Genomic DNA, 72089 nt, shown 5'->3' with positions numbered 1-72089 from the left:
ATGGACGTTTGTGAGTAAGTGGGCTCTTGCAGCAGCTTAGTCATAGAACAATTTTCCTTCCAAAATTTAGAAGCATGTGTGTGGGACACCAAAAGCCGAATTTATTCCAAAGTTCCGAAATTTCCATATTCATTCGAGGAAAACAATCCAAAGAAGCTAAGGAAAATCTTTTGAGCAGCCCTGCATCATTTATCCATATTTTTCAATGGGTGAGCTCAAAAAAGGCTTCGATTTCCTTTTCTTAACCTCCAATTATTCTTCTCAAGAAAATAAAACAGGGGATGGGAGATTTAGATTGGGGTGGCAATGGGTAAGGCCTGCCAGGTTGATAGTGATACCCATATTTTAGGAGGCCTTAAAAGTGTTCCATCTCGAATGTCATGTAAATTTGATCTCTACCATTGATTTCAATAGATGTTAGATCGATTGGACTTGGTGCTCTTATATATCTCCAAATCTGTTTTTTTTTGTAATAATCAAGTAATCCCAATTACTTTCATGCCCTCATCTACGAAGGAAAAATTTTATATAAGGTGTCAACTTTATATTGTAGAAGTAAGGTACACCTAAAAAATCTACCTTCAAAGGATGTTCCGACTCCCAAAAATCCTACAATTTTGTTCATCTCAAGGCCTCGAGATTTATGGACATGAAAACAAAAGATTTCAAGTCCTAAAAAATAGTATATCTTGTAACACATTATCTAGACCGTCCAGTTTTCAAACTTTTGAATGTTTATAGATCAGCTTGATCTAACTATTTTTAAAGTTTTAAATTTCATAATTAGAGGTGAAATGGATTTTTAGGCTATAGTGAGAGTTTACTTTACCGGACGTTCATCTTTTAGCAAGATTTAAAAGTACTCCTTACTCTGGTTGTTTAAGGTTGAACCTTATACAAACTACACCCATCTATGAGAAGTACTAAGTTCGAGGTGCGGCTGCATAGGTATATGGGGCAGCAGCAGGTGGACCATAAGTAGTTTCATGAAAACAATTCCTAAAGGTTGTCCCTTTAGGCAGGACTCATATATATTGATATAGAAACTAAAAGGTCCAACAACTGTTTGTCTAATAAAGATGACACAAATGATGTTAAAAATAAATTAAACTAGAAACCCTAATTGATGTCTAACAAACGCCATACACAGGGTCGGACCAGACCATGCAAACATAACAAAAGAGAATCCTGGCCCTGGATACCTGAATGAGTGCATCTATATAATATCTAAGACCAAAAGTTGCTTTTTTGTGTTCTCAAAGGGACCCCATAGGACATCAGTGAATAGAAAAATGAAATATTTCAATCTAAAGGAAAGATATTTAGTTTTAGATAAAGAAATAAAACTGGCCTGATATGTCTGCATAATTTATTTCGATGATTCAGGGAGGAGTATGGTCCCTCTCCCCACTGACACACCTATTGGGTTCCATTTGTTTTGCAGGTGATTATTTATTTTTAAATTTGCAGTTTCACTCATGAGATATGGTTTTGGGTAATGAACAAGTTGAGATTTCACCTTAGTTACCCAAGGTCAGCCACTAAATTTACCACTATTGTCCAAGATTTTTCATTTTTTTTGTTTTTCGTTTTTGAGGGGCTAATAGTATGGAAAGCTATTAGAGCTGCAATTTCATGGGAAATTTGGAAGGCGAGGAATATAAAGAGTTTTGAGGGGAGTATATCGAATGAAGAAATTAAAAAAAGGGGTCATAGAGATTATGATCAGCTAGATGCTAGTAACAGGAGTTTTGTGGTGTTGTAATCTTGATTAACGCTCGTGAGGTGGTTATATTAACACGTCCTAAACAAAGGGCAATGAGAATTTCGCTTCCACCACCATTAGGGATGATCAAGCAGAATTTTTCAATTTTGATGGAATCTCTTTTGGGTAACCCTTAGCCAACAGGACATGGGTAATTTTTTGGTGGCTTATTCAGGCTCATGTGGACAAGCCACAACTAACACAACAGAGATGACAATGTTGTTAAAAGTGTTCAGAGTTATAAAGGAAAGACAAATAATTACTTCAATATTAGTGGATGGGGATTCGATGAATGCTATTAAATGGAGTAAGAAGGAGCAAAGAGCGCCATGAGCCTTGAGATCTATTTGGTTTGGGGTAATGGATATATGTGAAGGTCTGGTTAATGGATTCGACGCTTTGTCAAGCACTTGTTGATATCGTCGCAATAGTCGCCAACAATCCAATTGCGACTGTTGCTGATATCTCCTCTGGTGTTACCCGAATGTAGTATGGAATGTTGAACTGAACTACATTATCATCCAGTAAATGATAAAGAGGGATCGACATTTGAGAATCTCCAGCATTTATTGCAAGGGGCAAACTTCGGGCTGGCCGGAGATGACTTTATGATACAAGCCTGATACTCAAAGTGCCTTTTCGCTAGAATCTCATTACTGTGTTATTGCATATGGAGGTGTCCCGAATCCGATGGCATCCAATGTTCGGAGTCTGCTCGGTGCCCAATAGACCCATGCTTCGGCCTAGGTATGATCTTCCTAGACTATCTCCAATATAGAGGCTTGATCATTATTAATGTTTGCATATTATTCACGGATAGGGCCATTGGTGGTGAGAGGGGCGGATGCCTCAACATAACGTCCCACCTTCCATTCCTACCATTACTATATATATATATATATATATATATATATATATATATATATATATATATATATATATATATATATATATATATATATATATATATATATATATATATATATATATATATATATATATTGCTTTATGCAATGGAGCTAGCCTGAATCATTGTACTCCATATTCTGGTAATTTTGGTTCAATGTGACCATTGACACTCTTGTGTATGGACTTCATTTTGTACAATTCCACATACAAAGTCATACTTTTAAAATTGATTGAGAAATGGATATTCTTACTTCTAAAAAAATGGCAATTCTCCTTGAATAGTTATATTAGGAGCATATGCTACTGCAGGAGCAAACTGGACAGCTACTCTCTCTGTCAGAGGACTAGCTTAGGAGGATTTTTTCAATATGAAAATTTGATAACCACCTCAGAATTAATAAGTGATTATTTTTAAAAAGAAAGGTTCTGAAGTTTAAGTTTCAAGTACTTTAGGTCACACCCTTCAAAAATTGGACAGTCTATATCCAATCTTGAGACATTATTTTCTTCAAGTGCACATAGAGTGCAATTTGGAAATCTTTCTCAATGAAATTGGTCTATGGTTGGAAGAGATTACATCCCAAAATTTGAGGGCCTAAAGTTAGTCCTAGATTTGAGTTTTACCTGGTTGGAGTAAATGGACAATATACTCCTACGAGTATAAGATCTCTTGGCTATATCATATACATTAAGTATTTGTGTGCGTGCATGTGTGCGAGGGATATATATATATATATATATATATATATATATATATATATATATATATATATATATATATATATATATAGGGAAAGCTTTCTATGCTCTCCCTATAGTATAGAAGTTCTATCCTCCCCCTTCAGTCCAGCCATCCAATTTTTTTCAAAAGAGCCTCTCACCGTTTGATCTTAGATCCGATGTCTCAAAGTATTTTATTTTTAATTTTTTTAATATAAATTTTTTGAATGTGAAATTTAGTACGTGCCATTTTCTAATTGGGGCGCACCTATGAAAAATATTAACAATAATTTTTCGATAAAAATAGTGACCAAAATACCCCTTAAAATTTTTAGGGGTATTTTGGTCATTTTATATTATTAAAAGTATTTCTATATTTTTTGTTGGTACCAGTTTAATAGAAAAATAGACATCCAAAATTTGGTATCAAAATAGTTTATAGAAAAAAAATTAAAAATTAAATAATGTAGAGACGTGACATTGTGATTGGGGCAATCATAAGCCTCCATTAAAAAATGGACGGTTGGATAAAGGAGAAGATAGAACTGTAGGGGACGCATAGAAAGCTTTCATATATATATATATATATATCAAACACTACAAAACGCCTATAGATGACATTTATCATCATTCAAAATTTATCACACGGTCACGGTCACATATGTCTAATAGTGAGAAAGAGATTTTACATTAAAAACCTTAAATCCGTGGACCACAACTCCATGATTCATTCGTATTGTTTAGTTACTAGGTATCATGAAAGGCAACCCAAGATTTAGATGCCTATAAAAGATAAAAGAGAAGTGTTTCAAGTGTTGTTTACTTAATACATTATTTTATTTCCATTTTGAGTTGGGAGCTTGGCTTTCATCCCACTAAACATCTACTTATTTATTTAATTATTTGATTTTATTAATTCCCATTGTTTATTAATTTCTATCCATGACTAAATATCATGGAAACCTAGTTGTAGATGCCTATTGGAATATAAGATAACATAAAAGTGCTTTAGTGTTTGTTCACTAAGGTAGTGTCCTTTAACCCATGTAGTTCTATATTGTCTACTTTTAACTAACCATTGGTTTATGCACTTCCACTTTGTCGGTTGGTGTGTTATGCTCCTACGGGAACATACTATAGTCCTTGTCGGTTAGTGTATTATGCTCCCATGGGAGCATACTATAGTCCTACTCTTCAGGCACAAGAGCTACTTGAAAGGATTTTTTTCATTCTAAAATTTTGGGAACCACATACAAATCACGAGATGTTTATTTTTAATAAAAAGTTTGAATTTTGAATTCTTTAGTACTTATATCCCACCCTTGAAATATTGGATTGCCTATGTTCAATATTGATACATGATCTTTTTCAAGTACAAAGAGAGTGATTTGGGGAAAACTTTTATTGAGAATACTCGCCGGGAAGAGGAGGATACATCCCCAAATTTTGAGGTATTAAAAATACTCGTTGGACTTTATTGAGGGAGTAAATGGATAGTATGTTCCTGTTCAACGCGAATTATAGTGGCTTCTCAAAAACATCTCATTTATTTGTCATTTATTTTTATTTTTATTTTTATTATTTTTTATTTTTTATTTTTTAGGAGGACATGTAGAAATAGTGCGATAGTAGGCAAGGTCACTCTGTGACGGAATTCAATTTCTCAAGCGAAATAATCATGCCTTTAAGATTCATGTGTTCATCACAATAATATGGTCTTAAAGTTTATCACTATCCTTCCAAAAAAATGAATGGTGATGGAGATTTCTGTATGACCCAACAAAGATGTCACAAAATTATTTTACAAAATTATTTGAGTAATTTACATACGTACACAGAAAAAGAAGAAAGGAAAATATTAAATGGGGCAATTTTGGGCAAAAATTATGCTGAAGGTCAGCGATCTGAGGTTCCTTTCTTCAGACAACCCGTTTCTTCATTGCCAAAAGAGAATATAGGCAATCCAAGGATGGGAACCGCATACCGCTCTAGGATTGAGAACTGAGCTCTGCTCAACGACCTGGCGTTCCTATCCTCGGACCACCCATTTCATTATTCCCAAATGAGAATATGGTCACTCATAGGATGGGAACCTTAGGCCCCTCTAGAATTGAGCTCTACTCTTCCTCAAACTGCCCATTTCTTTATTCCTAAGTGAGAATATAGGCCGTTTGAGGACAACATGCTCGAAGTGAATGGGCATTGCCCTAAAACTTGGGGCACAACCCTATTTAAAAAAATGTTTTTAAAAAATAGTATGCAGTCAAAAGATGACATCTTTGGACCGAGCAACAATTTTCGAGAATATTTATAAAACGACGTGGGCTGATTAACTTTCTACTTAATTTTCACCCAAAATTGGCCCATTTCGTATTTTCCAATTTTTGATATGTATATTATTTATAATTGTACGTCCCAATTTCCCTCCATCGCCCTCGAAGTTGATGAGTAGGATTATGAACATACTTTTGTTTTCTATTTCATTTTTTCTATTTCATAATTTGGAATATGATTTTGTACACGATTTTGTAAACCCACCAATAAACATAATAGTGTAAGCTCAATGGACTAGATTAGAGAATCCATACATGAATTGTGTGTTTGTACTTTTTCCTCATAAAAGTGGTTGTCTTGCCGATCTCAAGTTTTTCACAAATTTGCACTTCATATAAATACTCCAAATAAAAATAAACCAGAAATATACATAAGAATTATTGAACTCAATATATCCACTAAATGTGGTCCGGATACCCTACTCCCCTTCAAACTAGGTTGTTGGACTCATGCTACAATGCAAGCTCTTTAGCTAATCATATTATTGAAAATAGTTTATATAAAACAACAAATTCATTTTTTGCTAATCACATTATTGAAAAAAGTTTATATAAACAACAAATTCATTTTTAGAAGTAAGATTACGACTTTCTACACATCCGATTTAGTTACACGATGATATAGATTTGATAGTGTCTTAAAAAAAGTGTCAAATTTTGATGGTGTCTTAAAGAGCCTAATCTACAGTAGGGCTAGGAACTGGCTAGGCCAAGGCTAGCCATGGCTCGAACCAGACCTGAAGCAGCCGTAGGATAGGGACAAGCTTGGCTAGCCCTACCTTTCGTAGGCTCAGTTTATTGCCACACTAATCTACGGGATTTGATTAGTGTACGAATCTAAGTCGCACTCTTACATAGGCCACTTCCTCTGATTTTTTTTATTTTTATTTTTATTTTTAAATATTAAAACTTGTGTGAAAAAATAAAAGGAAAAAGAATGAGAAATAAAAAGGGCTGCAGCCCTATGAAAATAAATAAAGCCTCACCTCATAACTGATTGAAAATTACAATTCAACCAATATGAAACTTTTACATAAGTTATCTTGACTTGAACATTATAGTTGTAAAAAAAAATTGATTTTAAGCTCTAAAAATAGTGTATATTATAATAAATTGTCTAGACCATCTATTTCACTTTAAAAATAAGTGTTTTTAGATTTACAAGATCTGTATTATTTTTTTAATTTTAAATTTCATTATTAATACTATAAATTGATTTTATAGCCATCATAAATATTTATGTTGCCACGAATACTTTACGGAGGATTTGAGATGGGGCTTCTTTTGTTTTCTTGAAGCCTAGGCCTTGTAGAAACGTCATCCAAAAGGGAATTCATAGTGGGAAAAAGAAGACGGGACCGAGCCCTAAAGCTAGGGTTTTCAGAGTAAATGAGGCTTAGTGACGGCGACATGACGATGGGTATTATATTCCTTCCAGAAACAAGGTGGGTCCCACCCGTGCACGAGTAGAGTAGAGCAGTAACGTAAAGATATCCCACTTTTCCCCTTTTCTTTTCCCCTCATTCTTTTTGTTGCCTCACTTTTTTTTTTAAATAAAAAATTTAAATATTAAAAAAAAGTGTGGTTTCCGTAAGGTTGTAACCTTAAACAATCCATTTAAAAGGCACTTTTAAATTTTATCATAATATATAATTTTGATGTGAAATATTTTTAAAATTATCTCAAAATCTATTTTCATATCTAATTATAAAATTTTAAATTTCAAAAATGATTAAAATCAAATAGATCAATAAATATATGAAAATCTTGACAATGTTATGCGGAGATAATGTGTTCTAAGATGCACCATTTATGGGACTCAAATTTTTTTTTTTTTTCGAAGTCATTTATCTCGATATCGAGATGATCAATTAGAGGGTTTTTCAATATTAAAACAACATTTTTTTAATTGACTTTTGAGGTGTATCCGTAGTTCTCCATTTTAAGGTTGCAACGTTATATAACCTTTTCTCATTAAAAAATGCAAAAATACTAACTTATTTTATTTAGAAAATTAAGAAGACTACAATATAGTACTCTTGCATGATCAAACTATGTATATGCCTACAGTAAGAACCATGCCGAGGATAGTTTTAGAAAAAAAAAAAATTTAAATACGTTTTACATTTCAACTATGGGATTGTATACAATGACATCATTTATTTTGTACCAGAAGGTCATAGTTAATATATAACTATCCGATGTGAAAATCCGATCATTTAGGTGTGTTATAAAGTTCGAGAAAATTTATATCGAACTTTCAGCATGATCAATGGACTAAGTACAACCACCCAATTTCACATCCAATAGCCTAGATTATGTGTCATCTTGTATCAAAGGTAAACAGCCTCATTGTATAATTTTCCTTTAAATGTTTAGTATTTTTATTATTTTTATTACTACTCAAAGTAAAAAATCATGTATATTCCGATGGGTATTTTGAAATTGAGTCAAAACATATATGTAAAATACTAAGTAGTTAATCTATATATTTTCCTTTAAAAACAATAGAGTGAAAAATTCAACACACATCTATAAGCTTAATAAACAATGTCCGATCATTAGATGAACACCGTCCAATTATTGGATAACAAGACCTAAGTACTAAATAGCTAAAAAAATGTATTTATTATTTATGAAAAGAAACAAGATCTGATTATGTTTTAGTGGATTAAAATCCAAATAAAATCTTTTCAAATGTATTTTTCCTCCAAAAAACAAATGAACAATTTGATCCCGCAAGATCATAGTGTACATCGCAAAAACTTAACAAATACAAAAAATGTAATTTTATAAGGAAGACGACAAGTATCTATCCCTGCATGCGCACGATGCTCAAATTACTAAAATGCACTTCATCCTAGTGGAAATTACAAAGCGAATTTTATATTACAAAAAGAGGGAATGGAATGTTACCCTTGTCATTTGAATCAAAGACATTGCAAGTCCCTTCTCCTAAGAAAAAGACAATTTCCGTGGTAGTGCAGAGGCTGTAGTCAAATGAGAAATGATAATGCTCTCTTGGCAGTCCCTTTCTCCTTCATAGAAGAAATGGACAAAAGTTACTATTATCCTAAGCAAAAAATTTATAGAAGATAATCTTATACCATAGATCAAAGGTGCTCTTCAAAAATCTATGTAAAAAAGGTTGTTTTAATGTAAAAAAAATCCTTTAATTGATCATTTCGTTATCGAGATTTGTAGATATGGCAAAAAAAAATGGATTTTAAGTTATTTTTATAATGCATCTTATAATGTATTATCTAGACCGTCCATTTTCAAGATTTTTAAAAAACATATAGATATGCTTAATCTGTAATATAGTTGGAGTTTTAAATTTTATAAGTAGGGATCAAAATAGATGTTTTAGCTATCATAAGGGTTGTAGCAATCTTTTCAAGTAGATTTTTAAGGTACACCTTACTTTTGTAATATGATGTTGGCACCTTGTTCAAGCCGCACCCCTTAAGATTTTCAATGCTCATAAATTACTAGTGATCATGCTGAAAGATATCCTCCTTGGTTGACAATTTTTTATGTTTTCTTACAAAATTTTTAAAGAAGTGTAGTTTGAAACCTTTTGTAAGGCTTTTGGAAGCCTCTTGCTTACACAATATCAAAACTTCAAAGATTACAATCTCACTCAATTTGTATATATATAGTTGGCTAAATCCAAAATAAGCAAATACAACAAGAATATGAGCATGAACATGAGGGTGACAAATAAAACATACAACAATTACATAAGATTTGTGGTCTTAACTCTTGAGAGGTAGCTTGGGCAACTAGAAATTCATTGTTAATGAAGATTATACTTTTTTGTTAAAAGAGATATACTTCTCTCTATGTCAACAAACGCCTTTTTTTTTTTTTTTTCTAAACTCACTCCCTCAATTCTTCTTCTCTTTTTTTTCTTTTTCTTTTTTTTTTTTTTTGATAATTCAAGGCAATGATGGGCTCCTACTCGTTTTTGTAAATAATTTAGGAGTTAATTTTTTGAAGATATTAGTTGGGTGGTATCAATAGGAATAGAAACCCAATATGGTGACTATGATGTGGGAGTGCTACCACTACGACCCTATCCGCTTTTCCAACTCACTCCCTATCATCATTGATCGAACAAAGCTGGTCATTAATGTCCATGCACTAGAACCCGGAGCCTCTCTAAATGTAGAAACTTGAGCAATTCAAAACCTCTCTAATGGTCATGTCTTCCATTGGAGATCTTCTTTCTCAATACTCAAATTAGTGGCCTCTAAAAAGGATGAGTATTATGTCTATTGATCCTCCTGCATAGAGATCATTATAATTTCATTCTTACTCTCATAATATCCCCTTTTTAATCAAAGACCGTAATACACTTAATTTTCTAGGAATATATATATTTTCTGATAATACATATGTGGGATAGTTTTGGCTATCTCGAAAGTTAATATCTTCAAAGAGCATAGAGTTCTGCTGAGTTTCAATTGAAATTTTTTACTTTTTTTCATTAAAAGTTTTTAAATTTTATTTTTTACAAAATCCCACCCTTTTAAGAATCTTGTGGGCATAGCTTATTCAAGAATTCCAGGGAACTAAAATTTCTAATATATATAAAACCTTCCTTGAAAAAGGTGCATGAATAAACTCGACCTTCCCTCCAATGCATGGGGATTTCCAATTGTATTTTAAAAATATAGTATATAGATCATTAGAAGATGATTAACTCATGTAAGTAACCATAATTTTCTAGAGTTTCTACAAAATCAACTCCCTGATATTTTGTATAAGGTTGCATTCTTAACAATGAAAATTAGGTGCACCTCCAAATTTTATTGTAGATGTAATTTTGGTGTCAAATTTTTTTAGGATGGCTTGAGAATCCATGTTCATCTCTAATTATAAAATTTTAATCTCCAAAAATGCTTCAAATCAAGTAGATCAATAAACATATGAAAATCTTAAAAATGGATGATCTAGAAAATATATTGCAAGATGCACTGTTTTTGGGACTCGAAAATATTTTTTGTTTTCGTATTCATACATCTTGATGTTGAAATGATCAACTAGAGGTTTTTTTAAAATCAAAATAGCCATTTCCCATGGATTTTTCAGGTGAACCTTAGTTCTACATTTTAAGGTTGCAACATAATATAGACTTTGTCGTCTATACTATGCAAATTAGAGTATGAATTGTAGACAAACATAATCCGAGTATTGTCACTTAAGGTTTTTGAAGAGACCTATTGTCATCTTTCTTTAGTTTCCTGTCTAATGTTTTACTAATGGGCTCCTCTTTTAAAATTTTTAAAATATTAATAATTAAACTATGGGGTGGACCTGTAACTGGTAGCAACAATGGAAATGGATTTCACACAAAGGTGAACTACAACGAGAATGTTACTATATTTTGTTAGATATATTTGATATTAAATTGACCTATCATTAAAAATCAAGTTAGTTATAGAAAAGTATACAATGAGACTATTTCCTTTTGGTATAAGGTAGTCATAATTAATCTTGACTATTGGATGAAATTGGTGGTTGCATTTATTCTATTGAGCAAGCTCAAACTTTAATTGTTTTTTTTTTTTTTTGAACTTTGCGACACACCCAAGCTTTCATATTTTCACATCGAATGGTTGTAAGTAATTGTGATCTCGTTATACTAAAGATAAATGATCTCATTGTATATTGTTTTAAAAATCCAAAGTGGACCTCCTTGTAGGATTCTCATGTTAGATTGGATTTCATATTGCAAAGAATTAAAAACTCATACAAAAAAAAAAAAAAACATTGGGGAGCCAATGTGAATTCAGATTTCCTCATACTGGAATCTACCAGCTACCTATCCCGATTTGGATCAAGAGATTTCTCCTCCCATTGATCAGTTCCCGATTTGGATATTGAGAGTTCGATTCGACCCAATGAACTTTTAGACCCTTTTCAAGGATGATCTCGTAAGTTACTCCAGTAACATCACAACTGCCAGAACGAGGTTGAGGTTGTGTTGGTACTATCTGAGTTTTAATTAAAGTCTAGGCTTTCATTCTCATCCAATAATTTAAAAAACCACTAACTATTTTAAAAACTGATCAAGATTTATTATTCCATCTGAATTACCTAAAAAAGAAAAAATAAAGGCTTGAGCCAACCCATAAAGGTGGTATGGTCATTTTCAAGTCCAGCTTAATAAAGTGAGCATTTTGGTCATTCTCAAAAATGCTAGAGACCTAAAAAGTAATTTAAAAGAATCTTTGGGTCAGTTACGTTTCCCAGTCAAAAGACCACTTCCTCATGCTCCATCCAAATTTTAAAATAAAAAAACCAATTAAACAAGCGTTTTAAAGGCTTCAGATTGACACATGTGTCCTCGAAATTGAAGCCCTTCCGATTACGGAACAAAGGCTCAGATTCATTGCACGCATCCGTTTTCCCAATCTGGACGGTCCATTTTAAACACTAAATCTTCCCCTGACGCATCGTATCACGGACCATGATACTATAAGTAGTCGCTTCGCACCGGCGTTTAGAGCTATACTCTCTCTCTCTAAAACTCTCTTTCTCTCTCTATCTTACAGTCTCTCTCTCTCTCTAGTCATGCGTGATCATGGCATTGAACACACGTTCTCAGAGGAAAAATGGCGAAATTATGCAAAATTTGGAGGCCGCCATTAAGGCAACTTGATTGAAACTTTGCTTTGAGGCAAAGTCCAGGCATAATAAGTTCGTTTACCTGAGAAATCACGGTGAAATTTCGTCTGATTTCGGCGAAAAAGCAGGTTTTCGCGCATAACTCTTTCCAAGTACGTGTTAGTCGTTGTCTTGAATGATTACTCCGAAGAAAAGTTTCTCTGTTAAATCTGTGATGAATTTGGATTTTTCTGAGAAATTATTCCTCTTGTCCTTGAATAAATCACTAGTCCTTTTCCATTATTTTCTTTTGTTTTCGCCGGTATTTTTCTTGAAGAAAAGCCTCTCTGTTTTCGTTCTGATTTGCATTTGGACCTTTTGTTGGAAACTAGTATTTAAATCTCTAATATTCCTGTCTCTTACTTCAATTTTTTGAGCTGAATCTGAGAGAAATCAGTTTGATCGGCGATGAAACGAAGTTTTATTTGATTTTTCTCAGTAGGATTCTTAAGATTTCAGCATTGATCAGATTTTTGTTTAGAAACGCTGTAAATTCGCTGGTAAGAGCTTCAAATTCAGTGTTAGTTTCTCCATTTTTTTATAGCCTGTTTGAGTATATTGTGTTACAGTACAGTGGAGAAGCAATTTTAGATTTCCCTTTAAGAAGTAGTTTTTTTTGGAGAGAAACACGCTTGAGATACAATCCCCACTCTTTACCTTTGTTTTTTTTTTTCTTTTCTTTTCTAAATCTGAAAAGAAACTCTTTGGTTATGGTCAGTTTTGGTTGGATTACCAATGACTTAATTATAGGATTTTCAATTCTTTTCTTTTAGCTCTTAGTACTTAAAGATCACTGAAGAAGTAGCCTTTTTTCAGAGAATAGATTACAATAATAATTTCTCATATTTCTGGTCTTCTTTTTTTTTAAGCTTTTGCTCTGAGAACAAATGCATTTAACCCTGAACTATCAGTATTCTTTTGTAATTTTTTGTAATTTTGAGACATTTTCAAACTAGTGATTAGAGTATAAAACTTCAATCTAGAAGAGAATTCCAAACTAGGTTTTAAGAATAACTATAATAATAATTTTCAAATTTCTGGATTTTTTTTTTCAAGTCCTTAAGCTTTTGCTCAGAGAAAAAATGGATTTAATCCTGAATTTTCAGTATTCTTTTGTAATTCTGAATCATTTTCAAACTAACGTTTAGAGTAGAAAACTTCAATCTAGAAGCTAATTTCAAACTAGGTTTTAGCAGGGAAACTAGTGGGAATGGATCAATTTACAATGTTTCGCAGCATTGATCCTCGAAAATATTAAAACAACTTAATGATTTTCATCTGAAACTTGCCATTTTTGCCAAAAAAGAATGAAGGAAACCAGTCGGAATGGAAAGAAAGAAACTAGTCGGAATGGATCAATTGAAAATGTTTCGCAGCATGGATCCACGAAATATAATTTTTTTTAATGATTTTCATCTGAAACTTACCATTTTTGCCAAAAAAAATCGATATTTTTTTCCAATCGATATCTTGTCTTGAAAAGACTGCTTCAGATCCTGTCATCAAAAGGTTCTTCTGCGAGAGAGAGAGAGAGCAGAAAGCTCTTCTTTTTAGAGACAGAGAGAATGCAGAAAGCTTTTCCTCCTTGAGAGAGAGAGAGCGAGAAAGGATAGAGAGATGGAAAAAAACTGCATAGAAAAATGTTGTCCTAAAGCTATTGAACTTTTGGGTAACACTAACTGGTTCTTCCTCGTTTGAATTTGCAGAGAAATGGGAGTTGAAGTCACGGAGAAAGCCAACAAAAAGCCTCTTCTCCTCCTCTGTATATTCCTTCTTCACGCTTTACCCACCTCTTCACAAGCATCAGACGAGCTCAAATCTCTTCTGTACTTCAAATCCACCGTTATGGATCCGTTAAAGTCCCTCTCCTCCTGGGCCGACCCCGTCAACTTGCCATTAGGGTTCAGTTACCCCTTGTACTGCAACTGGTCGGGCGTGCTCTGCAACTCCGAGCTCCATGTCAGAGAGATCAGCCTCGCGTCAAAGAACCTTTCCGGAACCCTAGAAAGCCTAGACCTTTTACAATTCCCCTTTGTCGAAGCCATTAACCTAGGGTTCAACAATTTTACGGGAGCATTACCTTTACATTTTTTGAACTCGACCTCTCTTAAAACCCTAAATTTGAGCTCGAACTCTCTCTCTGGTTCTATCCCCAAAGCTTCTGCTCAGACCCTAGAAACCATAGACCTCTCCAATAACTTCTTTTCTGGTTCGATTCCATTAGAGATCGGTTATTTTTCTGGCCTTAAAGTGCTCGATCTTGGTGGAAACTCGTTAACGGGTCAGTTGCCTCCTTCAATATGGAACTTAACGGCGTTAAGAAACTTGACCCTGGCGAGTAATCAGTTAACGGGAAAATTATTGCCAGAGATCGGAAACCTTCTGAATTTGGAGTGGATCTACCTTGGTTACAACAACTTTTCGGGCGAAATTCCATCGGAAATCGGCCAGTTAAAATCGTTGAAACATTTGAATTTGGTTTACAACAACCTTACTGGTTCCATTCCTCCTACTCTTGGTAATTTGAGGGGCTTGAAATACCTGTATCTTTACCAGAACAAGCTTACCGCTTCGATTCCTGGTTCATTTTTTAACCTAACCGAGCTGGTTTCATTGGATCTAAGTGACAATGAGCTCAATGGAACTCTGAGTGAAGACATGGGAAAGTTGCATAAGCTTGAGGTACTGAACCTTTTCTCTAATTGTTTTCATGGCGCTATCCCTCAAGTTTTGGCTTTGCTTCCTTGTTTACATGTTCTTGCTCTGTGGGCTAATGGTTTTTCCGGCGAGATTCCAACCAATCTTGGCAAGAAAAGCAACTTAACTGAGCTTGATCTCTCCACCAATTACTTAACTGGCGAAATTCCGGCCAGTCTCTGTGATTCAAAAAGGTTATATAAACTCATTCTGTTCTCGAACAAGCTTAATGGAACCATTCCTTACAGCTTGGGTCATTGTTCAACTCTGAGAAGAGTGAGGCTACAAAACAACAGCTTTTCTGGAGAGTTACCGCCGGAAATTTCAAAACTTCCTGTACTGTACTTCCTGGATATTTCAATGAACAAACTTTCCGGCAAGTTAGATGGCCGGAAATGGGATACTTCCTCTCTTCAAGTGTTGAAATTAGCCAGCAATCGGTTTTCCGGCAACTTGCCAGAATTTCAAAACAGTTCCATGAAGCTGGAAACCCTAGACTTATCGGAAAATCAGTTCTCCGGGGTTATTCCAGCCAGCTATGGGGACCTTTCAGAGCTGACACTCTTAAATCTTGGCTGGAATCAAATTTCCCATGAGATTCCAGCCAAAATCGGTGAATGCAAAAAGCTTGTTACATTAGACCTAAGTCATAACCGGCTGACCGGAGGGATTCCGGTTGAACTTGCTGGAATACCTGTTCTCGGGGACCTTGATCTATCTGAAAACCAGCTAACCGGCAAAATACCGGCCATTCTCGGTGACATGGACTCTCTCCTTGACATTAACGTGTCGCATAACCGGCTACGTGGCAAAGTGCCGGTTACCGGGGCCTTCCTCACGATCAACTTCACCGCATTGGCCGGTAATCCCGGTCTGTGCGGGCTCGTATCCGGTTTGACCCGTTGCAAAACAGGTTCCGGTTCCAGTTTACTTTTACCACTGGCTGTTTTTCTCGGCATTCTGGGTGCTCTCTCCGGCGTTCTACTCTTCTGGCTTTTCCGGCGCCGGAAATCTCAGCGTAAGAAGGTTGACACAGAGGAAGACGACATGTGGACACTAGAAATGTACAGTAATTGCCACGTCATTACGGTGGATGACGTGCTAAACACCATGAATAAGGAGAGCTTGATATCTAAGGGAAGGACAGGGAGCCTCTACAAGGGGAGAACGGACGTCAAGGGTTTAACTCTTGCGGTCAAAGAGTTGGCCGGAAACAGGGATTTTCTGGCGAGCTTTTGGCCAGAACTATCGGATTCTGGCAATGTCAGGCACCGGAATATCGTGAGGCTCCTTGGAACATGCAGGTCCGAGGCGACCGGTATTTTGATATATGAATATATCAGCGGCTGGAATCTCGGCGAAATCATGCATGGGAGTGAGGGTAAGAAGCTGGGATGGCATTTCCGACTGAAAATAGCTGCCGGAATTTCGAGGGCTCTAGAGTATTTACACTGTAAAAGTTTTCCGGCGAGAATTCACGGCTGCGTCTTACCAGAAAAAGTGATTGTTGGGGAAGATGGTGAGCCTCGGTTGAAGCTTGTTTTGCCCGGAACTTTGAGGAATAATTCCAAGGGGTTTCTCGCCTCTGGTTATGCACCTCCAGGTAATTTTGTCTCTTTTTTTTCTTTTGTCTTTTTTTTACCAATTTTTTTTTTTTTTTTAATGTTTTTAATTTGGGTGAGGTTTAAATAAGGTGCCCACTTATACTGTACAAGCTGCCCACTTCTCGCATCGGTAAGTTTTGTGAGAACGTATAACACCGGTGTCCGAAACTTGAAAATTCATGTTCTACCCATATAAATTTTAAAATTTTCAAAATGGTGCTAGATTTGAAATTCTTTGTTTCTTTTTATACATGGATCTTGAGGTCGAGGTGAGCAATATCAACAATGTAGGATTTCCAACTTCGTAAGAATATTTTCTATCGGATGTTTTATGTGCACTATGAATCTACATAATAAAGCAGTGTTTTAAAACCCGACGACTTACAATCTGGGTTCCGGAACAATGGACCGAACCGGTTCGAAAATGGTATAGGTACCGGATTGGTTCCGTCACAAAACCACTTTTTTTTTTTTGGCTTGCTTGTTTTTATTAAAAATTATCTAATGTTTTTGTGGGTCCCCACTGAAATTACCACCACGTAAGCCTCTATTTTAGTTTTTTTTATTTTATTTATTTATCTTAATTTTTTTAGATCACTGGTTCAAACAATTCGAGAATGATTCAAATTGCCGATCTAGTAGACCGGTATTGAGGGTCGACGATCTACTCCACCATCCATTTTTTTAAATACTGAAGTAAATTTCAACCTTATATAAATTTTTTTAGAAAATTATATAACAAAACCATTTACCTTTGACTTAAGGTGGTCACAATTAGCTTAAGGTGGTCACAATTAATATTGGCTGCATTTATTTCAATAACCAAACTTTAAAAAAAATTACTTTTTGAATATTGTGACACATCCAAACTATCTAGTTTCAGATATGATTTGTAGCCTCCTTCTACCGTAAGTGTCCCATTTTTTTTATTCAGATAAAAGTTTATATAAATAATTTGAGGATCCAACTTTTTGCCAAACTCATCTGTTTAGCACGCGTTTGCATATTAAAATATCCATGTCTAAAACCAAAACGTCTGCTACCCTTTTTAACTTTTTTCTTTAAGATCTTTTTACAAAAGGATGCTTAGCTTTTCGGCCCAAAGTTTGGGAACAGCTAATGGTTTCTTTGGCTTTATTTATAGAAGTCAAAAAAGCAAATAACCAAAGGATTTCGGTTTCGGTTAATGTGTAATTGTGTTCAAACGCTATTTTATTTATGGGAAATTTGTCAAAATGTGCATAAATGTTAACTATTTAATATTTATCAAACTATATTTTGCTTGTGGGAAATTTGTCAAAATGTACATATATGTTAACTATTTTATCAATTGATTTAATTTCAAAATACTCAACAAATATATATGATTTGAAGTTAGAGTAATAGAAAGAGATTAAAACGTTAAATTCGCTAAAAAGTGCTGGCATGGCTTTCCACCCCAACTCTAGAAAACTTTTAATTTTTTCAAAACTCTCAAAAAAATGAGTGATACTGTGAATTTTTTATTTTCTTCAAGCCGGATCGGAACCGGTTGCGAACCAACCTGCCCTAAAATCTCTGTTTATCTCATTTCCCATGGGTTCTCGGAAGACTTCTATTCTTTTTTTCAACTCCAGAGGGTGACTCGTTCGACGGCCCCAAAATAATAAAAATCTTGGATCCGGATACAAATGCAAAAGAATTGCCAGAGTGCGAGTCTCAAATAGCCCCTTCCTTTTCTCACCCATTTTTCTTATTTGCAGAATTCATGCACAGCAAGGAATTCACTGAAAAGAACGACATATACGGTTTCGGCGTTCTGCTGATCGAGCTTTTGACAGGAAAGGGACCATCCGAACCGGGGATATCCGGCCATGGTGACCTTGTGGGGTGGGCGCACTACTGTTATGCGGAGTGTGCGACCGACACGTGGCTGGACCCGGGACTGAGAGAGGAGATGGTTGAGTATCAAGGGGAAATGGCGAGGGCCATGCATTTGGCCGTGGCCTGCACCAGGCGGGAGCCAATGGCGAGGCCATGCGCCACGGAGATCGTCCGAGAGCTGGAGTCCATGCGTGGTGGCAAATCCTGGCTCTCTACCATTTTCAGATCCATGCTTATTCTCAAATAGTCTCTTTCTCTCTCTATCCCTCTATCTCTCTCTCTCTCTCTATATATATATATATCCCTGCCTCCAATATTTCACCGTCTCTCTCTCTCCTGTCGTCCAATCTGATTTCTCTTTTTCTGCTGTCTGATATCTTCCTCTCCTTGCCCCCAACCTAATCTCCCTCCTCTCTCTCTCTCTCTCATGCATCTATCACTCTCTCTCACATACACAACCTCTAGCTCTTTCACTCATATGCATACATATCATCTCTCTCTCTCCTTACCTGCAACTTAATTCCTCTCTCTCTATCAATCATTTTGTCTCCGTCCTTGCCTCCGACCTTTTTTCTCTCTCTCTCTCTCACACACACACACAAACACACACTATCTTTCAGTCGCCTAAACTCAGATATTTTCCTCTCTCTCTCTCCGACCCACTATTCCCTTCCCTTTGACTCCAACCTAATCTGCTTCTCTCTCTGTCTCTGCAAATTTTGTTTCTTGATCTCCTCCATACACTTCTCTGTCCCTATCACTAGAGTACACATGTTTCTCTCTCTCATTGCTTTCTCACTGAATTTTATTGCCTCGGGTGATATTTTATGTATCCTGCTGTGTTTCTGTTGATTATTCATGTTAATTATAAGAGTGTAATTGTAGAATGAGTGGTTGGATAGCCGAGAGCAGGTTTTGGTTTGTATACGAATAAGAAGTGTATATACATTATGTATCAAACAAGCGATTTTCATACAAAGATATGGCCCCCCTCCTCTCTCTCCCTCTCTCTCTCTCTATGCTTGCTAAAATTGATCAATCTCTCTCTTGCTATGGGTTTTTTCTCACTCTTCCTTTCTAAATTGGTTATTCCTTATCAAATAATTGCCCTACAATATATTTGTCACTCTCCTCTGGTACTTCCCCCCCCCCCTCTTTTGGTCCTGGGACTACTAACAAATTTTCTATCTACCATTTAAATTTTCGACTATTTCAACTCATAATCATTTGTATCTTACTAGGCTTCTTAAAACTAAATAAAAAAATAATTAAAAAATTAAAATAGTTCATCCGTCAAGTGTATCGTCTCTCATTAACTCTGGACTAAATTGAAGCACAATGCGTTTTTACTCACTTGGGTAAAGAATTTACTTAGGGGGAAAAGATGGGATTAGCCCACTAGTTGATATGAATGAGCCCAATGTCTTAGATTGATTTTAGGTCGATCTGACGATCACGGATGTTCGATAGTGTTTGAATATTTTTTTTTTTTTTCTACAAATTCAAGTTACTTGAAATTTTAGGCATGTGTGCATAAAAAATAGGTGAATCTTCAAAAAATATCAAACAAATATTTTACATGAAATAAATTAATCAAAATACCTCCGAAAAATTTTGGGAGGTATTTTGGTTATCTTATTTTTTCCGGATAATTTTTTTTATATTTTTATTAGGTGCGTCTTGATGAGAAGAACACATACCTAAAATTTCAAGTGATTTAGATTTGTAGAAAAAAAAATTAAAATTCAAACACTACCGAACATCTGTGATCATCAGATCGATCTAGATTCAATTTGAACCGTTGTACTAATATGAGCTCGTGGGCTAATCCCATTTTTTCCCTTATTTAGGAAGTGTTGTGCAAGGAAGCTCAAACACGGGATAGGTTGATTTTTTGACAAATAAAGAATTGAAATAACCACAAGTGGTAACAGACAACAAAAATAAAGCAAGAATAAAGGATATTTATTTTCTATATAATTTGGTTTTCTAAAAACAAGATATTTCACATCTTATAAAATAGAAATTCCAATAAGCATGGAAACCCAATATCATAATATTTCCTTAAAGAGGTAATTTTGGATATCACTGTACCCAGGATGATTTTATTGATCTAATATTTTAGAATCCTCTTTAACCCAAGCTGATGTTCTTGATCTAATATTTTAGAATCCTCTTTAGAATCATTGCTAAGTACAAATATGGAAATTTTCGTAAGTAATGAGATTTGACTTTCCAAAAAGGGGATAATCTTTGTTCATTCCTAATAGAATCACCATTAATGTGGAAAGCAAGTATGAACTTTCAGTTTTTAAACACTTAGATCTCATCATCGAACAATTAGATAACTGCTCTTTAATCTTAAAATCTCAATGCAATAACCTGTGAGTGCTTTCAAAAGAAACATGTACAGATGCCGAGTTTATAGACACTTAGATGTGAGTATTAGAAAACTTGGATAGTCTTTGTTCATAAATTGTTTTGGTCAAATCCAGGGTAATTTTCCTTGCACCCCTCTCTCTCTCTCTCCTTCTTCTTTTTTATTTTATTTTATTTTAATTTTATAAGTAATTCATTTAAAAGAATCGAACTTGAGATCTAACATTATTAAACGTCACTTGCTAACCACTCAAGCCCAAGCCCAAGCCCAAGCCCGATTCCTAATGCATTACACCTCTAAAGTTCTACTACCATAATATGCATGAAAGGGATGGAAATTGGTTGTTACTTGAAAAGGGAAGCCATTGAAAAGGATTAAGAGTGAATTCTCTTTTACATTCTTAAATTTAGTTCTTGGACCATGAAGAAATGTGAGGCACAATGATTAGAGTTATTAGCACAGGCTTGGATTCCTACTTTAGTGTAATTCTTGGATCATGGAGTTAAAGATTTGTTTAACTTTTAGATGTCCAGGCTTGGTTAGTTATTTATCATTTGCATCAAGGCCTCTTTGGATAGAAAATATTTAGTATGTAGGCTACAATATAAGTTGCTAGTGGATCTACCATGGGCATGGTAGTAAAATTTTCTTTAACCTACTAAATATTCAATAGATACCTATTTCAATTTTTAATACAAAAGATTTTTGGGCAAGATTTTTTTCAGTAATGAGGAGTAGAATAAATATTTTAAGTAAAAAACCGTTCATATCTTATTAGTTATTTGACAAAAATTAATGTACCATGAGGATAATAACAAATATTATTTTTATGGATAGTTTTTTTTTTTCTTTTTTGGGTAGTTCTATGGAGATGGGGTTCCTCCCTGTGATAAGAATGGAACTCAAGATGTCATGTTGTAGCTATTTATATTAAAACTCTCATGATGTGTCGTCCAATATGACCATAAAAATTTCCTCAACAGTTCCGGCAAACATTGAGTCTCCGTGATTTACAACAACTACATGGAATTTGACCGGAAAAATGGTTTCTCTCATAATGCCCTATGGTTCTAAGAAATGTGGTAAATGCAACATTGTAAGCTTCACTACCGGGAAATAGTGTTATATCTAAAATAATGTTAAAAAAGCCTTTTTATTATATTACCAGTATTTTTAGGATGATTTGAAGTTCCTAAGCTTTGATTAAATACTTACAAGCTTTTAATTTTTTTTGAGTTTTGAGTTTTTCTTTTTTCTTTTTTTGGAAATACACACCAAGTTTACTTAACTGAGTCGCCAACTCATCCAATTCAACCCGGAACCGGTGAGTCGCCAGTTTGACCCAATGGTCTGATTTCCAAAACATTAGTTGAAACCAATTTTCGCAAAGTCAGCCAAGTAGTTTCTCCTCGACCAAGTTACTCGGGCTCGGACCCTTGCGGACCTTACATTTTCTTGAGTTGGGTGTCTAACTCAGGAACATTAAAAAATTCAACAAAATATAAAAAAGTCTTAAAAATAAAGAATTTATCTGGGATGTGTTTGCTTTATGTTTTCTATTATTTTGGCGAATACTGGAAAATGTTTTGACCATAAATACTTATTTTATATTTTTTGAACTATTTCAAAAATTGCCCTAGTCACATGATTTTTTAAAATATATTTTTTATTACATTTTTAACCTCATTTTGATGAGTTCTGCTTAATCTTACTGTAAACATACATTTTCTATTTGTTTGAATTTTTGTATTTTTGAAACTTTATTTTTGTTGCTATAGTACTTGGCATTACTCGGGCTGAGTTATTCCAACCTGGTCCGAGCAATCGGATCGGGCATGGACCGAGTACTCGGCCAGAGTAGTTGTTCCCAAAACATCAGTTTAAATTTGAAGTTTCAAGAACAAATTGCAGAGTAGAACTCAAGTGGGCGAAGGAAAAGCACAACATAGGTTTCTTTCTTTTCTGTTTTTATTTTTGAATGTTAAAGCATGCAATAGTTTATTAAGACGAGAGAGAGCCTTTCTAGGGTTTAGAAAAAGTTAGAATAATACTGGAAACAAAGCAAACCCATTGTAAGGACACAATGAAATGAGGGGAAAGGGCTATCTCTTTGGTCAATCTGCCATATCTATTGAGGCTTCTCTGGCATTGGAATCTTCCATCAATTGTAAGTGGGAAAAGGTTGTGTTAGGATGATGATTACAAAGTAGGAATTGAAGAAAAAGCATTGAACATCATCATTTAGATATGCAAGGGAAGTGGGTCACGAGAGGGACCATGTCAAAAATCAGAGTTGGAAAGTAAAGGTTTTTCTCTAAAAGAAAGAGCTTCTAAATTGACCTTAGCACACTGAGTGCTGCCATGGCTGGCTTTCTTTAGTTTCTTTCATCTGTCTCTCTCTCTTTCTCACTCCGTCAAAAATCAGAGTTGGAAAGTAAAGGTTTTTCTCTAAAAGAAAGAGCTTCTAAATTGACCTTAGCACACTGAGTGCTGCCATGGCTGGCTTTCTTTAGTTTCTTTTATCTCTCTCTCTTTCTCTCTCTGTCAATAATCAGAGTTGGAAAGTAAAGTTTTTTTTCTCTAAAAGAAAGAGCTTCCAAATTGACCTTAGGACATTGAGTGCTGCCATGGCTACCCTTCTTTAGTTTCTTTTATCTCTCTCTCTCTCTCTTCTTTAGTTTCCTTCATCTCTCTCTATATGTCCAAAAATCAGACTTGGAAACTAAAGTTTCTTTCAAATGAAAGACCTTCCAAATTCACCTTAGGACACCGAGTGCTGCCATGGCTGGCTTTCTTTTGTTTATCTCACTCTCTCTCACACACCATTTTGGAATGATAAATTTGGGGTTCAAACTCCAAACTCGGCGAGATCAACTCAGAACCAGCCAGTCAAACCAGAACTGGGCACTGTCCAGCCTCAATTTTGGTGATTCGGCCAAGTATTTTTTTTCAAAAAATTCAAAATAAATTATATAAAATCTCAAAAAAAAGGGATTTGTTTGTAATGCATTTTTAACTGTTTTTTATCATTTTGGTGAAGATTGAAAAGTGTTTTGACCATGAAAACTTATTTTTACATTTTTGCATCTTTTTAAAAATTTTTAAAAAATACCCAGAAACCGATTTTTTAAAATCCATTTTTTTCACTAATTTTCAATTTAATTTGGATGTGCTTTTCTTAATCACACTTAAAAATATTTTTTATTTTTTTCTTTGTATCTTTTTTGTCACTTTTTTGACCGGACGGGACTTGCCCATCCGAGACCGGTTTGATTTTTCAAACACTAATTTCAGCCCTAGTTCTAAAAGCTGCTTTTCATTTGATAGGGTAGGGTAGTGCTACCATGGCTGGCCTTGTTAAGCTCTCTCTCTATCTCTCTCCATTTTGGAAGGATAGATTTAGGGTTTCAACCCTATTCATAAAAAGTTGCTTTTCATTTTGGCTAACCTTCTTTAGCTCTCTCTCTTTGTCTCTCTCCCCCCCCCGCCCCCCCATTTTTGAAGGATAAATGTGGTGTTTTAACCCTAGTTCTAAAAGTTGCATTTCATTTTAGTAGGGTAAGGTGGTGGTACCATGGCTGGCCTTCTTTGGTTTCCTCTCTCTCTCTCTCTCTCTCTCTCTCTCTCTCTCTCTCTCTCTCTCTCTCAACAAATTCTCAGAGATAAGTATGGGCTTCAGCCCGAGTTCTAAAAGTTGCTTTTCATTTTGGTAGGGTAAGCCAGGATACATTGCAAGTGGCATCGAGTTGAGAGAAAAGATTATATGCTCATGTGAAAGCATACTTTACATTCACTCCTTCGGGTAAAACTCTTACGACACCCACAAATATTGGTAATATAACTATTTTACCCTAGTGACAAGTCTCAAAAAAAAAAAAAAAAAAAAGAAGTGCTTTTCACAAAAATTATGTCTTATTATTGACTAGAGACAATCCAATTTTTAGAAGGCCAGATATCAGTATTTCAGAACTCCAAATCCATATTTACTTTTGAAGAATACTCGTTTGGAAATTTTAAAAATAGATTGTAAAATTTCGGATCCAAAAACTCCTCCCAGGTAGATATTTTGCTTGAGGGAGTACATGAACAGTAAGCTTCCAGAGGAACACGCGACCCGCCTTAAATGCCATGATGTTGCTCCAACAAGTTGCCTTCTCGAGTAATATATTTCTTAATGCAAATTTTGAAGACCCAGACCCAGACTCAGACCCAATGCAAAAAGTTCACCAACCTTTTAATGACTTCTTTTGAGCAATTGCTCATTAAAAATATAGAAGAACATTTAAGTTTTTTCTGGTTCTTCAAAAAAGAAAGTTGACAGTTTGAATGTAAACCTTTTGAGTCTGTGAAATTTCACTAGATTTCAACTTTTCCTTTTGACATGCATGTGAGTCCAAGTCGAGAATGAAAGACAGCTCACAGCATCTTGCAAAGTGATGGTTGCTTCAGATAGATGTGATTATTCCTTTGCTTTGAATGAGGAGGCATAAATATGACATAAAGCACAAATGGGGGACAAATTTAAGAGGTGTATGCTGTAGATTTCTATTTATCAGGCATTGTTCTTTTGGGAGATCGCATTGTGAATGGTGGGGTAGATGCAAGAATATTCAATAGATAAAAGCATCAGCATAATTGTTTAAGAGAGTAGGAGAGATGCGTATTTTTGTGGATTAAAAAGCATACCGAATCTCCAAGGGTTCGATTCCAATTTGTACGGCCCGATTTGGTTGATATTTGTTAATTAAAAAAAATATCAATTGGACTCTGCATCTCCTTCCAATTTGTATGGTCCAAATTAGGTGATTCTAAAGTTAGATTGGGCTGTATTTAATTGAAAAAATAGAGAAAAAAAAAATAGAAAACTAAGGGATCGAGAAATTCCAAGGTTTTTCAACCTGGAATCATTAACTTCTCGATCCGGTCAAACTCAAGCGATTCCCAAGTCCGTTATGCGGACTATGAATCACTAACTGATAATATTGTGCCAAAAATGTTTTTTCCTTTAGGAATTTAACTTAAAATATAGTGCTGCAGCCTCTGCTTGATTCCTGCTCGTAGAGGGCCTGAACCTAAATATTGATAGCTTAGGTTTGAAAGAGGGTGTTAAATGCCTACCCTTATTTGAGCACAGGAAAGAGACTCCTCAACGGTCCTTTTTCAAATGTGACTGTTCAAAAGTTGCCAGGATGCTATTTGAATTCCATATGCTATCATAGGGGAGCGTGTATACTATGCAACAACTCCCTCGGGCAAAAAAGTGAACTGGAATGAATTTTTTGATCCGATATTTTAGTGATCCATGTAAGTATCACTAGATGATTATTTTCAAGAAAAAAAAATGGATCCTAAGTTCTTGAACACATAAATCTTGGGATCTAAAAATTGGAAGGTTCTTGTACAATCTAGGGACATTACCTTTTTTCTAAGGAACATAGAGAGTCCTACTTAATATTTATCTTTGAGGCTGTTTATTAGGTTCAAGAGGACACATCCCTAAAATTTGGGGCCCAAGATGAGTTTTAACCGAGTGACTAAATGCACAATATCCTCCTGCATGAACAATAAATCTTTTCGCGTCATAGCATACTTTTCTACCAGTGAAGCTTGTCCTTATGTATTTGTAGTAAAATTGTTCATTTGACATTTAAAGTTTAATTGTTCCGGACAGTTATATTAGGCAAAGATCCTCCAAAATGTTATTTCTAGAAAACATTTCACATAAACCAAACGTGTTAATTAGTCGAAGAGCATTTTTCCTCCAAAGATATTAATTTAGTTCAGAAAATTATACGCTCAAAACTATTTACCTTCATTACCTTTAATATAAGGAGTTCACAGTTAATTTTGGATATTTGATATTGGATGTAAGACCGCTCCAAAAGAGTGCTTTTCGAACTTTATAACACACAGTATGTAGTTAAATTTCATTTGGAACAACTAGGTGTTATTGTGACCTCTTTATACCCAAAGTAAATAATCATATACTATAATCCATATTTCAAACTCAAATAGGTAGTTGTAGTAGCACTAGCAGTAAGGACTCAGCTACAGTAGAGTACACATTACATTGCATAGGATATGTATTTGAATGCACATTAAAAAAAGAGTAATGACACTACGAGACCTTCCCACAAGTAGGACCCCAAAAGATTATCATTAAATTTTGATACAGATCTTCAAAAAAGTTATGACATGGGTGTGGGACTTGGATGAATGAGTTTATTGATAATTTATCTAAAGATCTGTATCAAAATTTAATGGTGATCCTTTGACGTCCTACTCACATAGGTGTGGGAGAGTCTCATAGTATCATTACTCTTAAAAAAATACAAAGAAACTATTTGTTTTTAATATAAGAAGGTCAAAATCATTATTGTCTATCGAATATCAAATTAGGTGGATGTGAGTGCAACATTGACTAAATTCAAAATTAAAAAAAAAAAATATCAAAACTTTGTAATACACCCTATCCAATGTGAAATCGGATGGCTAACGATATTTGTAACCTCTTTGTAACCAAAGAGAGAGAAAGAGATGGAAGGTAACTTATTTTCATAACAAATTGAAGGCATCAAGTTGATTAAGTTAGGGATTGAATGTGACCTTCGAGAGATAATAATGACACATGGAAACTAATAAAACAAAATTGTTGAACCCTTGTTATTAGAGCAGCCAATAAAATGCTAATGCATTCGAAATCTTGTACTTGATTGATTAACGTTGTTGATAGAAACATCAATGACCAATGTCTTCATATTAATGGAAGTTTAAGTAATTAACTTTGATGATAAACATTGTTTTAGTATTAATGGAAGTCTCTTTTCATGATTTAACGTGACATATCTATCTGAAAAAAGGGCGTACGGGTCAATCTTTTCCACTGAATTACCTAAAAAAAACAGAGTATAAGTGTGACTTGACATATTTCGACTACTCTATTCCCGTACTTTGTAAAGACAATTGGATAGATAATAGGTTGTGGTTTATACAAGGCTAGGCATTGCAAAAAATAAAGGATAAAGTCACACCCCCAAAAAATCTCATAAAAAAACTATAGTTTTGGTGTCGGAAACCCCTACTATGACAGGAAAAATCTAACTGTTTTTTAACTTGTTGCATCAAAAGAGATGCAAGTGTCCTACATATGTGAACAGTTGATATATATTTCAACCTAGCTACGTTTAGGGGTTGAATTCGTTTTTTTTCTTTTGGAAAAATTACAAAAAAACTCCCAACATCACATTTTTTATGCAACTTACTCCCAACCTAACTTTTTCTCTCACTTTTTTTTCGAAATAAACTTTCATTGCAAATACCCCTAAGGACAAAAGTTCATTTCTTTATACGAAAATGCCCTCCCCGTACACAAAAATCATTTTCGCCAAATTTGACGTTGACTTTTGGACCCAGTAACACATTACCAGAGCACACTATCACATTACCAGAGCACACAAGTGCCGAACCGCCCTAAGACAACTATCGAACGGAAACTAAGTACTGCCGAACCGCCGTTTACATAGTGTCGGAGCCCTGGAATCCAATAACATCTACAGCCGGACCACCCTTTTCATAGTGCCAAAACCTTGGAATCGAATCCAACCAGGTATTGGATCATGGAGTGGGAAGCTTTCTTTCGAACTTAAACTTCAAACATTACTTTTGATAGTTTAGAAAGTTTAAGTGTTAAGCTTTGTCTCTACTCTGTATGTTGTGGTTAAGGTATGAATTCCAAACGCCCCTAATTCCCTGACTAAGAGCAAAATATAGTTATTTATACCATGATTTCTAAGCCAACTCATAACTTTTATTACTCAAATCCATTGCATTAGGTTGAAAATCGCAGTTCTCCAATTGTAGCAAAAACGATGCACTATTTTAAGTCTCCATCAGGTTCCTAGAGCTACAAAGATTGTCCACAACATAATTTTTTTGATTTTTTTTCATGGTTAAAGTTCAAAGAAAAAAAAGAGTGCCTTTGAATTTTCTTTGGAGGTTTATTTCAATAGTGTGAAGTTGTTTGGCAAATACGTTAAATAAATGCAGCTCCAAAGACGATGAAAGTTCCAATGCTTCACGAAGAAACTAAATTGAATGGTAAAATAGAAATCTGTAACGCACAATGTCAACATTTACATTTCAGTGTTCTTCAGATTCATAGGCGTTGATAGTAAAGAATAGAGACCTGTGAAATTTTGTGCGCAAAGTTGGAAATACGCTCAAGAATAAAGTGCGGACTCACAAGAATACCATGGTTCATCAGACGTACAAAAACCATAACATTTAAATGAATAAACAACGACCTATTTAGCCTTAAAAAAGTTTATATAAGATGTCAACCTTATATTGCACAAGTACAAGGTGCATTTAAAAGTGTTGTCATTAAAGATGTATTTGTAATAAAACATTTTGATATAATAAAAAAAGAGTGTAGTCCTTCCTAAACGATATTAAGCAAAACACACAACATTTGCTTTGCTGATATCAAATTGATCTTTACAAACTAGGTCAATCGAATACCAAATTGAATGTTATGAACTAAGTCAATCGGTTGAGTTGAAAAAAACCTATGTTACTTGAACATAAAAAAACTACCCAATAAAGATTCTAATAGGTTATCCTTTGATGAAATGGGCTCGATTTAATAATTATATTAAAAAAACATTTGCACTTATTTTGTTTTTAGATGGATCGCCTATTTGCATCCATCTCTGAATGATGCTTTATACCTGTGGACCGCATATTGTAGAAATGGATCCAGCCCCCATGAGACAATTTTCCAACATGGCCTTGTGGAATGAAGACCAGTCTCTCTCGCTCTCATCAACGTTTGGATTTTAGATTTACTTCATGACGTTGCCCTGTTTAGACCTTACAAGATAGATATTGGTTCTCTCTTGCTCCCAAAATATTACACAAATTGAAGACATTACCATTCATTCCTTAGTAGTTTGGATTTTGGAACCTCTGTTACAATCTCTGAATAAGTGGTAAACCACTCTTCTCCCTAACAAACTCAAAACTTAGATGCAAGTGATTCTTACCACAAACCAACAACTAAACATGCCTCCGCCATAAATTTCAACATGAATCATACGAGAGATCAAGAAGCCCATTATAAGTCAATTCTTTTGGGCTAAACATTAGTGGAAAGATCATATATGTCAAAAAGATGAGAAGAATAATAGAGAGAGCAAACTATCCATCAACAGGAGGAAACTTCCCACAAGGAGGATAAGCCTGAAAAAAGGATCAAGGCTATTCGAAAGACCAGCAATATAAAGGAGATCAACAACTCTCTCTCTCTCTCCCTCAATTTAAAGTAAATGAAGTACTCTCTCTCGATATAAGAAGCAAATGACTCTCTCTCTCTAAAGTTTCTTTGCTTTGTGGGTTTATCAAGTGCTCAAAGAAGGTGGTACCTTCCCTATTTATGAAAGTTTTGTACCAAGTCAGGATTTCAAAACTTGTCTCTGAAGTTGAAGAGTTGTGAACATAAATGCATAATGAGCCTGAAAGGGCACTTATTGTCCCAAAAAAAAAAAATGAAAAAAAGAAAAAAAAGAAAGAAACATGAAAGGGCAGTGGAGCTATCATTCTGCAACAAGGTAAGATGTTATGATCTAATAGACCAACAGAATAAGATGATCCTTTCAAACCGAGATTTGGTTTCACTGTAATTACTCCTCAATTTCTCAACTACATTACCTCAATCAAACAAGGAAATAACAAAAAGCATCAGAAAAGCAACAGCTCACGTTCTCCTGAACATGTGGCAACTTCATCTTTTCCTCTACCTAGAAAAACAATAGCATGTAGAAAGGAGAGAGAGCGAGTCCCATAAGAGCTTTATAATATTGTATAGGAAAAATTTTATATAAGGTTGCAACCTTAAAATGTAGGATTACAGATGCACCTCAAAATTCCATCGGAAAATGTTGTTTTAATTGTTGAAAAATCCTTTAATTGATCATCTCGACATGGAGATGTATCAATATGAAAAATAAAATAAAATTGATCCCCAGAAATAAAAATAGTACATCTTGCAATACATTCTCTAGACAGTCCATTTTTAAGACTTTCATATCTTTATAGATCTATTTGATTTTAACCATTTTTTTAGTTCAAAATTTTATGATTAAATATAAAAATAGATTTTGAGATAATCTTAAGAATTTTTTCACCAAAATTACATGTTATGATAAATTTTGGAGGTGCGCCGTAATTGGAGCGCCGTAAATTTTGTATAAGTTGGGGAATTTATGATTTAAATATAAATCAGGCTATGCTGCTTAAGATTTGCTATAAATGAGGCAAATGAATCTAACTTTTCTTCAAAATCATTGGATGAAAAGGCAGTCTAGTCTAGTGAATCCATTCGTTACAAGGAAAATAAAAAACAGTTCAGCAATATGAAATGAATGTGTTATTATTGGTACCTTAAGAGATAGCGAGGCTGCAAATTGTCATTCAACATACAATGAATTGAAGAAGTCGGCCAGTTTTTCTTCCGTAGAATCCTAAGTATCTTCATCATATAAAATGGATCCCTACTTTCTTCAACTCGATGCAGGGAAATCTCGACAATGCACACAAGCCGTCCATGTTTACATCTTGATGCTTGCAATGTCTCGAGTCATTCACGACTTCAATTTGATCCGCATCATTCAATGGAAAACGGTCAAAACGAATTTCTTTCTGGTGGGTTGTGAAGGTGCCTGGATAAAATGGTAATGAAATTTTATTTGATACTTCGCCTTCCCTTGAGAACAATAAGTCAACCCGATAGACATTGCTAGTGCAAGTAATGTGATGGACATAAACAACAAGGCACAGCATCATTTTTCTGTTATGAAGGCATGCATGTGAAGGCCTCGACAGTGTGCACGATGCTTGTTGATGCATTGTCCCATCTGAATTCCAGGTGTATCTTGGCGTGCATTTAAATGCGAACCAATTTGGAACCTTGCTCCCAGGAACACACAAGTAGTCTAAGCTTGTAAATATTTCCTATAAATAGATAGGCACAATGAAAACAAAATGGAAATTAGCAGTCAATAAAATAAAGGCAACTCAATAACCAACTGGCATGAATTTTCTTGCAAAGTAACTTACCTTCGCCAGATTTTGGCCTCTCCAAACGAGAGGACTGCAACCGCTCAAGTCCAGTTTTCTCAAAGATTTCAATCCACTGATAACCTGCATCTTAGTCATCCTCTCACAGTTCCTTAAATCAAATTCTATAAGTTGAGAAAGGTGAGAGAGGTTAGGTATACTTTTCAAAGATATGGAGTTGGAAGCTCTCAAAGTTTTCAAAGTGGTGGGAAGATCGCCGATAGCTAATAGGTTCTCACAGTCTGAAACATCCAATTTTTGAAGTTGAGAAAGGTGAGAGAGGTTCGGTATACTTTCCAAAGACATCCAGTTGGAAGCCTTCAAAATTTTCAAAGTGGTGGGAAGATCCTCCATAGCTGATAGCTTCTCACAATGTGAAACATCCAAGCGTTTTAGTTCAGAAAGGTGAGAGAGGTTGGGTATACTTTTCAAAGATATGGAGTTGGAAGCTCTCAAAGTTTTCAAAGTGGTGGGAAGATCGCCGATAGCTAATCGGTTCTCACAGTCTGAAACATCCAATTCTTGAAGTTGAGAAAGGTGAGAGAGGTTCGGTATACTTTCCAAAGACATCCAGTTGGAAGCCTTCAAAATTTTCAAAGTGGTGGGAAGATCCTCCATAGCTGATAGCTTCTCACAATGTGAAACATCCAAGCGTATTAGTTCAGAAAGGTGAGAGAGGTTGGGTATAATTTCCAAAGATATGCAGTTGGAAGCGTTCAAAGTTTTCAGACTGGTGGGAAGATCGATAGCTAATAGCTTCTTACAGTATGAAACATTCACGTATTTAAGTTGAGAAAGGTGAGAGAGGTTGGGAATTGTTTGCAAACTTTTGCATCCAGATACATTCAGGTATTTCAAACTGGTGGGGAGCTCAGGGATAGATGCCAGCTTGCAACACCGTACTAAAGACAGGTCTTCTAGTTGAGAAAGGCCCCTCATGCTGTTATGTAGACCCTGTAAATTGATCATGCCTAGATCCAACGTTTTCAATGATGACCACTTTTCAATGTCACCGAGAATCAACCCCCGGAAGAAGTAATCGCCCATGCGCAACTCTTCCAGGTTAGAAAGATGCCAAAAATCACCAGGTAATGTGGCTATAGCACATCTCTCCATTCTTAGATGGCGTAGTGACCTCATCCTTTCCATTGATGTTGGGAGTCTACTGAGGCTCTCGCACGCAGACAGATCCAACTCCTTGAGGTTTGCTAGTGAGCCTAGCGAATCTGGCAGTTCCTTGAGGTTGAAGCAATGAGTAAGTTGCAAATGAACTAAATTATGTAAAAGGCCTATGGATTTAGGAATCTCCACCAAGTTTGAACAACAATTAAGATTCAACTCCTTGAGGTTTGCTAGTGAGCCTAGCGAATCTGGCAGTTCCTTGAGGTTGAAGCAACGAGTAAGTTGCAAATGAACTAAATTATGTAAAAGGCCTATGGATTTAGGAATCTCCACCAAGTTTGAACAAAAATCGAGATTCAACTCCTTGAGGTTTTCTAGTGAGCCTAGCGAATCTGGCAGTTCCTTGAGGTTGGAGCAACCAGGAAGTTGCAAATGAACTAAATTTGGGTATAGAGAACAGTGAGGAATTCTCTCTAACTTCTTGCAATGCATGAGACGAAGAATCTTCAACTTCGGGAAAAGCTGTCCAAAAGGATTTGGTTAGTAGAGAGGATAACAGCCATGATAGGTTTCAAGAAAAGAAAAGGGCTTGTTGAAACAATATGATCTTAAATATACGTTAAGTTTCACACCAGCTTCATGTTGTTGTTCGACAAGCCAAATATAGCATCGCTGTTTGAGATGTCAAGTTCAACAAGCTTTTCATAGCTACAGCTATCTGAGAGGTATTTTAAAGGAGGTCCCTTCCATTCTAGCCACACTAATTCCGATGAAAGACATTTGAGGCTCTCATTCACGGATGCACCAATAATGCGCAGTAGCTTCAGATTGGTCATTGATTTAAATGCATCAGGTTTCCAACTATGGCCCTGCTTGTTCCAATCGAGGGCTAGGCCTCGAACCTCTGGAGTTCCCTAATTGACAGTAAAACTAAACGTCAGCCAAGTAGAGCAATGCTAAAAATCAAATGTACCTAATCATATCATCTTCATTCATTGTATAAGTTTCCTGAAGAGAAAAATAAGCTTGTTTAGGAATGTCTTACCTTGCCATTCTTCAACACATCAATGACGTCTTCTTGAGACCATAACCTACTACGCCTTCCTGGATCACCCAAGTTTTCTTGTTCAACAAAATGTCTCCCCATATCACGAAGTTGGTCGTGCATCCACAAACTACTATTCCATGTTTTATTAATCTTTATCTTGTTAATCTTTATCAATGACCGTTGCAATAATTTCCTTAAAGAATTTAAAGCAGGAAAACCACAACCCTTCCATATTTCAATTGCCCTATCTCTATCGTATCCAATTAATAAGCATGCAATGTCAAGAAATATTTGTTTGGTTTCTCCGTCCAAACCATCAAAACTTATTCTCAGCTTTGGCATGACTTCCTCTTCAGATATTGTTCTCAATTTTTTTACTGCCTCTTTCCACTCTTCAAGTGTCTTATCTGATAAGTAACTTCCTAACACTTTAAGAGTCAGTGGAAGCCCACTAGCAGTGGATAACACATCCTTAGAGATATGGGCATATTCTTGCACGGGTTCATCCCTCCCAAATGCGCACCAACTGAAGAGCTTAAGAGATTCATTGTCATCCAATCCCTCGAGCTTGTAGATATTACACTTATCCACTCTTTTATTAAACACATGCTCATCCCTTGTAGTGATCATGATCCTACTTCCTTGATGATACAATTTAGGGTCAATAGCCAAATTTTCTAGCTGATTCACGTTATCGACGTCATCAATTATAACTAGAACTTTCTTAGAGCCAATTTTTTTCTTAATGACATTGATACCTCTATAAACGTCATATATTCTTGGATCTGCTTCCTTAAACAGTTCCATAAGAAGCTGTTTCTGTAAGTTGATAACTCCATCCTTTGTTTTCGAAGAGTCTCTAACATCGGAGAGGAAACAGTTGCCTTGGAACCTAGAACATATTGTATTAAATACCACCCTGGCAAGAGTTGTCTTACCGATGCCACCCATTCCATGGATCCCAATTATCCGAGCATCATTAGTATCAATGTTTAAAAGTCCCATCAAATCAACAATGTGAGAATCGAGCCCAACAATAGGATGATCAGCAACATGCAATGGTGTTTGAAGCTCAAACTTCTTAGAAACATGCTCAACAATTTCTCGTACCAAATCTGCTTCAGTCCTACAGAAATATCGTTCCTCATTAGGCAATTAAAAAAAATAATATGAACAGGCTCTTTCTATAAATAGATAATCAAATACTAGAGATGTAACCTACCCAAACAACAAAATGGCCTAGTTAATAAGAATGATATATTTAAGTACAAAGAAGGATTTTCATGCACATGAAGCTATATCAGGCTGCATTTTAGATATCTATAAGAGTAACTAAATGAAAAAAATAAATGGTCAATTCGTTCCTATTTAAAGGTAAAAAACTAAAAACCAAATAAATGGTGACTATCACTGGAGGACCTGAAAATAGTCTACACTTTATACTTACTTTCTATGGAGTTCCTGATCGCAACATTAGGGAGGGAGGGAGTTAGGTCTTTTATGTATTTTTCAAGAAATCCAAGACCTTTGGTCATACCTGTAATTCTTCATTTCCCAACCACAAATCTCAGCAACTTCATTGAAAGCATTTCTCCACCTCTGCACTGTCTCCTCATCAAAGGCATTCTTATCTTTGTGATCCACAAAAGCTCTCTGGAAAGGCTCCTTTTGCCACCGAACTTGCCAAGCCTCCACATCGTAAAACACAGGAAAGATAGGCTTCCTCGTTGGTAAACTCAGTAAATAAGAAAGCTGGTGAAGGCAGGATACAGAGGAAGTATAGTTGGAGGAGAAGACGGGAATAAACACCTCACACTCTCCAATGGCTCTCTGTATATCATGGGGTAAATGTTGTTGTTGTTGTGTTGGTGCTAAGAAGGTGGGGATACCGGAATCAGTGAGAGCTTTGTGGAGATGGGCTGTGAACCCCTTTCCCGTGTCTTCATCACAGAAGTTCAGGAAAACCTCCATGGATTTGATCTCCCTCTCTCTCTCTCTCTCTCTCTCTCTCTCTAGATGGTGAGGCAAGTCGTACTGAGATGTTCTAGTATCTTTTCTGACAGGAGCTCGGGGTTTGACACTGTGTCTTGGGCAGCAGCTCAGTGCAGGCTTTCTCTCTCTACAAACTCACGAATTTGTTTACTTTGATGCGTGTATTTAAATTCTCACTCTCAGAGTAGACGTGCGAGTGAGTTGAAGGAGATTTCGTGAGAAACCTCATACTATAAAATATGGTACACCTCAAAAATCTAACAGAAAATATTGTCATAGAGTTTTGGAAAACTTTTTAAATTATCATCTTGCCTTCAAAATCTATAAAAATAAAAAGGAATAGAATTTCAAATCTTAAAATAATACATTTTATAATAAGTTATCTGAACCATCTATTTTTAAATTTTTTTATGTGTTTATAGATTGATCAGCCCTAGTTTAAAAATCTTGAAGTTATATAATTTGGGTTTAGCATGGATTTTCGTACTATTATCAGATTTCGAATATCATAACTATATCTTCTCAAAAAATTTAGAGATACATATAAAGTGTGCACCTTTATACAAATCTCACAAGTAAAATGAAGGCATCGAGAGCTCTTTGGCTCCCTTATATGAGCTTCCATCTCCTACATATGTTCAGGCTTCTCTCACCCTCTCTTCCATGATCCTCCTATTAGGATATGAACCTTGTTAATTATTTACAAGGGGTATTTGGAGTCTCAAATGAAATTTATTTGGCTTACACTCGTTCGTGATGTCAAGGATAAGACGAGGCTTTTGGAAGGTGCACTCAACATGGACATGGCTTGCAATGCCGCGTCCAATCAGTCCTGTGGGTTCCATGCCCCTCGTGAAAACGCCATTTTCAATGGCTGTCAAAACCTACGCGTCCCAGTCTTGCGATGCCGTGTCTTACTTTCTCATAGACTTTTAGTCTTGTGATGCCGTGTCTCATAGACTTTTAGTCTTGTGATGCCGTGTCTTTCTTTCTCATAGACTTTGTAATATAGCCTCTATTCCGTTATTCAATACACACACACCTATCAAAGGATAGGAGATAGTGTGAATGCTTGGAATTGGTGTTAAAAAATTATTTCTCTCTCTACAACCATCACCGCCTCTCTTCTCTCTCTAAAATCTTCCCTTCCAGCATTATAATAATAATAATAATAATAACCGTATATTAAGATAAGAAAGAAAGAAAGGCACTGGTAAAACTGCCCGAATGGATTCGTGGTCCCTCAAATGCTTTCTACAACAACAAAAAAAAAAAGGCCTCGTACATATCAATTCAAGAGGGAAAACGTTAAACATATGTAGAACTACGGGTGCACTTCAAAAATCTTAATGCCAAAAAACCCTTCGATTGATCATCTCGATGTATGACCATGAAAAATAAAAAGATTTTAAGTCTCGTAATTAATGCATTTTACCACATATTATCTACACCATCCATTTTCAAAATTTTCATATGCTTATAAATCTACTTGATTTTAACCATTTTTAAAATTTAAATTTATAATTAGATATAAAATTAGATTTTGAGATAGCCCTAAGAACATTTTACATCAAAAAGTAAAATTTGAAGGTGCACCTTACCTCTATAGCTACAATGCATCCGTATGCTAACTGCACCCATTGAACAATGTGTGAAGAAGAAAAGAGAGCCAAAACAAAAAAAGTGTCAAATGTGAGTGTGGACCACACTATATCATTGTAACCTGTCATATATTTTACATCAATTGCAATAGTGAAATTTTGATGAGTGAATACGGCTTTCTCTTCACCCCTATTATTTTTTTAGTTTTTATTATTTTCCGATCAAATTATTATATCAACGCTTCCGTAAATTTCCAACAATTGGGCCCTTGCACCATTTAATGAAGGTATCTCTTTCAACTTTTGTTCTTTTTTTTTGGGAGACGCGGTACTGGCATAGAACCGCGTCTACGTCTGCCAAAAAAAAAAATTCCCAAAAATCAAACACACATCCTTGAAACATGTGAGGCATGTTCCTAAGTTGAAGAAACATCTCATTTCAGCTGGGCAGTTAGATGACTCAGGTTCATAGTGACTTTTGGAAATGGATCATGAAAGATTTCAAGAGGTTGTGTGACAATCTTGAAAGAGTAAAAAAAATGGGAGCACTACACTCATCATGGTACAACTCAAAGAAATGATGCTACAGAGAAGATCGTTGTTGCAGCTAGTAAGCATGAGGATATGTAGATTTGACATAGCCGTTATGGTCATCTCAGTGAGCATGGTAAGAAGGTATTGCAAACTCAAAATCTTATTCATATTTCTAAGCATTCCTTTCTTGATTTTTGTGATCGTTGTGTCATTGGTAAGCAGTGTAGAGTTAGTTTTAAAAGAAATGAATTTCATAGAAAAAGTAAAGCATTAGAATTGATTAATTCGAATATTTGTGGCCATGTTAATGTTAAATCTCTTGGTGGAGCTTCTTATATTGTAACTTTTTTAGATGATTATTCTAGAAAGTGTTGGTTGTATCCATTGGCATCTAATGATCAACTTTTTGAAGTTTTCAAAGTTTTCAAAGCCAAGGTTGAAAAAGAAACAGAGAGATTTACAAAATGCTTGCAAACTGATAATGGTAGTGAATATTATTCAAATGCTTTTGATATTTTTGGTAAAGTGAGTGGCATTCGCAAAGTAAAGACTATTCTTGATACACCACAACAAAATGGTGTCATTGAGAGGATGAATAAAACCATAATTGAAAGAGTAAAAAACATGCTATCACAATCTGGTCTTGGTAAGCAATTTTTGGCTAAAGTTGCTAGTACAACTGTATGTTTGATCAACAGATCTCCCAGTGTACCCTTGAATGGAGAAATACTTGAAATTCTATGGAGAGGTAAAAGTGTGTCATTTGAACACTCGAGAACATTTGGGTGTGAAGCTTATGTTCAAGTGCCTAGTGAAAGTAGCGCCAAGCTGGAAGCCAAGTCAAGAAGATGTGTTTTTCTTGGTTATGGTGGTGATGACAGAGGTTATATGATTTGGGATCTTATTGCAAATAAGACTATCAAAAGTCGGGATGTTCTCTTTAATGAGAATGTAATGTTTGCTTAAAAGAAGCAAGAATAGCCAAAACAAGAAAGACTTGTTGTGGATATACAAGAACCAAATTCCATTGTTTTACCTAGACAAGCGCAAGAGAGTCAAACTCTTATACCAATTGTTAGGATCGATTGGTGAAAATCAGCAAAGGTTTATAACATTCATAGCTATTGTGCATTCATATCAATATAAACTATCAAACGAAACTACACAATATCAAAGCAAGAACATAAAATGAAAATCCAGCAACATTCAATCCACAGAGCACAAAGATTTAACGTGGTTCGATCACAAATCATGACCTACATCCATAGGAGAATAGAGCGAGACTTTACTTACTAATTTGGGAAGATTACTGTTGGATTTGGTGTTATCCAAAATCACTAACATAAGAAAATCTCATATTTTATGGGATTGAGATATTTTCATATTATGTGGAATTGAGATATTGAGATATTCCCATATTCTGTGGGATTGAGATATTCCCATAGGCTTAAGATTGATATTGATAGTTTACAAAGGGAAATAGAAATCCAAAAAGGATTATGACTCTCTTGGTCTTTTGATATATACGTAAGATCTATAGGAAATTTCCTATTTAGTTTGGATTCTTAACATTATATATATGGGATGAAAGTATAGAGAATTTGTGTGCCCTATTTAGGTCGCCATATGATAATATTAGTTCATCTATAGAAAGAAAGGGGGCACGACCTGTTGTGCATAAGATGCAATTTCCTATTAGAGAAGAAAGCTTTTTATAGAAAGAAACATTGTAATAGTGCCTCCTGTAGATTCCTAACAATTGAGAGGCTTGTACTTGGAGAATGAGATGCTTGTTTCTTATAGAGAAACAGTTCCCATTGAGAGTCTAGATGGTTTCCCTTTAGTTAGAGAGAAAGTCAGTTTCTTGTTGCTCTCGCGTCTCTATGTGGTGTTGTCGATAATGGTTGCTAGAATTAAAGAGAAGGAAGGGAGAGTAGTTTAAAAATGTTTGTTTGACTGTGTTCTCGTCAAGATTTGTTCCAAAATATTTGATATAACTTTCATTGCTATAATGGAATTCTGTTTGCCGTACCCGTGGATATAGCCCTTTTGGGGTGAGCCACGTAAATGTTTGTGTTTTTGTGGTATGTGTTTCTTGCTTTATTTCTCGTACTTTATTTGTCAAAAATCAACTCATCGGGTTTAGAGCTTCGGCGTACAACAAGTGGCATCAGAGCCCGGTTTGGGGCTGTCGGTATGGCAGTAAAGGTTTCGAATGCAAAGTTCGAGGTGGAAAATTTTGATGGCAAATACTATTTTTCAGTAAGAATGATGGAGGAATTTATTTGGCAAAAGATGAAGAATCTGTAACGCTATCCAATAGATGCTGATATGGTGAGCAGGCGATTTTGATATCCAGGTGGAGATTGTTGGATTTGGTGATATCCAAAATCACCAACATAAAGAAATCCCATAATTTATGGGATTAAGATATTTTCACATTATGCGAGATTGAGATATTCTCAATCTCAATGAAATATAAATCCAAAAAGATTAGGACTCTTATATTTATCTCTTAAGTTTTGAGATACATGTAAAAACTATGGGAAATTTCCTATTTAGTAAGGACTCCTAATCTTATATATATGGAAGTGTTGGGCATTTGTGTGCCCTATTTGGGGTCGGGAATGGTGGTTTCCTCTAGAGAGAGAGGGAGGCAGAGCCTTTTGTGCATAAAATGCAATTTTTTCTTAGAGAAGAGAGCTTCCTATGAAAAAAAACATTGATGTTGCCTCCTGAAGACTACTGCAAAGTGACATGTTGGTTTCTTGTAGAGAAGCGATTCTCATGGAGATTTTAGGTTGTTTCCCATTTAGTTAAAGAGAAAGTCAGTTTCTCGTTGCTCTCGCGTCTCTATCTGGTTTTGTCGATAATGGTTAAAGAGAAAGAAGGGAGAGTGGTTTAAAGGGTTTGTTCAACCGTGTTTTTGTCGAGAATTGTTCCAAAATATTTGATGTAACTTTCATTGCTATAGTAGATTTTTGTTTGCCGTGCCCACGAATGTAACCATTTTGTGATGAACCACATAAATATTTGTGTTCTTGTGACATGTGTTTTTTGCTTTATTTGCCAAAAATCAACCCATTGGGTTTAAAGTTTCTACGCACAACAATTACAAGGAGAAATCATGCTCAAAATATCAATTTCCAACCCTTTCTGACTCTAAACAGAGCCAAAAAATAAGACACCAAGAACGCGCAAAAATGGTATCTCTTTAACACTTTCCTTTCTCTCACTTTCTCTTTCTAAAACAAAGCATACTAAGCTTCCAAGAGAAAACCCAATTACAGCCCAATCTCTCTATTTTTTTCTCACAAATTTTATCTCTAAACAAAATGGTTTTAATCTTTTTAAAAGAATAATACTCGTATAAGACCACAATGCAATCTAATAGCTCGAAATAAAAGATAGAAAATTCAAATAAAACTCCCACATGTGTGATTTGCTTCCACACATGTAACACAAAGAAGTATTTTTATGCACATGAAGCTATATCAGATTGCATTTTAGATATCTATAAAAGTAATTAAATGAAAAATCTAAATGGGTTAGTCCCATCAATTCATTCCCATTTAAAGGTAAAAACCAAATAAATGGTGACTATCAATGGAGGACTTGAAAATAGTCAAAACTTTATACTTACTTTCTATTGAGTTCCTGATCGCAACATTAGGGAGAGAGAGAGAGAGACTGTGTTAGGTCTTTTATTTATTTTTCAAGAAATCCAAGATATTTGGTAATACCTGTAATTCTTCATTTCCCAACCATAAAGAACAACAACTTTATTGAGAGTATTTCTCCACCTCTGCACTGTCTCCTCATTAAAGGCATTCTTATCTTTGTGATCCACAAAAGCTCCCTCGAAAGGCTCCTTTTGCCACCGAACTTGTGAAGCCTCCACATCGTAAAACACATGAACAATAGGCTTCCTCCTAGGTAAACTCAGTAAATAAGAAAGGTGGTGAAGGCAGGATACAGAGGAAGCATAGTTGGAGGAGAAGACGGCAATAAACACCTCACACTCTCCAATGGCTCTCTGCACATCATTGGGTAATTGTTGTTGTTGTTGTTATGTAGGTGCGAAGAAGTTAGAGATACCTGAATCAGTGAGAGCTTTGTAGAGATGGGTGAGAGCTTTGTAGAGATGGGCTGTGTGTTGAGGATTGATGTCATGTATTTTGAAGAAATATATCTGTCAAGATAGAGTCAACGGGACAACTCCGGAGGACCGTTAAAAGCCCAGATGGGCGAAAGTTATTTATCCGTACATGGGTATTTTTGTAATTTGTACGGGACTCTATATATATGATAGCGATGGGGTTCCTTTAAGGGTTAGGGAAAAAACGCAGATTGCTTTGTAATCAGAAAGAACAGAGAGGCATGAGGAAGAGAGCTATTGTAACGTTATTCTCCATTACCAATGAAGAAGCTCTCATCTCCAGTGGACGTAGGCACGTTGCTGAACCACGTATGAGGAAGAGAGTTATTGTAACCCTATTCTCCATTACCAATAATGAAGCTCTCATCTCTCGTAGATGTAGGCACGTTGCTAAACCACGTATATCTTTGCATTTTGGTTAAATTGTCTATTTCTTTTGTATTTGTTTCTGTTTTCTTGTTTTGTAGATTGTTTTTCGTTTCTACATTGTGAACCCCTTTCTCGTGTCTTCATCACAAAAGTTCAAGAAAACTTCCATGGATTTGATCTTCATCTGTTGAAGATATACCAAGTCAAATTGCTTAGTCAAGTTGGTTATTGGTGATAAACCTCATATTATTTTTCTTTATCTCCAAGATTCATTGTGATTTGTCCTCTATATATAGAGGCACGTATTTGTGTAATTTTTTGTCTTTTGGAAGGTGCTGCAATGACCTCCATTCACACTGACAATGTTGGTCGTGGACGAGGTCGCCCTGATGTTTTCCACCACTCTCAACATAATGACTGAGGACGTGGTCGTGGCTCTCGAGGACAAGAACGTCCACGTTGTGACTATTGTGGTTTCATTCGCCACATCCATGCACAATGCCGCAAGCTTCATGGATCTCAACACAAGCTTCATGGCAAACCTGTTGCTACTGCAGTCAATTCCAGCTCCAATCTTCCCACCAGCTTCGAAGTACCTGACCCCTCCATTGTCGTGCATCTCTCACCTGCTCAACACTCCCAACTAATGTCTCTCTTTAACACTGAACAAAACTTCTCTTCAGCCAACTTAGCCGGTATGAAAGTTTCATATGCTTCTATGCCTTCTCTGTCATCCTCTTGGATTATAGATACCAAAGAGTCAGATCACATAGCTTCCTCCTCATCTTACACATCCACCACAACACCTCTCCCACAAGCCCAATCTGTTAGGCTTCCCAATGGTGATGTTGTTCATGTTTCTCAAAAAAGAAACTGCACTCTTTCATCCAATTCATAGATATCGCTCTTTCAGTTAATACCCTCAACCAATTCATGCAGTCACCACGTCAACCCCACATGGATGCCGCTACCCACATCCCCCGCCATCTAAAAACCAACCCCGGTCAAGGTATTCTTTTGGTCGCTTCAAACAATTTCCAACTATCTGGCTACTCAGATTCTGATTGTGCTAATTGCCCCATCAGTCGTCGTTCAGTTACGGGTTACTGCACTTTTCTTGGAAACAGTCCCATTTCCCGACGCATAAGGAAACAGAGTACTATATCCTGCTCCACTGCCGAAGCAGAATATCGCACTATGGCGACAACCACTTGTGAATTAATTTGGCTTAAGTACCTCCTTGTGACTTGGGAATTGCACATGCTCAACCTATGCACCTTTATTGTGATAATCAAGCAACGCTACACATTGCATCTAATCCAGTCTTTCATGAACGTACCAAGCACATTGAGCTGGATTGTCATGTTATTAGAGAGAAATTACAAGACAGTCCCATCCAAACTCGTTATCTCTACACCAACAATCAACGAGCGGACATTTTCACTAAATCTCTTGACAAAGAGAAATTTCTATATCTTCGGAACAAGTTGGGTGTTCTCGACCCACACACTCCAACTTGAGGGGGAGTATTAACAACTAAATCTTGACTTGACTTCGTCAAGTCATTCCAGAGAAGTTGTTCTTGACTTTGTCAAGTCATCCGAGATAAGATGTTGTTAAAGTTCGAGAGAGCATGCACACAGATATTAAATGTAAAGAGAAGAAGAAGAGAAAATAGATAACACAAGATTTATGTGGCTTAGGCTGAAGCCTTACGACGTTCATGCATCCAAAGCCCTAACTGGATGCATCCAACTATTTTTGGATAAAAAATTATACAAATACGAAACAAATCACAATGAATCTTAAAGATAGAGGAAAATAATATGAGGCTTATCACCAATAACCAACTTGACTAAGCAATTTGATTTGGTTTATCTTCAACACTCCCCTCAAGTTGGTACACAGAGTGAAGCGAAGTGCCCCACTTGCCAAACTGAAATTCACAATGAATCTTAAAGATAGAGTAAAATAATATGAGGCTTATCACCAATAACGAACTTAACCAAGCAATTTGACTAGGTTTATCTTCAACACTCCCCTCAAGTTGGTATACGGAGTGAAGCGAAGTGTCCAACTTGCCAAACTGAAATTAGAACTGGAAGGAAATTGGAACTAGAAGGTTTTTTTTGCTCGGCTCTTTCAAGCCGATGTTTTCTTTTGCGCAGCATGGGGCCGTGCAAGTGCCGATGTTTTCTTTTGCGCAGCATGGGACGGAAGCTTTCTTGCGCGGAGGTTTTCTTTTGCGCAACACGACATTTGGGGCCGGAGGTTTTCTTTTGCGCAGCACGACACTTCGGGCCAAAGGTTTTCTTTTGCGCGGCACCGCACTTGGTGCCGGAGGTTTTCTTTTGCGCGGCACGACACTTAGGGCCAGAGCTTTTCTTTTGCGCGGCGCGGCACAACACTTGGAGCCGGAGGTTTTCTTTTGCTCTGATACCATGTTAAAGTTCGAGAGAGCATGCACACAAACATTGAAAGTAAAGAGAAGAAGACGAGAAAATAGATAACACAAGATTTGCGTGGTTCAGGTCATGGTTTTCTTTTGCTCTGATACCATGTTAAAGTTCGAGAGAGCATGCACAGAGACATTGAATATAAAGAATTGAAAGAATTGAATGTAAAGAGAAAAAGAAGATAAAACAAATAACAAAAAATGTACGTGGTTCAAGATTTACGTGGTTCAGACCATATTAAAGTTCGAGAGAGCATGCACACAGACATTGAGTGTAAAGAGAAAAAAAGAAAATTGATAACACAAGATTTACGTAGTTCACACAGAAGCCTTACGTCCACGCATCCAAAGCCATAACGGGATACATCTTCACTATTTTTGGATAAAAAACTACGTAAAGAGAAGAAGAGAAAATAGATAACCCAAGATTTACGTAGTTCACGCCAAGAAGAAGAGAAAATAGATAACACAAGATTTATGTGGTTTACGCAAATAGATAACACAAGATTTACGTGGTTCACGCCAAGAAGAAGAGAAAATAGATAACACACGATTTACGTGGTTCACGCCAAAGCTTTACGCCCACGCATCCAAAGCCCTAACGGGCTACATCTTCACTATTTTTGGATAAAAAATTACACAAATACGTTGTACAGAGAAGAAGAAGAGAAAATAGATAACGCAAGATTTACGTGGTTCATGCCAAGAAGAAGAGAAAATAGATAACATAAGATTTACGTGGTTCACGCAAATAGATAACACAAGATTTACATGGTTCACGCCAAGAAAAAGAAAAAGTAGATAACACAAGATTTACGTGGTTCACGTCGAAAACTTACGTCCACGCATCCAAAGCCCTAACAGACTACATCTTCACTATTTTTTGATAAAAAATTACACAAATACGTAACTCTATATATAAAGAACAAATCACAATGAATTTTGGAGATAAAAGAAAATAATATGAAGCTTATCACCAATAACCAACTTGACCAAGCAATTTGATTTGAGATTTCATGAGAACGAAGGCAATAATTGCGTGTAAAATCTAAAAGAGCACCAAGGAAAGTAATATCGAGAAGGGAAAAGTTTATATACAGCTAAAGCTCTAAACAATCAAATAGCCTACCCCAAAACTTTCATTAGAAGAGGTTATTTTGACGTTCAAATATCCTCAAATTGATCATCTCGACATCAAGATGTATGAACATGAGAAAAGAAATGGATATCAAGTTTTGAAAATAGTGAATTTTGTAACGCATTTTTGGACCGTCAATTTTTAAGATTTTCATAGACCTATCAATCTACACTGTTTTTTAAGCTGTAAACTTTATAAATAAAGATGAAAATAAATTTTAAGTCTATTATTAATATTTTCAGTATTGAAACCACATTTCTCGATACTATTTGAAAGTAAGTTCTAATTTGATTGTTTAGAGCCTAGGCTCTATACAAACCGCACCGGAGAGAGAAATCCTATCGTGTTTGGTCCTTTGGCACGCCGAAAGTGTCATGGAAAGCTATACTCACTCAACCACCAAGGTGGAATGTGCACCCCTTGGGATGGTAATGGCGGACTCGACCCGACCCAACCCATTCCTCCGATCCAAACCGGTTTAGATGCAAATCAATTGGACGGGTGGATCAGGTTGGGGACGTGTCTATAAATTAAACTATATGAAAAGTTATTTTATTTATTTTATATTGTATAATTAGCATCATTCATATGTAATTTATAATAATATATCAACGAGACCCAATTCCCACTCTACTCCAACGGAGCATACTGTTCAGAACTCTCACGGATAAAATAGCTACTTTGGAGAATTTTTTTTATTTGAAATTTAAGATCCACGTATCACTAGATAATATTTTCAACAAAACAGTTTAGATTTGAGTTCCTGAATGTGGAGACCAACCCCTTTATTGGCCGATTCTTTTTCACTATTAGGACATCATTATTTTTAGGCACATAGAGAGTACGAATTTGTTCGGTTTTTATTTAATGTTGGCTATTGGATTCCATGTCTATAAGTTACATCTCCAGATTTTGAGATCCAAGAAACATTCCTAACTTGAGTTTTGCCCGAGGGAGCAAATGGCCAATATACTCCTACACAAGCATAAAAACCTTTAACCCTTTTTATTATTTTTTTTAGAAAAAGAAAACGTAATTATAAAATAGTCAGAGCGTATCGATATGTCATGTCAGTTAATTTATCCACCAAATTAGTTAATAAAATAAGAAAAAAATTTATATAAGGTGGAAACCTTACACTATAAAATATGGCATACCTCAAAAATGTAATATAAAAGAGCGTTATGGAGTTTGGAAAACCTTTTAATTTATGATCTTGACCTCGAAATTTATAGATATATAAAAATAAAAAAAATAGAAATTCAAGTCCTAAAACAGTACATCTTATAATCTAAAACATCTCTTTTCAAATTTTTTATGTGTTTATAGATCGATCAGCCGTATTTTTAGAATCTTAAACTCCATAATTTGGGTTTAGCACGTATTTTTAAACCATTATGAGGTTTACAATATCATAACTATATCTTGCAAGCAAAATTTACAGACACGTATAAAGTGTGGACCTTATACAAATATCACAAGTAAAATGAAGGCATCGAGCTCTTTTGCTCCCTTATATGAGCTTCCATCTCCTACATATGTGCAGGCTTCTCTCTCCCTCTCTTCCATGATTCTATTAAGATATGAACCTCGTTAATTATTTACAAGGTATTTGGAGTTCAAATGCCTTACTCTTGTGATATCAAGGATAAGAAGGGGCTTTTGGAAGGTGCACTGAACATGGCTTGCAATGCCGCATCCAGTTTTGTGGGTGGGTTCCATGAAAAATACATTTTTAGTGGCTTGCCTTTTAACTATCTCACGCGTCCCAGTCTTGTCACAAACAGTGTCTGCCAATTCTGGATGGTACGCCCATCCATGGCCAAAAAGATAAATACCATGTCTGCCATGTCTCCTGCGAGATCAAGCTGTACAATTAATCCCTCCCTCAGGAGAGATATTTGAGAGGATTTGGTGTCCCTGAGATGTATTGGAAATCACCAAATAATCAAGATATGGCTTGGATTGAGCAGTTTAGATTTCACCGCCTAAAAAATGGATGCCGACTTAACCCATTACAAATAGCCCTTTGTATTCCCTATTTTAGATAATTTGGCTGAGCCAAACCGTCCGTGCCAAAGACGGACCTAGGCTAGAGCCCCCGGACCTAGGCTAGAGCCCCTTGGGCACCGGGGTAAGGCAATGGCTAGGGCTGACCCGAAGCCTAGGTTGTTGCCAGGTACATATAACTAACCCCACTCCCTTGGTTCCAATTAGCTGTCCAAATCTAATCGGAAGTCAACTCAATTAACCACATGAATTTTCTTTATTAAGATTCATAAGTTTTCAACCAACAAACTCTATCAAAAAGTATTATCTCATTCCTCTACCCATAATAAATAATCAAATTCTATGGCTGACTATTTACCCACAAGGAACGGACCATCCAAAACCAACACATTAGCACATCGATTCAAAAACTCTTATTTATTAAGATTACATAAGTTATCAACCCACAAACTCTATCAAAAAAGATTATCTCATTCCTACACCCATAATATGTAATCGAATTCTATAGTTGTCCACCTACCCACAAGGGATGGACCATCCAAATCCAACACATTAGCACATCAATCCCAAATTTTGTATAATCAAATAAGAAGTCTACTATTTTCCTGAGAGGCAAACGCCCTCGAGCCATCCATTTCTTGGATTGCATAAAAATGGTGCCAAAAGTTATGCTAAAAATTTGACTCATGGTGCACCAATTTGTAAGACTAGTAGCCTCTCCTTTTTCTCTCACATTGCAAGACGGTGCCCTCTCACTGCAAATATGATTTCTCTTTCATTATTTACCTATTATTTACCTATTTTGATTAATAATAAAACGGATTTTTCTGATGTATAAAATGAAAATCCAAATGGCATTTGCTACTATTACCTTCCCAACCACGATTTGTTATTTCTTCTAGCCATTTCAACTCGAATAGTAAATAAGGATAAATTAACTAAAATAATATAGTGGATTTTTCACACGTTATTTGGCCATATTTTTTACTGCTTTGGTGGATTACTGATTCTTTTCTCTGGTTTACTTATTTTGAGTGTTGTTCTTTTGGTTGAAAACTGCAGTATTTGACTGATCACATAGATGGGGATGTGACATGGCAGCTAATTCGGGGACCAAAGAAGGTACTAGAGGTGAAGGTCTTTGGATAAATTCATTGTGAAATTTGATGTCATGTTCAGTGCTATTTCCTCTTTTTTTTCTTTTATCACTGTGGAGGGAGAGAGAGAGAGTAATGATAGCAGAGTTATAAATCCAAACTGGACGGGCAGCTATGACATGTTGGACTACCGACGCTAGTCTCAGCCGATCTAGTCTATAATAAAAACATAATTTGATCAAAATAAATATTTGATTGGTTTTGGCAAGCCAAACTCGCTTATTTTATTCGGTTTGACAGGCCAAACATAGGTTAACTTGTTTTGTTATATATTTCATCTTTTTAAAATAGTATTTATATTTTCTTTCATTATTCTAAAATCCCCTTAGGCAGGTTCGTCTAAACAAACTGATTTTGATTCGATCAGACTCCTCATTGATTTTGGCAGTCAGTCCGATTCTAGGTCTACCAATATACCATACACGACCCACCCAGCATTTTCAAGGTAGAATTTGAAGATGATCTGTAGCACTATGGGCCTATTTGACAACTGGAAGCTAAATCATGAACTGTAAATTGGAAGTTCCTCTTTGCTGAGAAGAAAAAATTTAATGTAAGAAGTTGTAATGTAAGAAGTTATGGGTTTCTGTGTTTGATAATCTGCTCGAATGTTGAAGAAGTTCTAGGTTTCTCCTGGAATGTTAAGTTCTAAGGACCTGTGTTTGATACATGTTGAAAGACTAGGTAGTTCGGGATATCTGTGTTGGATTAGTTATAGAAGTAATACACAAGACGTAAATTGTTAAAATTGAGATCCATATATTATTTATTTTCTATTAATTTTTAGAACATTATTTTTTGAGATAAAATATCAATTGAAAGTAAATTACGTTGAATTGAGAGAGAGAGAGTTCCATCATGTAAAAGTACATACCACAAATACAGCTCATACCACAAATACAGCCCACTTACTGTTGTTGTAGGTTCTTCCACGTGCATCTCATAAATAATCAAGGCTCATGAGTAATCAAACAAGTGTCCATGCCTGTAAATTTCCCACAGCAAACAAAGAGTAAATTAGGGTATGAAGATAAGAGCATGTCATCCATATTTAATAACAGATAGTATGAATTAAGTCCAATTTTTAACAACAAATAGGATGAATTACATCCAGTTGAATGTAGCTATCCCTTCATCTGTTTTATGAGAACAATTGGTTGTCCAGAATTCCTCAGGCTCGTGAGCTTGTATCTCCCATTATCGTTCAACAACAAATCCAAGAGTTGGGAACCGCAAATAAGAAAAGAAAAAAGAAAAAAAAAACAAAACAGTTAATGCAGCACATTATAAAGCTCTGTGCTGCTGAATGTCATTCCATAATGTATTTAACGTATTCGCAGGTCTTTCTAAAGTAGCAGTCCCCAGATGTTAATCTAAGTTGGTGGCTTCGCACAGATCGTGCATGTATGTATTTATATAGGAAAAGTATACAAAGAGAGCATTTACTTTTAGTAAAAAGATGTCACAATCACTCTTGTCCTTTAGATTTTAAATTGGGTGATTGTGAACATGTCATTGACTAGACTCAAAGTTTAAAAAAAAAAAAAATGCTCAAACTTCGTGACACACTCCAAGCCATCCAATTTGGAATCTAATGGTTATGAGTAATTGTGACCTCCTTGTACGAAAGATAAATGGTCTCATAATATACAATCCCATTATATATGTTTGTATGTATGTATGCACATATGTCTGCCTATGCATCCATTCCACAAAAAGCCCCCATTGAAAAGCAGTTCCAATTAGCTCACGTGTGTTTGCAGAACGTTTGTCTGTGTTATCTAGGTCTTGCATTCATCTGTGAGTGCATTTGATTTTGAGCCGAAACTTGTCATTTCCTGTACCACTACCATGGTTGTTAACGTGGAGTGCTACAGGATATGGAGGGACTGGAGCATCCAGCTACCCCAGAATTGGGATACCTTAGGTCCTCCCCAACCCCCCCAAAAACAAAAAAAAAAAAAAAAACCACAAGGGTAACTGGTGGAAATAATTGTCCTGTGTGGAAGCCACCTCACATTTGGAAGAAAAAAAAAAAAAAGGTACACACACACCCCCTCTTCCCCGATGCCCTAAATTTCTCTTATCACTCTTTCCTCTCTCAGCCCTCTCATTCTTGCCCCACCACTCTGCAACACCATTTATCACTATCGCCACACTCTTCCATGATAGAAAAGCTTAAAGAGAAAAGGAGTGAGTGCCCTTAATCTCACTTGGGGGGTCAGTACCTCTCTCTTTTAAGTACATATAATTACATTGTATAATTATGTCCTTGACTATGATGATCATGACAATATGGCACAAAATTCGTATATACAAGAGACATACATTTCATAGAAGGTAATTGTTATTTCAGTTTTATATATAACTGAAAATGGTAAGGAGGGATGCCAAAAATAGCCCTTCACTCCATCATAGAGAAAAACCTGCCACTTCATAAGCACTTTGAGGATCATATCTCTCACATTGCTTGCTCATCAAATTACTTTCCAAAAATCCCCTTCCACTAACAAGGGCGCTCAAGAGTAACTAATCATAATTCTGATTCTCAAAAATAGAGGCGTTATGTCAGCCAATGTGGAGTCTCTAACAACAATTTCATGCTCTGATTTTACATACAGTACATATACAGTCTTCACAAAGTTAGTGCAACACTTACTAGGCATGCTAAAGGATCAAACATCAGTTAAACTAATGGAATTAGAAAAACCTGTGGCTTATTAAATGGTGCAAGAATTAAAGGTCAGAAATTTATTATTCATTAAACAGAGTATAGGTGATACAACAGAAAAAACTAATAAGAGCCCAAATAAATAAGTGAGCATCTATCCTTGAAAGAGCTACTTCTAGGGTATGCAGCATAAGTTGAAGGCATGATTCCATTGACTGATGGTTTGTTAAAATATAGGAATACGCGATATAAAACAATTTTATAGACAAGCCAACATTTTTTAACATAGACAACAGTTAACTATATCCGATACAAAACAGAATAAGAAGAACTTAAAGAATATTGGAATAAAAGGATGGTACATGTTTCTTGCGAGGAGGCGGTCCGAATGTATAGCTCGTATTATTTGTAGACAGATAGATTGAGAAGAAAAAGGGTGAAACTTGGGGTTTTCTTCATCTGAGAACTGGAAAGTTGATGGATTTTTCTTCCTTAGACAGAGTACTGCAAATTTATAGCCGTCGCTCTTTGCAGAGAGAGAGGAAAATGGAGAGAGAGAGGGAGAGTGGGTTTTATTCATCAGAGCAACTGAGAAATCACATAGATAAGAGAGAGAGATTGCGTATTTTCTTCTGAGATAAAGAGAAACGAGAGAAATTTGTGGGTTCTAAGAGGTTTTAGAGAGAGAGAGAGAGAGAGAAGGAGAAAGAGAAATCGGATCCGGGTAGATGCTTTTGAACAGGGGCAGAGAAGCGGTCAGCAGGGTCACAGGAATGCCATTTCTTGTATCTCTTATGAAAATCAATCTCCATGAGATAGCCTGTAACAGAGGTAAACAGCATGTGACATCGCTGCCCCCTTATCGCATGCTCGAACTCATACACCTTATTGTACCTCGATCACCCCTCTCTCACTCTAAACCCTCCTTGAGAGAGAATGCCTGCAACTGCCTTTGCCACTGATGGCTTCTCTGCAACGTTCAAAACCCTAATCCCCTCTCTCATAGGCATTGCAGAAACTTCAAACAAAGAGAACAATCTGCGCAGATGAGAGAGAGAGACCAGTAAACACACTTGCAGAGAGAGGGGGGGGGAGATTTTCTACACTAATTGTAGACCCTGTTAAAGCTACCCTTTCCTTACAATTTTCAGTCAACAACCTGTCGTACATTTTTGGAGATGTGTACCATAATCCGTATGATAGTAGAAACAATATAGTCATAAGAGTCAATCCTGTGTCCGATCAGTGGATTGGATGGTGATGGACATTGGGTGTAATTGAATGAATGGATGCATTGTGGTACCCGCTCAGCATCACCATCGAATGGTAATGGCCCCATTGACCATACTTGTTACCAAGGTAATAAGGCTCATTTTTTTTTAACACTTCTTTGGCTGTAGGAGCAAACGATGGATGAATACGGACCCGCCAAAGACGTTCAGGAATTTAGATTTGGTAGTCCATCTTATTTTTACGGGGTATTGTGTAAGCCCCAATGATTTCGTGCTTCTGCAGGAGGAAACTTGTCCATTTGCTACCCCGCCCAAAATTGGGTATTTTTAGGATGCCAGATTTTATTATGTATCCTCTATTATGTATCCTCTACAACCTAGAGACAATTCTGAAGAAAAAAACAAAAAAAAAAAAGGATAACACAATCTCTAAGAGCCCTTTTTTTTTTAGAAAATAATCATCGAATGGACCGGCCCACCCACTGGCCCTAACCCGGCCCTAGTCTTCAAAGGACAAGCCTAGACCTGGCCCAGCCCTAACCGGGCGAAAAAGTCCCTGACCAAATGCGGGACTTGCCCAAGCCCAGACCTCGGGCACCTTTTGTGGCCCTAGCCATAATGCCGGGCCACCCATTAACATGGCTAACGGTGATTTTTAAATGGGTCCAGCTTTTAAATCCAAAAATTATTTCTAAGCATATTTTCTACGAGAGGGAGCAAATGGAAAGTTTGCTCTCGTTGGAGCATAGTATACGTGCTCTTGGGTAAAATTCACAAACTAACCCGCCTTATTCATATCGGTAGAAATTTCTTGAGTGATTTAACGTAAATTTTTTTTTAAATTACAAAATTTTCTGGTGGAAATTATAAAGAGGATCGATCAACTTATTTTTTTATTTTTTTTCAAAATTACTTTTCAATCTAAGGATATCCTTGGATTGAATTTTAATATTATTTTTTTTAGTTTTTTAGTTAGTAAGGCACCACCCTAAAGCTTGAACATTGCCCTACCAATGAAAAAACTATTAAAAAATAAATTAAAATTTAGACCAAAGATTCCATCCTCATATCAAAAGGAAATTTTGTAAATATAAATCTATAAACCGAACATTTTGTATTTTAGAAAAACTTTTAGAGCCCATACGGAAACCACTCAAATTTCTTTTAAGCAAATAAATTAACTATATATAGTGTTTTTGAATTGTGAATGATGATACGAACTAGAGGCCAACTTCCCTTGCTTCTTAATATGCTCCCCTTGCTTCTGCGTTTTGAGCCTTCTTAGCACAGCCACCAAAGATCTTGAGGGCATTCATAGTTATGTTCATTTTATTAGTTTAAATTTCACTGTTTATGAAATTTACAGGTCTTATTGGTATCATAGGTTCCTTTCCCGCTTTACGATTAATGGTAAGAGGGAATTGAGTTACATGGTGTGCGATCCTGGCCACGATAAGACGCACACCGTCGGAAAAACCGACCGGGTCAACCCGGACCCGACCAAGTTACTCAATACCAGCCACTGGCTGTCGTTGGCTTTGGTTGGTTGGGGTGGTCAACCGGATTGACCGCTCTAACTTAAAAATAAATACATAAAAATTTATTAAAAATCTAAAAAAATAAGAAATTTGTTTGTAATATTTTCTATTATTTTCAAAAGAGTAATGAACCTATGAAACCCTCCCACAACCATGGGTGTAGGACCCCAAAGGATCACCATTAAATTTGGCACAGATATTTAGAAAAGTTATCACATGGGTGTGGGACTTGACTTTTTTATAGATCTGTGCCAAATTTAATAGTGATCCTTTGGGGTCCTATATACATGGGTGTGGGAGGGTCTCATAGGATCATTACTCTTTTAAAAAATATTGGGAAGTATTTTGGTCATGAATTTTTTTTTTTACATTTTCCCATTTTTTTGAATTGTTTCTAAAATAACCTGGCACAACTTGATTTTTCAAAATCCATTTTTTTACTAATTTTTAAATTTCAGTTGGATGTATTTTGTTTAATTATACTTTAAACATATTTTTCATTTTTTTGCGATTTTTTTAGATTTGTTTAACTCTTTTAAACCTGGTCAGGACCTGCCCAATCATGGCTAGTCACCCAGACTGGTTCAGGGTTACTCAAACCTGGGCCATGGTCAAGTACCAAGGCTGGTTCGTGCAATCGAACATTGAGAAGGACTTCGGAGTGCATTGCAGGCACACCATCGCTAGTGTTACTGGGTCAGGACTTGAATTCCCTTAAAGGGCTGGTTGTCCAAGCATAAGATGCCTTCTTTATCACACCAATGGCATTAGCACCATAAGATCTGGACTTGGGGTCCATGGGAGGATATAGCTCTCAAAATGCACCACCATTAACTGAAAGAAAAACTAATGCGATCTTGTCGGGGGAATATATATATATATATATTCTTCTTTTTACTTTTTTTCTTTTCTTTTTTTTCTTCTTTTGGCAAAGATCACTTACAAGTAGTCATGTTATAATAATTCTTGCTTCAAAGAAAATAAAACTAACAAATCCAAGATCTTAAAAACCTTGATGCCATTAAACCAATTTTCTTTAAACAAATAAAATATTCACAATTCTTATGCTTGAGAATATAAAGACAATATAATTAAATATGACAAGAAACAAAAAGAGAGGGCTAGAGATTACCTCAATCGGGCTTATTACGCCCCACACCGAGTCACCACGATCCGATGACACGGGATCAATGATCAACCTTCAATCTCAACCGGGAAAGCAAGTTTAGGCCAAGCCACACCAATAGAACATGAACCCCTTTTATCACAAACTCAAACCTAGGTGAATTACCTTAGCAACCTAGTTTAAGAGAGTTATATTATCATTTTGCTAAACTCTTAACCATAAATCTATAGTTAAGAGATAAGAGATAACGTCATAACGTAAACCCTTAAGTTCTTTCACACTATGGGAGAGAAAGTGGGATGTGCGATGTGCCCCCTTTGGCTTTCATAAAAGAGAAATTTTTCTTAAGAGAGACAGAGAGAGAAATTCTAAGTGGGATATGAGAAAGAAATATGGAATTAGGTACAATAGATAAGGTGTAGAGATGTTTGGGTAAAGATAACCCATTTTTATAGGCTTTGAACAAGATTAAAGTTTCTTAAGGTTTTCTTTAGCTTGCATCTTCTTGTAAATATAAACTATTGATCTTGGGTGACTTATAACGTGAGAGATTTGAGACATCCATTTCATAGATGGGTCATGAACATTATGGAAGGCGCATGAATCATTATCCCTATTTCTTAAACCATTTTTCCATTAATAGAAATTAAATAAATTAAATCTAATTATAATATTGTGCATACCATAAAATAGCACAACTCTACTCAATCTTTCCACAAAATCTTTCAAAGATATATCAAGTCAATATTTAGTTAATATCTTCTAACCATATGGCCACATGTCATATCACCACAAAAATAAGAAAGAGAATACGGGTGGGCCGTGCCACCCAAGGCAGGCACTCATGGGCCCCACCTTCTAGAAATATGGTGGGCCCATGTCACAATGGGTCCCTATAATATTTATATATAAAAAAAATTAATAAAAAGATTTTAAAATATTATTTGAATATTTAAACCATTGTAAAATCAATATCTTTAATTTTATAAATCCAAAAATTATAAATAAAATATCATGGGTTTATAAAAATTCAAATAATAATTCTAAAATAATTTTCATCATAAAAAAAATACAATTAAATTAATTTGACGGGCAAAGGATTCATATGGTTTAAGAATTAAATCAACTATCATGGGGCACTCCACCTTCAACTATGGACTATAGACCACACTTGCTTTATCAGACCAATCCAGTATTTTTCATAACCCACAGTCCAAGTAGGGGCTCATTAGCGGATCACCAAAGTCTGCCCGATGAGCCAAGGGGTCACAATCCCAGTTTGTAGATTCAGGTTCTCCCTTAAAGAAGAGTCAATATCACCTAGACCTGATACGACCACATCTCCTATGGTGGTTAGGAGTATCTCTCACACATGCATAAGCTTCACCTTGAAATGTGGCTTACTTGCTTTTCCGAACGATCTATCAATATGCATGTCGTGTGATTGCACATAGATGAGGCTTTAGCCCCCGTCTCTGTAGGTCGCCATCACATACAAGGGTTACACAGTCCCTCGGCTCACTCATCCGGCCATATGCTCCAACTTCATCCAGAGATGATCCATTAGAACCCTTATTGGTTTGTTCTTTATGCCCAGGTAACATGGGTTTTTCCAACTGACTAGCCTAGATCGTCAAACACTGTTCGGTATCAGCAAACATTATTTGCTTAGCATGGTCTACGAGGGACCACACTCCCACTAAGTTCATGTTCTACTATATTATTTCATTTTATAAGCATTCATAAAGCCTTTAAAGGCTACATAAACCCAATATTAACATAGTGAATTGCAGGCTTAAAGCTCTTGAATCATCTCATATCACTATCTCTTGATGTTTTATAAGGCTGCATTAGTTCAGCCATTGACAACATCGTTTGGGCTCGCTGTCTGCCGAAACCTAAAGGCTCCCATTCAAGCTATCACAAAGTTACATGGCTCGGGCTTGAACTATCTTTTACTAGCACTGGATTTGCTTGCTGTTTCATGTGATTTTTAGGTCAAATTTAGTTTTTCTTTTAAAATTTGTATGATATTGTCTTGGCTTTGTGTTCTTAAATATATAGCTTGAGAATTTTCAGACACAAGAATACAACATGTAATCGATGGAGGGAGTTGTCCATAGAAAACTTTGGGAAATCTATAAAAGTGACTATAAGAGATGAATAATTTAACACTTTATCCGTATCTTTTGATTTAATTTTAAAACGCCCATGGTAAAAGCACATGTATTGAGGTTGAACATTCACAAATCAGTAAAATGTTAAGGAATTATTTATTATTAGTTGGATTATATGCATTGCATGTAAAATTGAAATAGGCGATCATATAAATAATCACGTAAATATGCAATGGAAAGTATATAGAAATGTAATGAGCATTCACATAACCTGGACCACCTTCACAAGATTTCTTGAATGATCTACCAATCTGGGATTAAGAATTGGATATTGAAAATCCGACCATGTTACCTCCTCAAAAGGTAGGTTCTCTAAAAGTTATTAACGACATGAGCACAACTCTAATAAACGAAGCACCACCATATTAAGAGAATTCATCATGTAAAGAACAAGTTCCCAACAGAACAGAAAGCCCAGCAGGGGCAACTCCATCAAAATATTCAATAGGGGCAAACTCCTCTCATGAAGAGGAAACAATAAGGGCAACTAATGAGAGTGAACCATTCTTCGTTGACTCCCAACATGCGGTAAGGCCATCTAATACCACCTTAATCACTCTTCTAGTGCGAAAGTCTCACCTAAGCTCGAGCACTGAGCAGGAGCCTACTATGGAGTTAACTTCCGAAAAGCAATTCGAAATTTACAATGAAAAAGATTATCGAAAAGGAGTTGGGTGATCACTCACCCCTTTCAAATAACTAAATGAGGCATTCATGCCTCATATTTCAAAAGGCATTAACGCCTAATGTATAACATAAAATACTCCATTAACGACAAAACCATATCTGTCCATACAAAAAACAGAGGGATTAGGAAACTGAGAGTGATTTGTAATCCCAAAATCAAGGTCCAAGTGGAGCACTTTAAAGGACAAGTTTAACGAAGACTCAGCAGCCATTGTCAAAGAGATTTTGGATGCCAACCTGGGTTAAAGGAAATCAGAGGAAGACCGATATTTGAACCTCCATGCCACTTGGATGAGGGAAAGATGATCGAATTCTTACATGATCTTAAGGTGAGTTGCTAAAAAAAAAAAAAGGGGGGGAAGGGGGGGGCACCTTTTGACTCTTCTTCTTCCCCCCCTCTTCCTTTGTCACTGTTTTTTTCTTCAAAAAAAAAAAAAAAAATCCACTGGGCTAAAAATCCGAAAGGAACCCCAAGCGTTAGAAAAAAGGCTAATGGGCTGAACAGCTGAAAGGGACCTCAGAGTGATTAAAAAAAAAAAACAAATCTGCTGGGCTGAAAATCCGAAAAGAACCTCAAGCGTTGGAAAAAAAGGCTACCAGGCTGAAAACTCAAAAGGGACCCCAAGGCGATGAAAAAGAAGAAGTTCTCTCCTTCCTACCCTCCAAAGTCTTTTCTCTCTAAACATCTTCTCTTCCTCCCCCTCAGTCAAAGTGGTGTTAAAAAAAAAAGAATAAACATTAGCTTGACGGAACATTATTAAGAACCTAAATCGTCTTAAACTTCGAAAGGTAAGTGGTGGAGGAATGAAATTGAAAATCCAAAGAGATTCTGAACACCCAGGGGCGGTATCCTGTATTTTCAAGACTCTGTTTCGCTCGAAACTCCGGAGAATTCTCCTTAAATTGCAATACAAGAGCTGACGTTGGAAGATAAAGAAATACCTCATCCCAAAGATTCAAGTAAGGATTTGATACGCTCACATAAGGACCACCAAAGAGGCCACAGGTGGTAAAACTGTATGGGCCGTCCCTTTTTAAAGCACTTTTTCAATCTGATTGTTAAAACCCTCCATTTCTAAAACCCTTTTAGAAAGGACTTCCTCCACCACTGCAAGAGGTTAAACTGTTAGTCGATATGGCCTCATTCTCGAAGCCAACTTCCTACGCCTATTATGAATGCTTGAAACTAGCCAGGCACTCTATGGTTGTATGAATATAACTACCAACTACCACACGTCGGAGATGGGTGAACCTCGCCAATGACGATATTGGCTAGTCTGGGACCATTTTTTCTCTCGACTGGATCCCTAGAGGCAAAATGAGGCAAGCTCATCCCCTTGTGTGCCTACGATGTCCCAAAGTCTAATTTGGAAAAAGTCAAACTCGTGCGACGTAAAAGAGCCGAGACATGATAAGCATCAAACTCGTGCGACATTAAAGAGTCGAGACAAAATAAAAGTCAAACTTGTGCGACATAAAAGAGCAAAGACAGGGACCGTCCAGCCCCGTATGACGTGAAAGGTCAGGTGTATCTAGGGCACAACCACCCTGTTCAATAGAAAAACGTCAAACTCGTGCGACATAAAAGAGCCGAGACAGGTATCATCTAGCCTCGTGTGACATGAAAGGTTGAGTGTATCCAGGGTACAACCAACCTGTTTCAATGGAAAAACATCAAACTCATACGACGTAAAAGAGCTGAAGCAGGTACCGTCTATCCCCGTATGACGTGAAAGATAAGGGGTATCCAGGACACAACGACCATGTTTAATGGAAAAACATCAAACTCGTGCGACGTAAAAGAGCCGAGGTAGGTACCGTCTAGCCCTGTATGACACAAAAAGGTCGGGTATATCCAAAGCACAATCACCCTGTTCGATGGATTCCGTCTAATCCCCGTATTGATGTAAAAGGGTCGGGTATAAGGACCATTGCTGCATGACGCTAAACTGCTTAGAGGGCTCTATGGTTGCAGGAGTTAAAACTGCTAACCAACCATGTTTTTCGCAATATCTTTCTCCTTTCAAAATGTTCACTATAAGTCCTGTGTTTTCCAAAAACTTTAATTTTTTTGTTAAAATCATAACATGTCCTTGCTCCGGGTTCTATTTTACATCTCCCTTTACTTTCAAAAAAATTCTAAAAAAGTCTTAAAAAAACGAAGGAGTTTGAACACGCGTATATGATGGTTACCGCGTTGCCGCGATTGCTGCGTTGCTCCCTCGTCTCTCACTTCGGATTCGGCCAGACAAGTCTCTTTCTATAGAAAGCCTTTTCCTATAGACAGCCTTAGGAAACCCTAAGGAGATAAAAAAAAATGTCAGAGTTAAAAATTCAAACCACAAAAACCCCTGAAGTTAAGTGGCATGGCTAAAAAACCCAACTCGAGTTTCAAGCTTGTGTAACCCACCGACATCTCACACCAAAAACCCTAGGAAGAAAAATGTCTTAGGTGGATGAGCTCGGTGAGCGTAATGACTTGGAGGGACAGTTGGTGTGCTCGCTGACCAGGTGACATCAAGAAGAAATTTCAAATGTCTGTTTTGTCTTTGACATTCACATGCCCCTCGAAGGACAGGGAACACCAAAGTGTCTACTTCTTTGCCACTCACTTATCCCTCGAAGGACATTGAGTGTCAAATAGGGGCAACTGCAGACACCCCTTTTTAAATCTGGCAAATTATATGGTTTTCTGAACCCTTAGAACTATATTATCCTAGTAGACCCAATTTAACTATCCCAAAACTACCCAAATCCTATCCCAATTTGAAGTAGAGCCCAAGAGCTTTCCAACGGTCCAAAAATCACTTAAATCGGACCTACGGATAAAAAAGATATAACAAATGCAAATTTAGTCCCTGTGAGACCCAACTGTCGAGCCGCGGTCTGGGCTGTAACGGGCCCGACAGGCCCAAACGCGGGTTGATGATGAAGTCAACGCATCTGATGATGCAGTAAACACGTTTTCTTGAATTAGATAAGGCTAAAACTTCAAGATAAATCCAAAAAATTCTGAAAAAATTCCAAAAAATAAAAGAAAAATCACCAATTGAATCTTATTAATGCCCGCTCTCTTTAACCCAAAAAGAGAGAGAAAAAGCGACCAAAAGAACCTTAAAAATTCCCAAAATTAAGAAAATTTCCAAAAAAATACTAAAAATAGGAAAAACCCTTAGAAAATTCCTAAAAATTTAGAAAAAAATCCCAAAAAAATTAGAAAAAATATCAGAATTCATATTCAACCTTTAGAGATCACAAACTTAGAAAACTAAAGAAATTCTCCTCCAGACCTGAGAGAAACACTAAGAAACAGATAGAGATTAAAACCTTAGAGCTTCAGAAAGACAGAAACCCTAACCTCCTGAGACCCTAGCCCCCAAGCTTGATAAAACCTAGACCTAAGGATAAACAACTCTATATCAAAACTAGACTTAGGGCACAACGACCCTAGATCTAACCCTTCTATACTAGAAATCTGATGGTCAACGTCCGAATCAAAGAGGCAAAGAGGACCGGTTCTCATACGAGTGAGCCCTCGAAGGCTCGAGAACCCCTGGCCATCTGGCCCGATTAGGTATTATTTCTTCCTCTCTCTCTTTTATTCTTTTATTCTTTTATTTCAGTTTTATTTATTTTGATTTGTTAACTTTGTCTTAAAATCGTATTTTAATGCTTTGGATCATGCTGACTCTACCACATATTTGAGAGTAGATCTGCTCATTTTCAGGCAAATCTGGTCTCAGATCTGAATTCGATTAGTCCCACTTTCTCTACCACTTTATTTACATCTATTTTATTAGTTTAAGGTGTTAAAATTCGAGAGATCTTCATCAGAAGATCTGTCAAATTTTCATCATAAACAGTTTTATAATTATTATGTGTTACTTTATACATAACTAAGATATTGAATCTAAGAAATTTTATAATGTTAGTTAGAATTTGTTATAATTAAAAATTATTTATGACTAATTTGAAATAAGAAAAATTATGCTAATATCCGTTATAATTTCCGTTATTAGGGATCCACCTTTCAATTTCCGTTATTACCTGGATATCCGTTTTTTACCTTTCATAACACAATTGTTTTAAAAAGACGACTTTACCCTTTTTCGAGTGTTGAACAACCGAATTCAAATTAATTTCGGTTCTTCAACAACTAAAAATCTGATTTCGGTTGTTTAAAAACTAGAACTATTTCTTGGGCTGCACAGGTCAAAGAAATTTTCAATCTCCCCATTTTTCACTCTCTTACCTTTCTCACAATCACAATAGCTATTTAGATTTGGAGAGAAGTATTCTAACAGATCATAACTGCATTTGACGCATTTTGAAGGCATTTAGCGCATTTCAAATTTGTAGTGAAGGAATGTATAATCTAAATTCTTGTTCGATTTTTAGAAGTTAGCATTGTATAAGATTATGATTTAGGGTTCCACACTTGAGTAGAATCAGTTGATTTAGGGTTTCACACTTGAGTAGAATCAGTTGATTTAGGGTTTATTTGATGGATTTTACATATCCATAAATGACAATATCTTTGAGTGATAGTTAGGTTGTTTAAGAAATGTAATTATTTGGAGTTTTTATAACTGTAAATTTGGGTTTTTTTTTTTGGGTTTTTGAATGATATACATGAGTTATTGAGTTATGTTTGTTTCTTATTTATTGTTTAAGAATTTTAAAATTTGGGATATTGAGAACTACAAATTTGGGGGTTTAATTAGATCTCAAAATGAATTCATTTGCAATTTGAAATCAATAACTTATTATAGTTAAATGTGTGAGTTGGAATGTGCATTTGTATTTGAAAATGTATAACTTATGCTATATTGAGTTTGCAATTGAAATGCGTAATACAATAAAATTGATTTCTATTTTTGGACGCCTTTGAATATTTGATCTATCAGTGCTTTATTTTGATTTTCACTGGTGATTTCTATTATTTTTTTAAGCTTTTGAATGTTGTTTGTTTCATTTTGCATTTTGGGGGTTTGGTTTTTCAGTAGTTGAATGGATTTGTGTTTTGTGACCGTATGTAAATGAATCTGTCTATAATTTGAACTCTATAGCTTAATATAGCACCCTCTGTTATTGGATGTTGGATTTATCATTGAAAATGTATGACTTGTGATATGTTGGACTTGTAATTTGAAATTTAGTAGCTTAATACAGATTGTTGGATGTTGCTCTGTGTTGTTGGATTTTGTTGTCTGTATTTTATTGTAAATAACATTTGGGTTATAATAAAAGCAAAAAACAATAGTTGTCTTTATTTCTTCCCCTTTTAACCAATCTTTTAGTTATCTGAAATGGAGTTATAATGAATGGGTGTGGGTTTTGTAACTTGAAAATTCTTATAGCGTATATTTTGAATAGGTACAGAGATGGTATAGAACACTGTTTTGGTTATCATATATGAATAAAAATTGTGCCTTATAGACTTCATGCCCATTCCATTGTTAGTGATATATGATTTACTGATATATGGATTACGTACGAGTTGCAGAAGTGTTAGTAACTCCATTTATAGTTCGATATGTAAATTTGTTATCGCATTCTTATCTTGGAGTAGTATTGTATATGCAAATGCATGATGCAATTTTAAAATGCATGATGAGTTATTGGTGCCTTGATTTCAGTGAATATAAGTTGTGTCCATCTAGAGGGGGGATACCTAAGAGGTCCTTAGGACCATAGCTTGCTACAACTTCATCCAGAACATTCATCATATTTCATATGGGGATGACATGTATATGGATATATTCATCTGCTCTTTCCATTAGTTTGTTACTTTTCAATAAATTGTAGTTTGTTTCAATTACATCTGGGAAGTACATGTATATATATATTGTGACTCGTATGTGTTCTATTTGTTGTATTTCAAGAAAAACAAGAAATTAGAATCGATGAGAAGACATTTCAATTGAACGATTAACATCTAACCGATGAGCAAGTTCAATTAGTGAACGCGTCTAGGTTGGGTGCTCTATTTATCGTTCGACCAGGTCGAATTGATCATCTTTTGGTTACAGCCAATGCATAGAGGTGGCGCTTAGAGACCAATTCCTTCCATTACAACAATCAAATTGGTGAGATGACACCAACTTTATTTGATGTGTACGAGATTTTAGGATTGGCTGTAGATGATGAGCCTGTTACATGTCGTCCTATCAGTGACCTCCACGAGTTCATAGAAAACAATTTGGATATAGTCCCCATTAGAGGCAACTTGACAACCATAAAATATTCATGGTTGAAGACTAATTTTAGGGAATTGCCACCTGGTGCAACTCCTGTGGAAGTCATCAGATATACTCAAGCCTATCTACTCTTCGCATCGGCGTTATCATTTTCGTTGATGCATCAGTTACAACAGTGCCAACAAGTACTTGCAATCCTTTGAAGATATTGAGGAAGTTGACAGATATGCATGGAGTGCTGTAGCCCTCGTATTTCTTTACCGTTCACTTGGAAAAGCTTGTACTTTCAAACGAAGACATTTTAGTGGTTCAGCCACTCGTATGCAGGTAAATTCAATTTTTGTATATACATAAGCATAATAGTTTAGACTACTTAGAAAAAATATTTTGTACTTATCATATTTTGATATAATGCAGTGCTGGCCTTATGAGCATATTATGTATATGGGGCCTATACTGCATAGTATCTCTCCAAATATGCCTAGCGCAAAAAGATGGGAGCCACCGAAGAATTATTATGGCAATCCACATAATCTGATGCCTCCCATTAGACAAGAATTTGATAACCTCCAACCTAATGAAGTTCGTTTGTACTTTGATATTCATTACTTTCAATTATATATAATTATTTGTAATTTTTTTTATTGACTGATTGTCATATATGTGATTGCACTTCATATAACATGTAATATGGAATCCCTATTTCAAGTCTAATGAGGCAATTTCAGATGATAGGCAGGAGGCATTACAAACTGCAATGTGCATAACGACTTTTATCTTTGATGATATTGCCGAGTCATATATGCCAGATCATGTTTACCGACAATTTGGAGCTAAACAGGGCATTCCAAGAAGTCCCTCATATGTTGGTAAGAGGTCTAACAGACAAGGTGGACACCGAGATTAATGAAATGTCAATTCTGATAAAATTGGTTGTCTCGCCATGGGCACATGATGACAAATATTGAAGTTGATACTGCCAATGAGTTGCCCTCAAAAGAGTACAAGGCCTGGTACAACAAGTGTCTCATCCTATCATATATAATGTCGCTAACCCACCAATAGACATGTTACAATATCATAACCAGGAAGAAGGAGAGGTTGTTCCTGCACATGAGCCACAATATATAATGAGACCTCGAGGTTATAAGGATCAGGTGGTATGTATGTATTAACCTACAAATTGCTTTAGTTTTGTAGTTGCCTACACGAGGTGGTTCATTTTATATGTTTATATTAACCTAGAAAATATTTTTGCAGGTTAGTGCAGTTCAGGCTAGTACAACCATATTAGTAGAGGCATTTACACGTAGACAGAAGTAGTACCCTAAAGTCTATAATCATGTTAACAACGCTTTTGAAATGTCATCTAAGTTTGTGCCTATCGACATGGATGATATAGAAGCCAGGATATAAATTTTACAATGTGAAGTTAATGACGAAGCTGTATAAGAAGAGGCTTGACAAGATGTTCTGGGTGAGAGCAGTCAGACTGCTACTGAAGACTTGGCTCCATCCACACAACCTACAGTTGAGGAGCCTAGAAGACATAGCACGAGAAAGAAACAGTATTAGCCCAAGAGAAGGCAGCCCACCTAAATGTATTTTTTGGCAATGTAATGGTCATTTTGACAGTTGTAATATTATGAAAGGACAATGTAATGGTCATTGAGTACATTTGTATTGTTTTGAAAGGATAATGTAATTGTACATGACTCTATTTTTTTGGGAATCTAAACTTAAAAATTTACAGATCTATCAAAACTTGGTGTTCAAGGATATAGGAAAAATCTTCCCAATGCTTATAGGCAAAAATGAACAGTGATTTTGCCTACCATCATCACCATCCAAAGTTCATCGCATGGTCACCATTATCCGGTAGTATTTTACTTTTTATTTTTTTCTACAACTCGTAATGATCTGAAATTTGAAATATGTGTATATCTTAGTGAGGTGCACCTAATAAAATTATAAAAACAATAATTCACAAAAACAACAATAACCAAAATATTCTTGAAATGTTTTGGGGGTATTTTGGTTAATTGTTTTCGTGTAAAATATTTTTTTGATATTTTTCATAGATTCTCCAATTTTTTACGAATACACACTTTAAATTTTAGATCATTTTGATTTGTAAAAAAATAAAATAAAAAATAAAACACTACAAAGACATGCTATACAAACATGGTGTTCAAGGTTACCAATGTAAAGCTTGTATTGAGAAATTTTAAAGACTATCAAACCAAGCAAATTTAGATTCCAATGAGCTTGACGTATTTTCGGTTGTTGTAGAACTAAAATTGTCACTTTTTGTATAGCATGTACTGCTCTATAATTTTTGATAGATTTGCAACATAAAAGATACATCTATATCATCACTTACATCAATCAAATCAAGCCCACTACAAATACTTGTGTTGTGGTACATAATAGCTAATTTGTTTGGATCACACATTGTTAAATTACCAAAATGACGTTTTAGTTCCTCCAAAGAACTATTTTCATTATACTTTGTAACCTTCAATTTTCCCCTTTTGTAAAAGATATGTCTGTCCTCTGCATTTGTCTTAAATGACCCCCCATATCGGAATACCAGTTGCACTCCCTCAGTAACCATCGTCAATGTAATAGTATTAAATGAATAGCAAAATTTGTGTTACAACAAATCAATATAATAAAGAATACAAAAAATTTGGATATTTCTAACTACTTTAGGGTTCATAAAATATGAGTATTACATAATAAATTGAAATAGTGTACTACTAAAAAAGTTAAGTAATAAATAAATGACAAAAATAACAAATACTCAAACAAATACAAAATAAACAACAAATATTAATACAAACAAACTAGTTGAACAATACTTAGCCAAAACAATAAATACAATGTATCAATATAATACAAACAACAAATATTTATACAAACAACAAATAACTATACAAATAAACAACTTCAACAATATTTTAACAAATATTATTTATTAATCAACAATACACAACAAATACTAATATAAAAATATAATATTCTACTAATTGTGACAAAATTAACAAAAAATAATCAACAGCATAAGACAAAAGTAAGATCGATACCAATCACGACCAAATAGTGAGCCAATCTCGTGGGATACTGTATTGGAGGAAAGCAAAAGGGTTATGATCTACGTATGATACTGTATTTGGCATGTTTTCCCCCAACTTCATATGCATAAAAAAATTTCTTACGCTTAAAACGTGTGAAATATTGGCACGAATATTTTCGATTGCTCAAAAGCTGAAATCCGCATAATTTCGATTGTTCAACAACCGCAATCAAATTTTCGGCTGTTAAACAACCAAAAACTCTAATTTCGGATGTTGAACAACCGAAACCATAGCCGGAAGTTTAAACGAGCTACTCTCCTTTTCGTTTGTCCAACAACGAAATCATATTTTCGGTTGTTCAACACCATAAAACTCTAATTTCGGTTGTTGAACAATCGAAACCATAGCATGAAGTGTAAATGAGCTAGTCCCGTTTTCGGTTGTTGAAGAACCAAAATTAATTTGAATTCGGTTGTTCAACACCCGAAAAAGGGTAAAGTCATCTTTTTAAAAAAATTACATTATGAGAGATAAAAAACGAACATCCAAGTAATAACGAAAACTAAAAGGTGGATCCGTAATAATGGAAATTATAACAGATATTAGCGTAATTTTCTCTTGAAACAATTTTGGTTATAATTTGTTCTAATTAAAAATTATTTATGACTAAAGTTTCAAATTATTTACTGATAAGCTCTAAAAAGTTAATAGAGTAGAAAATCCAAGAAAAATAAAAATATATTGAATTATTATCCTAATTATATGAAAACGTCATTGTAACTTTTAAAATTTATTACAAAATTCATTATTAAAAAGTATGAAAGATGAGTTATTCACAATAAAGTTATCTATAAATATAAGTTCTTAAAATGATGCATCATGTATTAAATACTACTGGAATCTGATTTTCTATTTTTGAAAAAAAAAAAGAAACATAAAGTTTAAAACATGAAAATATTGAAATTCAAGTTACTTATAAAACATTTAGAGAATAAAACACTCGTGAAGGAGATATTTGAAATTTTAAAAATAAAAAAAAAATTAAATAGTTTTTTGAAAATATAAATTTTTTAAAAAAATATTACCTAATTGTTTTCAAAAATTAATTTTTTAAAAAAATATAAAAATAATTCATAAAATTTTTTTGACGTAAAACTAAAAATCTAAGTTATAAAATTTTAAAACTAAAAGATGTTGGATAGCTTTTTTTGCAGCAAAGATATCACATATATCCTTTTTTTTTGCTTTTTGGAAATCTTGTAAAAGCTTGCAATAAAACTAATAAAAACTAAAATTGATCATATATAATTCTCAATATCATAAGTTTTTGTATGTAACAAAATAAATTTTTCTTGAAACGTGTATCTCTTTTATGGAAAGGACAATATAAATTTAAAAACTATTTACAAATATGTTACTAATAATTATGTAAAATAGGTCACTCACAATTTTTAAAATAATTGAAAAACTTATGGAAGCACTCTACAATTTAATAAATAAATGAAACTATAAAACAATAACATACCTTTAAATATACATATGAACATTGTTATGCATAACAAATTCGGAAGGAATCCCTGTACAATAGGAAAATAAATAAACGTAATATGACAATAGAATATGTAGGATTTGACAAAAAATAATTAAAAAAATAAAGAATAGATGAAGGTGAACAATTATAAAGCAAAATAACTGACAACAATGATGAATTATAAAACATTTTATAGAGAGGGTGATGACTGATGAGATGTGGGGAAGAAGGAATGTATGATATCTCTACTTAGATTTGATTCAAATAAAATATAAACATTGAATGAACAAACAAATTAGGTAATGAAGAGAAATATCAATCAAACAGTCATAAAATAATATAACAGTGCAATAATTCTTTGCTTCTTTGAGTATGAAGTTGTAGATCCTACTTGACAACATAACCCATCGTGCTATTGATGTCATGTTCATCTATTTGGTTTTCAATTGTTTGTATCGATCTCCTCAGTAGCATGCACACCTTAATTTTAAATCATATTTGTGTGTGCCAATCTTTGTAGTTCCTAATGTTAGTATGCACAAATTTTAAGAGGTGATCATAGGATTTAATAGGGGATCCTTGTAAGACCTTCTAAAATTTGATGATATCTTTCTCTCCCAGAATTCATCCCACTACTCTTTAGAAGTATAACTCCTCTCTCTCTCTACCTCTCCCACCAACCAACCCAAACTTTAATAACTATTATATAGATTTCCTCCAAAAGAAAAAAAATATAAATTATGGGTCAAATTAAATAAAAAGTTTAGAAAGACAGAGATTCGAGATTTCTGGGGGAGAGTTTTGTAATACTTTTCTTATGTAAGATTAGTTTACAAAATTTTAGAAAGTTTGTATATCTTTTCTTTTCTTTTCTTCCAAGGGAAACACGCCTAACATCTAAAGTTCTTAAAAAACTCTCATGTAAAGCTCTTAAACTTTGGGATTTCTCTTGCCTTTCTATAACGCTTTCCCTAAATAACACCCTAACTCTCAGATTTCTTACCATATCTTCTCTCTCATCCTAGGGCCTCCTTTCATTCTTCAGACATATGTCAAACCCCTTAATTCTGGCATAATAAATACGACCATTCATTTTTGGTATAAGGAGATCGCAATTATTCTTAACCTTTGGCTTGAAATCCGACGGATCTAAATGTGTCACACAATAAATTTTGTTTTGAACATTGTGCCTAGTCAGTGAGGTCTTCAATACTTAGATCGGGTCCACGGTTGGGTTTGAGTCCATTTTCACCCCTAATTTTGAGGTTTTCAATACGTAGATCTTGCATTCCAAAATTATACAATCCGTTTTCAACCTTGCGAGGCTAAATTTTACAAGCACATAGAATGTGTTGAAATTGGTCACTAGGTTGAAGAGGTGGTTAATTCAAAATGGATCCAATTTTCACTTAAAGAATTGCCTGAGTTTGATGGCTTTCATGATAGATGATCAGAGACTAGGAAGCAATGGAGTGGGGTTTGTCCAATGGTATTAGGAAATCAATGGACCATAGTCCTTGATATATTTAGCTTTCATGCACTCTACAAAGGGATAACCAACCTTCAATCATTTCACCTGGATATAAGTAGTATAGATTCGCGAATTCCATGTGATCAGAGATGAGTGTTTCTCCCCTTCTGTAAAAATTAGTACATCAGAAGATTGTAAGCGCGAATACAAGGCAACCATGAGGGACCACAAAATCTTTTCCTAGTCCCTTATGTATAACATGATTGTTCACCACACACCATCTAAAAATGTTCATTCTAATAGATCATAAGCTTTCTTCCTATCAATTTTTACAGTCAAATTAGACCCACAGACTTCCTCTTCAAGTACAAGAAAAGTTATTGGCAAGTCGCATGTTCTCAGTGATAATCCAACCTTCAAGAAAGGCACCTTGCTATGGTGAAAATTATCATAGGCAGTATCCAAGCCAGTGGAGAACCAAGTGTTTTTTGTGATGAAAGTTGCATTAGCTTTAAGAATGAGAGTGATAAAACCCGTTTTTGTGGGACATTGGAGAGAGGAATAACAGTAAAACCAAATTGCATTGATTATATTATTACAGTATTACTGATAATATCCAGCAGCCTGATAGAAGACCTCCCCGAAATCGTCCAACCCGTGAGGTCCAAAATTTGGTAGCTTATAAACTGTTGCTGATTTCATGCTCATCAAGAATCGGAGTAAGCATATC

The 72089-nt window shown here is 35.5% G+C and overlaps 2 protein-coding genes across 10 annotated transcripts; one reads left to right on the top strand and one right to left on the bottom strand.

The window, feature by feature from the left end:
• Positions 1–12130: 12130 nt before the first annotated feature.
• On the top strand, positions 12131–19545 carry LOC18443396 (Leucine-rich receptor-like protein kinase family protein). Of its 3 annotated transcripts, none has more exons than XM_006853586.4 (3): positions 12131–12515; positions 14109–16702; positions 18446–19545. In XM_006853586.4, the coding sequence occupies exons 2-3, from the start codon at positions 14113–14115 to the stop codon at positions 18811–18813; spliced, it is 2958 nt and encodes a 985-aa protein (XP_006853648.1). In that variant the 5' UTR covers positions 12131–12515; positions 14109–14112; the 3' UTR covers positions 18814–19545. The 3 variants fall into 3 exon arrangements, with proteins under 3 accessions (XP_006853648.1, XP_020528752.1, XP_011626728.1); XM_020673093.2 differs by having other exon boundaries at positions 12237–12491; XM_011628426.3 differs by lacking the exon at positions 12131–12515 and adding an exon at positions 12531–12902.
• A 10831-nt stretch (positions 19546–30376) lies between these two features.
• LOC18443394 (uncharacterized) lies at positions 30377–53457 on the bottom strand. 7 transcript variants are annotated; one of them, XR_016055646.1, is made up of 7 exons: positions 52680–53457; positions 50521–50631; positions 34229–35357; positions 33816–34097; positions 32062–33705; positions 31386–31956; positions 30377–30743 (listed from the first exon to the last, which is right to left on the bottom strand). XR_016055646.1 is itself a non-coding variant. In XM_020673061.2 (6 exons), exons 2-6 carry the CDS (start codon positions 50583–50585, stop codon positions 31480–31482), a joined length of 3597 nt encoding a protein of 1198 aa, XP_020528720.2. In that variant the 5' UTR covers positions 50586–50631; positions 52680–53457; the 3' UTR covers positions 31360–31479. The 7 variants fall into 7 exon arrangements, 2 of the variants coding, with proteins under 2 accessions (XP_020528720.2, XP_088723045.1); XR_016055647.1 differs by having other exon boundaries at positions 50559–50631; positions 52680–53436; XR_016055645.1 differs by lacking the exons at positions 50521–50631; positions 52680–53457 and adding an exon at positions 35769–37129.
• Between the last annotated feature and the right edge of the window lie 18632 nt (positions 53458–72089).

The sequence above is a fragment of the Amborella trichopoda genome, chromosome 5 (assembly GCF_054954075.1).
Source record: "Amborella trichopoda isolate Santa Cruz 75 chromosome 5, AtrichopodaSantaCruz75HAP2 v2.0, whole genome shotgun sequence".
Taxonomy (NCBI): Eukaryota; Viridiplantae; Streptophyta; class Magnoliopsida; order Amborellales; family Amborellaceae; genus Amborella; species Amborella trichopoda.
This window is presented reverse-complemented; position numbering and strand designations above follow the sequence as displayed.

What these genes read in the sequence shown, in the direction of transcription:
- LOC18443396 (XM_006853586.4), top strand. Translation starts at nt 14,113, where the DNA reads ATGGGAGTTGAAGTCACGGAGAAAGCCAACAAAAAGCCTCTTCTCCTC. An exon ending in CTCTGGTTATGCACCTCCAG is followed by an intron (nt 16,703 to 18,445) that starts GTAATTTTGTCT and finishes TCTTATTTGCAG; the next exon opens with AATTCATGCACAGCAAGGAA.
- LOC18443394 (XM_088866919.1), bottom strand. Translation starts at nt 36,202, where the DNA reads ATGGAGGTTTTCCTGAACTTCTGTGATGAAGACACGGGAAAGGGGTTC. An exon ending in TGGGAAATGAAGAATTACAG is followed by an intron (nt 35,358 to 35,768) that starts GTATGACCAAAG and finishes ATATTTCTGTAG; the next exon opens with GACTGAAGCAGATTTGGTAC. An exon ending in ATGTGTTGAAGAATGGCAAG is followed by an intron (nt 34,098 to 34,228) that starts GTAAGACATTCC and finishes ACTGTCAATTAG; the next exon opens with GGAACTCCAGAGGTTCGAGG.